The 72089-nt window shown below is 41.1% G+C and overlaps 5 protein-coding genes across 8 annotated transcripts in view; 1 reads left to right on the top strand and 4 right to left on the bottom strand.

Annotated features, from left to right (window-relative positions):
* The window catches only part of pou2f3 (POU class 2 homeobox 3), a gene marked incomplete at both ends in the record, with an annotated part of 8553 nt that extends 6137 nt beyond the window's left edge, over window positions 1–2416 (bottom strand). Inside the window, 2 exons of the mRNA XM_084474226.1 lie at window positions 501–535; window positions 2350–2416. Coding sequence (XP_084330352.1) covers window positions 501–535; window positions 2350–2416 — 102 coding nt within the window. The remainder of the gene's footprint in view (window positions 1–500; window positions 536–2349) is intronic.
* A 4468-nt stretch (window positions 2417–6884) lies between these two features.
* slc37a2 (solute carrier family 37 member 2) lies at window positions 6885–22423 on the bottom strand. Of its 2 annotated transcripts, none has more exons than XM_084474131.1 (18): window positions 22022–22423; window positions 21764–21845; window positions 21258–21348; window positions 21043–21121; window positions 20518–20653; window positions 19877–19953; window positions 19487–19653; window positions 18446–18483; window positions 17512–17649; window positions 15621–15711; window positions 15369–15431; window positions 15131–15216; window positions 14591–14639; window positions 11913–11986; window positions 11684–11762; window positions 10607–10704; window positions 8992–9056; window positions 6885–8254 (listed from the first exon to the last, which is right to left on the bottom strand). In XM_084474131.1, exons 1-17 carry the CDS (start codon window positions 22078–22080, stop codon window positions 9003–9005), a joined length of 1461 nt encoding a protein of 486 aa, XP_084330257.1. In that variant the 5' UTR covers window positions 22081–22423; the 3' UTR covers window positions 6885–8254; window positions 8992–9002. The 2 variants fall into 2 exon arrangements, with proteins under 2 accessions (XP_084330257.1, XP_084330256.1); XM_084474130.1 differs by having other exon boundaries at window positions 17512–17652.
* A 5802-nt stretch (window positions 22424–28225) lies between these two features.
* psmg1 (proteasome (prosome, macropain) assembly chaperone 1) lies at window positions 28226–39581 on the top strand. The gene is made up of 7 exons (XM_084474117.1): window positions 28226–28440; window positions 29210–29295; window positions 29656–29801; window positions 32043–32105; window positions 32196–32388; window positions 38722–38849; window positions 39303–39581. Exons 1-7 carry the CDS (start codon window positions 28331–28333, stop codon window positions 39378–39380), a joined length of 804 nt encoding a protein of 267 aa, XP_084330243.1. The 5' UTR covers window positions 28226–28330; the 3' UTR covers window positions 39381–39581.
* Window positions 39582–49142: 9561 nt separating this feature from the next.
* Window positions 49143–63734, bottom strand: LOC311354416 (cytochrome P450 2K1-like; the record flags this gene model as incomplete). The annotated part of the gene is made up of 9 exons (XM_084474227.1): window positions 49143–49330; window positions 49432–49573; window positions 50223–50407; window positions 53195–53336; window positions 53452–53556; window positions 53827–53987; window positions 54067–54216; window positions 54387–54549; window positions 63528–63734. 9 exons carry the CDS (start codon window positions 63732–63734, stop codon window positions 49143–49145), a joined length of 1443 nt encoding a protein of 480 aa, XP_084330353.1.
* A 5619-nt stretch (window positions 63735–69353) lies between these two features.
* ncf1 (neutrophil cytosolic factor 1) overlaps window positions 69354–72089 on the bottom strand; it is a 6986-nt gene continuing 4250 nt past the window's right edge. For all 3 annotated transcript variants that reach the window (XM_084474091.1, XM_084474092.1, XM_084474093.1), the window contains 4 exons: window positions 71664–71781; window positions 71311–71421; window positions 70724–70881; window positions 69354–69603 (listed from right to left, as the gene is read on the bottom strand). In XM_084474091.1, coding sequence (XP_084330217.1) covers window positions 69449–69603; window positions 70724–70881; window positions 71311–71421; window positions 71664–71781 — 542 coding nt within the window. In that variant the 3' untranslated portion in view covers window positions 69354–69448. The remainder of the gene's footprint in view (window positions 69604–70723; window positions 70882–71310; window positions 71422–71663; window positions 71782–72089) is intronic.

A 72089-nucleotide genomic window follows, 5' to 3' on the forward strand; every position in this document is an offset into this window, starting at 1 on the left:
AAACAACACACATGTAATACAAAGGTTACAGATATATGTTAAAACAGAGTATGTAAGGGCAGTGCCAGAGTTGAGGTTTGATTACTCGTGATTGCAAGTTTGTTTTGCTTTAAACCATCCCTAAAGTATATGTGTAAAGGTTAGGTAATGAGTGCTCTCTATTAATTAAATGGGATGACTATTCCAGTTGGCTCTTACTGAGAGCACTGTGTCCTTAACCTGTATGTACAGTCACCTCTATTCAGTCATCGTTGTTAACCTGTATGTATGTACAGTCACCTCTATTCAGTCATCATTGTTAACCTGTATGTATGTACAGTCACCTCTATTCAGTCATCATTGTTAACCTGTATGTACAGTCACCTCTATTCAGTCATCGTTGTGTACAGTCACCTCTATTCAGTCATCATTGTTAACCTGTATGTACAGTCACCTCTATTCAGTCATCGTTGTGAAACATGTTTGTGTAAAACATATGAACAGTTGATCTTCTTACTCACTTGTCGATTGAAGTCTATTCCGTCCTGCTCTAAATCTTTATCAGAAAGGAAATATACACATTTTTAGATGTCACAGTAAAATATAGTAATTATAATAAATAATCATACATAAATAATCCTCAGTACCAATAACTTGAAATCTGTTTTCTGATTTACAAGTTATTTGTGAAATAAAATTGTGATCAGATATCAATCCATTAATTAGAATTGGCAGAGAGAAAAACAGAGAGAGAGTGAGAGAGAGAGAGGGAGGATGTGAGTTAAGAGGCAGTGTAGGAGTGATGCTCAAATGTGTGCAAAGTAATCTCCCAATATTTGAATGTCAAATGTGGCCTGTGGGAGTGTGCTTTGAAAGGCAGTATGCCTGCAGGAGCCGACACAATGGGGATGGAGCCAACCCCCCTAGCATCCCCACCCCCTACACTGCCAAACTTCCAGTATGAAAATTACATTCATGCAAATGAGCATGGCTCATTTCAACCCTTTTCAAACTTTGCACCACTTTCAGTCTAATGTACTTTCCTAGAATCCAACAGGCTTGTTTGCAATTTTATATATATTTTTTACTAATTTAAACAATATGCTGCTTGTGAGTTAATTTAATTTAGTTAATTTATTTGAGCTAAATATCCAACGTATGTCTTCCTCCAATGTTTTTTCTTTCTTATGGTTATTAGTTATAAAACATTTTATTTATTATATATATATATATATATATATATATATATAAAATTTATCCAAATTTAATTTAAGGGTAATTTGTAGTCGTTCTGTTCAAAAAGACTTTTGCCAAGTCATGAATATAATTCCACATCAAAATGTCTTTAACATTATACTATTTATCAACCATTTATTATACTATTTATCAACCATTTATTACAAAGTGTTTATTATGAAACTCTCATAAAAACTTTTTAAACGTATGGTTCTAAAAGCAAATATAAAATATGCAAATCACATTTTGACAGTGTAGCACAACTTGGACTAGTTAGTTGTTTTCTTCATACAGATAATCATTATTTAGAAGTGAACTAATAAACTCAGAGCCAGTAAGACATAATAAAATAGATAAAGTTAAAGTTGTGTAATTTCTTCCTAGTGTTTTTTTCTTCCTAGTGTTTAAGCTCCACATTTGGTGGTTCCGTGTTAAGTGATTCGTTTTTGTCATCCGGTTACCCAAGGGCAGTGATCGTTTTACTGCAAATAGCCCTGGGTACATCCTGGTGCAGCAACTGACGGAGCAAACATCTCTCTGCGTATTGAATGAGGTAATGCTGTTTAAATTCAGTTGCAATACCTATACTAAACCAGTTTAACTAATATATTAACTTACTGATGCAAACCTTATCAGTCTCCTTATCAGACTTTAATATGTAGAAAAGTCACAAGAACATATAACACCTACATCCAAAAGGATATTGATATAATTATGATATATATTTACATTTACAAAACATAGCTGGGAGGAATGTCTTTTAAGAGCTTTACACACGTAGTTTAACTTTTTCCAAACAGTATTCAACCAATTTGCTTAGAATGTATGAAAAGTTTAAAATATAATAATATAGATAATAATAATAATAATAATAATAATAATGATAATATGAATATTAATTATCATAAAAGTAATAATAATAATATATTTCAAATGTAAAGCAAATCCAGTAAAGAATACATTTTGTACAGATTGCTGTGAGTATTATCACAAACAATGAGACTCATTTGGAATCTGAACAGTTGTTGAAGTTAATTGACAAAAATACATCCCTAAATTCACCTATTTTACTAAATCTGGGGATACATTTTACAGGTCGTAATGTCAACGTTCTTTAGTTAAGTGTGGCCTTACCTGCTTGCTGGTCTGGCGACTCCGAGTTCTCAAGCGTACCTGTGCTCATCTTAATACCTGTAATCATAAATATAGGTGATTTTCCTAACGGATTGTAACTTAACCAGCAGCATGTAGAACTAGACACCTAGTAAAATGATCTTGAGTCATTATAATGTGCTGCCCCCACCCTCCCAAATGCCATCACTAGAAAAGTGCATATGTGAATGCTGGTTATATTTATCACATCTAGTGGATATTCTGAAGATATACACACACACACACACACACATTACATATATATATATATATATATATATATATATATATAATGTGTGTGTATATATATACACACACATATATATGCATGTAAGTATACATACATATAATATATAAATAATGTGTGTGTATGCATGTGTGTGTGTTTGCATGTATGTATGTACATATGTATATATGTATTTATGTTTGTGTGTATGTGTGTGTGTGTGTGTGTGTGTGTGTGTGTGTGTGTGTGTGTGTGTGTGTGTGTGTGTGCGGTGGGGGGGGTAAATTAACTCACCAGGGCTGTCCTTCAGATTCTAGTTTTGACATAGAATACTAATAGAATAATGCTACTCATTGGGGTAAAATCTGCAAGAGCTCATCTACATGTTTCCCAAACTGGGTTAGCAGGAGAACGCTGCCCTCCTAACCTGAAGCCTCCACGGGGGATTTGCATAAGTGTCTCAGTGTCCTATCAAGCTGCGGCCTGTTTGCATAAATCAACAATGGGGTTCCTATGAGTCTAGAGAGAGTAGGCACATGTGTGTATATTTGTATGTATGTGTGCTTTACAAAGGTTGAATAAATACACGCCACATTGTGATGCTGTTTTACTAGAAAATAACACAGTTGTGACTACGTTTCATGTGTCCTTTAAATTAGTTAAGATACAGTAAACAACTTTATAAAGATAAAACATGAGGAATATACATACAATATTATTATTAGAAGTATGTGCTTCCATTGTAGACTCATTTTATTACCAGGTAAAAGTCAAAACACTGTCTTGTGCACGTTGACCAGGTGGCTTTTCACAGACCACACCCTCTGTCTCCGTGCTGAACACTATCGGTACCATGCTGCGCTGCAGAAGGACACGTTGGTCTGGACTGCCGTGCTGAACACTATCTGTACCATGCTGCGCTGCACAAGGACACGTTGGTCTGGACTGCAGCAGTCCTGGTTTGACTCAACAAGGCCTGGGCAATAAATCAATCAATTATTGTATCGTGATTGACTTGACTTTATCAATATAAAACATGTTCAATATATATCGATAAGAGACCGGACCACTGAATCTAGCAGCTGGGTTTGTTACACAAACACGGTTCCATACTTATTTACAATATTTAAGTGTTTTTCATTGTTGTATCGACATTGGAGTATTTATCAATGAAGGACAGTGGAAGGTCATATTAAGTGTTAAACAGAAGTGTTTAAATCCAGCATGGTAATTCCTAGTCTTTTCAGGTCATTAAAATGATCAATAGTTATCGATATCCATTAATATGATCAAGTTACATCGTGATATGTCTTTCAGCCGTATTGCCCAGGCTCAGTACTCAACACTCTTCATTGTTCAGTCTCTGGGTTTCTACCTCTCTCCCTGGATTTGGGGAGTTTTTACGCAGGCCTGTAAAACAGTTTTACACACTGTAATTGTGATGAATGTATGTATGTATGTAATGTAAAATGTCTGCCACTCAGGTAGTTGCAGTGTGACTGAGTGAATCCTATCTGTAATCCAGAGACATTATGGGAGACCCAGTCTAGAAACTTGGAATATCAAACACTGGCACGTGATGACAGAACCAATGTAGTTCTGAGGAATACAACAATTAAAAATATGGATACAAAGCAGAATATGTTATCAGTATCTTGTTACACTTACAAATAAAAAGGTTTACGTTCATTTTAAATACAATCGACCAAACGTCTTTTGTCTCGTCCATAACGTTGCAAGCTAAAACCTGACTCTGTGTGCACCTGCACGCCACAAGGCTCTCCACCATGAACAAGAACACATCTGACTACCAACCTGTCACTCTCCGTGTTCTCTGCTCATCACCAGGAGCCCGGGTTCCAGGCTCTGTCCCCTGGCACCAAACCCACAGCCATCAACCAGCCCCAGAAGCCCGGGTCCACACTTCAGCCCCATCTCCATCTTCCACTTTCTGACAACAATAGCAGCCTTATTGTGCTGAACTGTGGATGTCTGGATTTAGATCACTCCGCTCTTCACCAATGATCCCCTTGTCTCCTCAGATGCTGGCTTCCTCAACATCTTCATCCTGCTTGACCACATATCTCTGGTACGGCCATTTCCTGGTTCAAGTCGTACCTCTCGCACACACACACCCTCATCAACATCATCTTCATCTTCTTGTGATGCGCTTATTTGAGCAGTGCCCTTGCACAGCCAGACTACATTAGCTAGGCACATTAGCTCTGGACATGCTGTCGTATGCAGCGATTGACAAGGGGTGTAGTCTGTCAAGCATAGTTAGCACCTGACTGGATCTACTTTAAGTTAACCATCCACAACACCCATAGCATCCTCTGTCCTTTGAGAAAAACCTTCACTTACTGCTGTGTTCATCTTTAATTTAAGTAATACACAACATTTTACAATAGGGCTACATTAATTACCCATTCATTAACATTAGTTATTACAGTAATAAGCATTAACTAACAGTTAATTAACAGTAAACTAATGCTCTAGTACTCATTTACTAATAATGTTCATGTACTGTGTTCTTGTTATCTAAAGTATATATTTTTTCATAGGGTTAAGGTTAACCCTTAACCCGCTCACCGACAATGGGCACTGGCCATTGTATTCACCATCTGGAGCTTGGGTCAACATCTGGAGCTTGGGTCAACATCTGGAGCTTGTGTCTTCACATGGACCGTGAGGAGCAGTCAGACAGAGGTGTCTTGTGTCTTCAGACCGTGAGGAGCAGTCAGACGGAGGTGTCTTGTGTCTTCAGACCGTGAGGAGCAGTCAGGGGGAGGTGTCTTGTGTCTTCAGACCGTGAGGAGCAGCCAGAGGGAGGTGTCTTGCTCAGGGACACTCAGTTAGGAGCTGAGCTACTGCCGCCCCCAAACCAAGCTGCCCAAACAAAGGAGCTCCAGTCCTTTTGTAAATGGACTGGAGGTCCCTCGATGGGTCACAGCTCGGGCTCTCCATTAGCTTTCCTGTTTGATTTGTCACCTGGACACCCAGGCATTTGTTACAAGGTAGTCTCCCTCTGCTGGCCTTTGATGGTAATGGGGCTGACACCACCTATGTTCCCTCGGAAACTTGTTCTTTAGCCTTACCTTTGTTGGTTGGGGGTTTGATGCTACTTTAAACCGGATTTCATGGTAAATAAATATGCATATATTCAGCAGGGTGTAGGTGTGCTTTCACCTGTGTGTCTATTGGAAGGAGTCCCTAGCAGCGCTACTAGACACGCTGAGAGCTGCTCACATTCTGACAGTGATGGCAGCAATGACTACTGACACCAATGACTACTGACACCAGGCTGATGAACCCCTTCAATATCCATACACAAAGATTTTTTCTTTAGATGACATAAAGCTGAAGCTGCCTGTATACCAATATTTATTATAAGTGGCAACTATTGATTTTAGGGCCATCTATTACATTATTAGGACCCAAAATATACAGCCACATGGCCGTCACAGAACAGGCCTACATCAAACCATCTCCATCTTTATACAGCCACATGGCCGTCACAGAACAGGCCTACGCCAAACCATCTCCATCTTTATACAGCCACATGGCCGTCACAGAACAGGCCTACGTCAAACCATCTCCATGTTCTGCTACTCTTTTGCCACCCCATATAAAGCATTCCTGAAGTGCCACTGACTAAGAGTAGCTTTAGCCTCTTGGAAGGCTATGCTCTTCACCCTAATGTTGTTGCGTCAAAAACATCAAACGCACTCCAGACGAAGCTCCACGTGACGGAGGATACCCTACAGGTGTCCCTTCACGTCAACGCCCTACAACCTCACGGAGAACAGGACTGGAGTTGGGAGTGGACTGTTCACCACATTGGTGGAGACTGGCCTGGAGTTGGAAACCAGCTTTTTGTTTTCTCTGAATGACTTATGTATTATTGATGTATTATTTAAGTAACGTAGTGGATTACTAGGTTCAACATCATAGAAAACATACAAAGATAACTATTATTATACTATGATTATACTATGATTCTGGGCCCAATGGCAGTCTGTGGCCTACTGTTGTTTTGCACGAAAAGCACCTTTGCACAAGGTTTGTTCGACTTTAAAGCACTGTGACCTTTTTGAAGTTCTGCAAAAAACAGCTGCTGATACAAAGACATTTTTGCTCCAAAATAACCATTGAGTAGAGGCCCTATGTATTAGAATATGTAATGATAAGATAGAATTGAGAGGTAGGCCAACTATTGTTTCTAAAATTGTGAAAAGTGCATCACATATATCCATGACCAAACTATCAAACACAATTCAATGCAGTATGCCTCAGTGAAAATAATTATTTTATTAAGGCTGTTATAATATTTTATTGCAGGGGTGTTAGCTGTATCAGAGTACTTGGAATATTATACTAGATTCTAAATATATAAACTGTTCAAGAGATGCTACTCATCTAGAAATAGCTCTGCTTGATTGTACAATCCAACACTGGAACTTTCTAAACAATAATCTACATCTTAACATCTTAAATAAATATGCACTAACAATTTTAAGAGACCTTCCGAAAGGTTTTGATCTTAATTACAATGTTAAGTTACCTGTCGTTATCTATGGTTGATGGTAAATGATCTTCACCGTTTTCTCTTAACATTTTTAAGTGCGTCACATTGGCCCAAAAGTAGACAATGACTTTAAGGTCTTCAAGTAGAATAAGATCATGAGACCAATGTCCTTATTAACTAGATGACAAGTAATCTATTGAAGAAATAAGACAGGCTAAAACACTTTGACATTGTTATAAAACATCTATGTACATTCCAGGGTTTCTTTTGGGGCCAATGGCAGCCTTTGATGCTTTCACAGAGATATAGGCTCAGAGGTTTATGGAGGTTTAAGGTTTATGCTGAGAGAAACAAAGGAATATCCCTTGAATGGCAGCCCGACCGGCCCATGACCACGAAGAGATGAACCAGCGTATCTCCCTCAGACCAGAGCCCCTCGGCCGCCCAGCCTCTTTAAACAAGGCCCTGCGTTGGCAGCTTCACGGGCATCAAGGCCACACCCAAGTGCATAAGAATATTGCAAAAATAGAATATGTTGTCCTTCTGAGACGTCGCCCTGAGTCGTTATATGAAAATTAAACTAATATCTAATGATTATGGTTGTAATAGCATTTACTTAAATCTAGTTAAGGCAAAGTGAAAAAATAGTATGATGGGATCTAGGGCGTATAGTTTTTTACATTTTTTATCTTTAAGGTTTATTAAATCTACAAATATACGTTTTCTGGTTCTACGATCAATGAATTTACACATTTACAATGCATTCTCAAGTATGTACTTTGTCAAATCTGTAATTGGCCAAATTTCCAAAATTGAACTAGCCATTGCGATTGATAAACAAAATGGTAACAATTGCTTCCTTTCTGTTTCATCTCTCTGGTCTCCTGTACTATAATTGAGGATTTACAAACATAATTTTGTGATTAATCAACAGTAGGCAGTGCTTCACGAGTTGATGAAAGTGAATAAAACAATCCTAGAGAGATGTTCTTGCTTTCCATTTCGTTTTTGTGTGATAACATGTTTACCATGTTATGTCAGAATAATCTTGTGATTAATGAATAATTAATTCCCTTTGTTGACTGTCGGCAGTCCTCTGGGATGAGGTGTGGATGAGTCAGATCTCCTGGTACCTGGAACAAAGAGTTCAAACATGAACGATCATCATTCATATCTCCAGGTGGATCCACATGTTTCCCTCATGAACTCACTTTTCCGGACAATTGTGTGGCAACAACAGATTAATGATGATTAAGACTCTCTCCACGACGCGTCATTATACAAATAACAGTTAATGATGATTCGATTCTGAGTCTTGTAATTGCTCTAATTTTGCAATGTTTTTTGCACTCTATTAGTATCCAAAAAATTAGGTGTTTGCCAACTATTGTTTGAAAAAGGGGGTGACTTTTTACACACACACACACACACACACACACACACACACACACACACACACACACACACACACACACACACACACACACACACACACACACACACACACACACACACACACACACACACAGTGCCTGTACTAACCATAGTAACCAACAGTAGGTAGGCTTTAGCCGACTAATAGCCTAACTAACACGCAAAAATCGGTGATTGACGTAAAGGCCATTACTTTAACCAAGGCCATTACTTTGACCAAGGCCATTACTTTGACCAAGGCCATTACTTTGTATTCAGACCAAGCAGACAGACGACTGATCTTACAGCCCTACCGCCCATGTGCGCATCCACATTATTTCTGTTACATCTAACCCAAATAGAAGATGGAATTTAAATAATTATAAAGCAACTTATTTATTAACATTCAATCTATTCACCATTTTTTGCTTCTTTTGTTTTGATAAAAAATACTCACCCTCTTATAAGTTAAGTTGGGCAACACCAACCACGCACCTCCTTGTACATGAGCCTTGACAGGAACTGAATGAAAAACACGTCAAAAGATTACGGTAAAGTCTGTAAACTCCCTCGTTGCAATTGACTCAAATGTATTAAGATGTTTTAGTCTGATGTCTATCCACATGTCTGCCTGCATCTGGTTGTGTCAACTATTGTAGACCAGGGCCATATCTCCTGTACCAAAAGTACATAAGATGTCAAACAAATCATTCATGTCTCATATCTAATATCATTAACTGTTGATAATGTTTATGACTCTTGTTTTAACAAGTACCACAATTGTGTAATTTGAAAACATTTCAAACCAACCATTTTACAAGAAGTTATTACATTTTATGCTTGAAGGCTACCCTGGAAATCCTGAGTTCTCACAAAAGCACAATTAGAATTTGCTCAGCGAGTCACTCGGGGAATGAGCAATATACTCACTCCCCGATTCCCCTGGCCCAGAGCATTAACCAATCACATCGCTGTATCTGATATAGGCGGGCCAAAAGCTTTGCTGTTTCACTGACCAGATACGGAAAGAGTCTAATCTATAGACTGAAGAATAAGTCCCGCCTCCGAGGCTCCGGTTCCCTCGGTCAAATGTCTACGGGGAATAACGTGGGGTTTATGAATGATCGTACATAACAAACTGTGTAGGTGGCGGAGAAGGAAAAGCTGCGTCACGTTTTCAACTACACACTTTTTCCATCTAGTTTCCACTGGGGTTTTGGATTGTCTGTGCCGTTAAAGTAATTAACTATTATTTAACTAACTTAACTATTATGAAGAAGCATTATGCTAACGCGGATCTGCACAGACTTCGTTTGTTATGACTCTCCAAAGTGTGTAGTTCAAAACGTGACGCGGCTTTTACTTCTTCACCACCCACATAGTTTGTTATGTACGATCATTCATAAACCCCATGTTATTCCCCATAGACATTTGACCGAGGGAACCGGAGCCTCGGAGGCGGGACTTATTCATAAGAGGTCTATAGGTTAGCTCCGCTGGTAGCTTAGTGTATGGGGCTCTGGATACATCACCCCTTGTATTCCTCTGATTGGTCGTAGTGTTATCCAATTGCGTGCAGTAATTTTTTCAAATGCATGCTTGGTGCCGCCCCTCGAGTTGGGCCGTTTTCATCACTCGTTGCCAGACCCTACAGCTTTCTAGATGTGGTCTGGATCAGACCCTACAGCTTTCTAGATGTGGTCTGGATCAGACCCTACAGCTCTCTGGATGTGGTCTGGATCAGACCCTACAGTTCTCTGGATGTGGTCTGGATCAGACCCTACAGCTCTCTGGATGTGGTCTGGATCAGACCCTACAGCTCTCTGTTTACATTTCCTGAGGCCACCTCTGTACTGTCACAGCCCTCTGGTTGAGCTCATAGGAGTCTCTTTAAACTGAATCATTTTGAGTAAAGAGACTTGTTTTATCAAGGAGCAAAGGTACGTGGGGACATCTTTATTGTTTCAGCACCCTTACTTTTTATGGCATTAAAATGTAACAATTAAAAGCCTATGCATACTCCCCCTCATATAGGTAGTTGTCTGAATTGCAAACATGTAACCACCACTTACCAAGCAGGCCAGGACATCAGCAGAAATAAGCATGTAGAACACGTTGTTCCACCCCGTGGGAGAGATCAGGCCGGCTAGAAGAGGACCGATCGCTGCTCCTAAAGGATACAAAAAGTGCCATTCATTACAACTCATGTATGACGTATATAACGTCTTTAACAAGGGAGGGCGTTTCATAAACCATCACAGGCTTTTGTTTTCAGTTACACACTTTGCATCTTTCATCAAGGCCTGCCTCTCAGATACAGGACGGGGACTCTACTGATGGAGCCAGATACAGGACGGAGACAACAGGACGGGGACTCTACTGATGGAGCCAGATACAGGACGGGACTCTACTGATGGAGCCAGATACAGGAACCTTTAGATGCTGAGTTTGATTTGTGTTTAAGGTGCCACCTGCCCTAACGGTCTCTGCTCTGTCACATTGACCTTTCCACGCATTCTTCAGTGTATTGGAATAGCAATATTTGCCACATCCCACCTTGTGTGTAACACCTCGGGTTTTGAGTAATAGGCTATTTCATTATTGTATTTTTTCTGTGGCTTTATTGAAACGTTCCAAAACATGTTTGGGCAGGAACCAAATCAATCCAATCAGTAATGTTACTCTGCTGGTTATGGGTGGATGGGTTAGCCATAACCCTAACCCTAACCCTAACCCTATGGGTGGATGGGTTAGCCCTAACCCTAACCCTAACCCTAACCCTAACCCATTATGAGTGGATGGGTTAGCCCTAACCCTAACCCTAACCCTAACCCTAACCCTAACCCGTTATGGGTGGATGGGTTAGCCCTAACCCTAACCCTAACCCTAACCCTAACCCTAACCTCTCCACCGGCTCTCACTCGAGCGCTCCAGCTGCTCAATCATCCTGCACCACATTTCTTCCTCCTTGTTGTAATTTCATATTTTTATCATGTTGTCGCTGACTTTGTTTACGGTTTAATGTATGATTTTGACATCTCAGCAACCAACTAGACTTTGTGATAAGAGGATGATGAGCCATCCTCACTTGTCCTCACATTAACACCTGACATTGTCACGTTTAGGTTGAGCCACACATCCACACGTACCTATAGAGCCCGTTCCATCAATAATGGCAGTGACTGTCGACAACGCCCTGGAGTTCCCTTGAAGGCTTTCATGTGTTCCCTGTGAGAACAGAGACATATGAGATCAGCAGCATGGAAAAGCATTCACACAGCATTCATAGAAGCTTAACGGATCCCTGGAGTCCAGGACAGGAACATGTTAAAGAACAAGATGAAACCTTCATAAGGAGACTGATACTGCACTACATACCAGATCTGCAGACACAGCGGTGGTGATCAGCGCGTATGGTCCGTTGACCAAGCCTCCACAAACCAACAGCATTACTGCAATGGAGAGGATATTTAAACACTGGATACACAAGTATACTTTGTTTGAAGACAGGGTCTTGCTTTTCACCCCAAATGATTCACATTCGTCACGTTGTAGTTTGACTGTTCCTTTTAACTTACAAATACTGCAATCTAGTACTCAATCAATTTCGTCACAATTAGATTACAACTGGCCTAAACACATCCCCTAGCAAAGACTGGGGTTAACCTTTTATAACATGATCACTACATTAATCTACCCCATGCTGCATTGTCTGCTGCTTCCATTTTACTAATACATGATTGTGTGTAAAGTGAGAGACAGATATTGTGAATGTGCCTTTGTTCCAGCCAGCCATATCCCCAGATACTGATCACTCGCACCTTCCCTTAATTAGCTAATTAATCACCATTATCTTTACTGCTTTAGTTCCCCTCAGGCGTAGGAGTAGACATCTCCCATTTCCTCTATAAGAGCAACTCTTTGAGTTTGACTCATGGGTCCAATGAGCTGGCACGCAGAGCTTTGGCGGTGTTACTGAGCACAGTATTGGAAGCATTTGACACCAATTGCTATCAAGGATTCTTCATTCATATTTGTTTTATTAGGGACCGAGCCAAACTTGGCAAGGACCCTATTGAAACCCTCGTGATTATTATTATTATTATTTTCCACGACTTCGACTGCATTTTTCTCCCCCTGCACATATTCTAAAACTCATTTCTATTTGGCACATTTGTGGGGACTGGTGAAAAATTTGATATTCTAGCCCTCAAATTCACATTCGCCCCTAGGTGGCGCTATAGCAACTGTTCAAAAGTGCAAACTTTGCACAGGCAGCACGCATCACCGGTTTGACCTACACTCATGAAATTTTGCACACATATGCATATCCTCATGATGAACAAAAAAGTCTCTTGAACTGGACACTTCCGGTAGCCATATTTTCCTCCATTTTGAATTTAGTTAAAAACAGTAAATTCCCCAAGGATCCCAGGTTTTTCGACTTTGACAAAAATCCTTTGGCACATATCATATATGGCCCATTATCTTCAATCTGACTTAAGGATTAGTCTGTACAATAAAGTTTAGAGCACCAATGAGTTCTAAAAGTGGTGTTGAAACCTCGAAAATAGTTAATTGCTCATATCAACGTCAAGTTGGACGCCTATGATGTTGGCCCCAATACAAAAGTTGTTCAGAATCAAATTCTGAACAAGATAAAGTCAACATATTTTCAAATTGGGCGTGGCATCGAAATGGGCGTGGCCTGACACTAAAATCGCCACAGTTCATAGACTGATTTCAGCAGGACCGACTTAGTGGCCGTTAGGTACCAAAGTTCTAACTGCTCACCAAAAATTTAGTCGATTTAAAAAACAACATGGCCGCCAGAGCCTCAAAATCACTGTGCGGAGACCGTAATAGTTATGAATATGAAATTCACAGCACACGTGTAAACTGGTGCCGATAGCTCACATACCAAAATTCGTGTTTCTATTTTTTGTAGCGCCCCCTACAGGAACTTTAAAAAGCAGCCCCTGCGCCACGTTTCACCAATATGTATGAAACTCAGTATTCACATACAATGTGCCCATACCTACAGAAAAGCCTCTTGGACCCATGCCCCAAACCCCACAGGAAGTCGGCTATTTGCATTTCTAATTTTCACTTTTGGCGGCCATTTTGAATTTTTTTCACTTTTTTGCCTTGTGAACTCCTCCTAGGGAATTTATCGGATCTGCTTCAAAATTGGTCAGTACAGTCATGAAGTGGTGCTGAATAAACGCTGTGCTATTTGTGACTGTACGTTGAAGGGCGTGTCCGTGGCGTGCCGTCAAACTTGGCCATTTTGAATAATTCTGTGGTCTTGAATTTGAACAAACAAACTCCTAGGGAATTAGTATTTGAACTAACTCCTCCTAGGGTATTTATCGGATCTGCTTCACAATTAGTCAGTACAGTCAAAACATGGTGCTCAACCAACGCCGTGTTATTTGTGACTGCACGTTGAAGGGCATGGCCGTGGCGTGCTGTCAAAGTTGGCCATTTTGAATGGAATTCTTTCACTTTTTCGCCTTGTATTTCAACTAACTCCTCCTAGGGAATTTATCGGATCATTGATGTAGGGTTAATGAACATGTAATTCAGTTAAATGTGGTCTTACATGTTAATGTCAAAACAATCAGTAGGACACCACAGGGCACCTCTGCTTCTACAGATTACATAAATTCGCGAATTTTTTTTAAAACTGCGCGCAGTGATGAACGGGACCTCGTGCCGGCTTGCGGCTGCGTCACGTGCGGTCCTAACATGTGCACATCTTGCCAGCACACATGTTACGACGGCACGTGACGCGGCCGCAAGCCGGCGCGATTTTTTTTTTTAACTGCGCGCAGTGATGAACGGGACCTCATACCGGCTTGCGGCTGCGTCACGTGCGGTCCTAACATGTGCACATCTTGCCAGCACACATGTTAGGACGGCACGTGACGCGGCCGCAAGCCGGCGCGAGGTCCCGTTCATCACTGCGTGCAGTTTTAATTTAGTTTAATATTACTACCCAAAAGGGTTCCTTCATATCCTTGTGTGGTGTGTCTGGTGATTATGGTACATACCAACTGTAGTTGCAATGCTGGTCTGTCCAACGTAGTTATACAGGAAGAGCTGTAACATAAAGAAATACAACCTTAGCACTTAAGAACTATTTTTGGTTAGTTTTGAGACATCTTGGTAGAAGGATCGGACAATTCGTTGTGATATCTAAGTCATAGTTAGCGGGGGCTCTATGTGCTAGTGCTTTTTTTTATGAATACCCATAAATGTACTATCTATATGAAGATGAATACAACGTCTAATAAATTTCCTTGCATAATTCTCATCACACACACACACATATATATATATATATATATATATATATGTGTGTATATATATATATAATTCACAGTGCAGTGAGAAAGTCCCAATCCCAATACTTTTTATGATAACATGTCTGGTTGTCTTTTGGTCGTTACAACCAGCCACTATACGTACCATGGGAGCAGCCAGCCACTATACGTACCATGGGAGCAGCCAGCCACTATATGTACCATGGGAGCAGCCAGCCACTATACGTACCATGGGAGCAGCCAGGAGCAGCCAGCCACTATACGTACCATGGGAGCAGCCAGGAGCAGCATGGCACAACAGGTGGTGGCCCGGCCACCAGAGTAGTCGGACACCGCGCCCGCCGTGATACCGCCTGAACACATGACGTTGGTACACAGTTCATCGTTTGTCTTCTACACTGAATTATACTAAGTAATATTACTAAGTAATACTATAGTCAGCAGCTGGTGTTCAATAGTAACCATGACTCTCTTTGGTTAAGTATTCACTGAAAGTGTTTCCTACCGAGTATTCCACCAACGTCAAACAGTGTGGACATATCTCCTGCTGCTTTGGCATCAAAATGAGCTAAAAAGTAAATAAATCAATTTGAATACATTATATAATACAGGCAATCATTGCTATACAGCTTAATCCATTTTTAACCATTTTAACCAGGCATAATATAATAAACATGGACAGATGCAATACAATGTGTTGCATCAGTGTAATCAAGGTTGAATATTCAATTAAAAAAATTAGTTTTTCATTACTCACCTACATTTGAGATGTAGAGTGGAAGCCAGTAAAGGAAAGTGTAGCTCACTAACTTTGCAAACAGCAGACAGAGAGAGAACTCCACTACACCCTATATGGATCACAGTGAAACAAAAGAGAATCCTGGTTTTGGAACAGAGGGATTAGGACAGGTTCTGGATTGAGCTGGTCCTTGACTAAACAAGTGAGCAGGCACTGAACACTACGCACAACACACAACAGGGCCCACCAGCTTGTGTTAACCAAAAGGGATAGAGATATAGACAGAGAGATTTAGACATAGAGATATAGACATAGAGGGATAGAGATATAGACTTCTAGATTTCTAACTGCCTCCATTAATTAGGCTTGTTCAGTGTTTATGACTGATCCAATGAACCTCTCATCAAATTCTCATCACATTCCTACAGCGATCAATAAATGAAATGCTCGGGTAAGAAAAATACCTAATCAATCTGTTGGCTGCAGGCCTGTAATAAGCCTGTTTCATTCGGCTCAGATTCAAATGATTGGATGGCTTCCCTTTGTGGCTCCCCGGGGGCGCTCTGCCCATTGAGCAGGACCGGAGTCATGCGCAATGGCTAGGAAGACCTATTGCTACAGCTAGGAAGACCTATTGCTACAGCTAGGAAGACCTATTGCTAAAGCTAGGAAGCTAGGCAGAGCTATTGCTACAGCTAGGAAGACCTATTGCTACAGCTAGGAGCTAGGGAGACCTATTGCTACAGCTAGGAAGCTAGGCAGACCTATTGCTACAGCTAGGAAGCTAGGAAGCTTGGATGCTAGTCATGTGGTTCGGTTGGCTGTAGAGACCTGAAGCGAGGGGTGTATTTCAGTTGGATACTTTCAAAATCCGGCTTACTCTAGCTAGTTTCTCCAAATGGCTTCCCCTGTCTTTAAGTAAACCATGGACGTAGCTGATGCAGAAGACATCAGCTACTCTTCAACATATAACACAAACATAAACATATAACAACATACAACAAACAAGAAATCAACATACAGGAAAAAGAAAACAGGAAAAGAATGGATAACTAAACCATCAGCACGCAAAAACAACAACAAAAAAAATAATAAAATAAAATGACAAAAAGGAAAAGAATAGATGAGTAAATAAAAGTACAATTTAGTAATACATACTAGGATTCAGTGCAAACAGCCATGAGGTGTCGCTTCACTTGTTTTTTTGAAGCTAGCTTTGCTCTGATTTTTTAAATATGATCTGGAGGGAGTTCCATTCAACCATAGCTCTACATAGTACTGTGTGTTGTTTTGAGTTTGTTTTGATTGTTGGAATTGTGTAGTTACCACTGGTGGCATGTCTGGTGGGGTATGTGTGCACATTAGAGCTGAGTGTTAGCTGCCTAAACAAACAGTCAGGGTTGTTTAATGTATTCATATTTTTTATGAAAGACAGAAGTGATGCTTTCAGCCTCACATCAACTTTCAGCCAGGAGAGTTTGTCATGCATGTTATTTATGTTGGCTCTCAGTGTGCATTTAAGGGCAAGCCTAGCTGCTCTGTTTTGTACCCCTTGAAGCTTCCCTAGATTCATTTTTGTGGTACCTGACCAGACCACCGAGCAGTAATCTAGGTGTGACAGTACCAGGGTCTGCAGGACCTGGTACTGCAGGACCTGTGGTCAGATGAGGTGTTAAAAAAGAAGAGCATCTTTTGACTACAGATATGTTCCTCCCCATCTTTTGTGGCAGTAAATCTATATGTCTTGACCATGATAATTTACAGTCTAAGGTTACCCCCAGAAGCTTTGTTTCCTGTACTTGCTCAACAGCAACATTGGAGCCTTACACAATGACATCAAAGTCATTTTCTGAAGAGACATTTCTTTAGATTCAACATAATTCATATTCCAAGTGTAGATTCCACTCACAGGGATACTGAGGGCTCCACTGAAGCTGATGGCCTGCGTGTGGTCCTCCTCCGTCCGCTCCGTGGTGTGGGAGGAGGTGATGGAGGTCACCTCCGTTATAGTTGTGTTGTGCAGAAGAGGCTCCCGCTCTGTGCCCTCCTGCTGTCACAAAGCAACAAGTTAGGGTACTCTAAGAATAGTGAACACATAGGCTTCAACAAAAACAAACATTGGGAAATGGAGATTAATTAGCAGAACATAGTGTCGGAGAAGCCAATTCATACTGAGCATATTCCCTTAAAGGTCCCATGACGTGCCACCAGGTGTGAGTGTGATTAGCCGTTTTGAAAATCTGGCTCTATGAAATCACAGGTGGGCGTGTCCACCTAGATGTGTGCTGTGATAGATCAGTCTACCAGCCTACCCAGTGGACTGTAGCAAACGTGGCTCATCTATCCGTCAAACATCTAGGTGGACACGCCCACTTGTGATGTCATAAGAGCCAGATTTTTCAAAAAGGCTTATAACGGCTAATCACACCACACCTGGCGGCATGGGACCGTTAATGACTGATAACATGATGGTCACTCTATGATCTAGTGTGAGGCGTCTTGCTCAGGGACACCACGACACTCTACTAGGAGGAGCCGGGGATCAAACCAGCAACTTCCAGTTACCAGCCAGCCCGCTCTACCTCCTGAGCTAATGCCCCCTGAGAGAGGCTAGAAGAGAGGCTAGAAGAGAGGCTAAACACTCTTTGGTGGATCTGAACACACAATTCCCCATTCAGAGTAAAGGTGTTTACAAAATCTCTGTGTACAAACCAGTTGTTAATTGTTATACAAATCTCTGTTAATGATGTTTTTAAATATAATTTCATAATAATTTAGACATTTCTGTAAAAACAGAAAACCAGATGTTGATGGTAAAAAAGAGTGTGTTTCCAAACACTCACGTGGTGCTGAGGAGGTACGCAGTTCACGTCTTCAGGTTCTGTGGACACATTACGGTTCAGCTTAATGGACTTGAACAGCAGTTTGGATTCAGAGGGCCGCTTTTTGTCATCAAAATCAAGTGAATCCATCAACATTCTGAAACGTTTTATAAGGAACACAAATAGTTTGAGTTCTACGGCCATTTTGTTTCATGAGATTAGTTGTAAGTCCACCAAAAGCCTTTTAAAAATCACCTATCTTTTCAAATATGGCACGCAACATGCTTCAACATGCCCCTCTGTTTAAGAATCTTCAGATAATGTCAGTCTACGATATTAATATACTTCAATCATGTGTATTTACTTATAAATATATTCAACTTTCCCACTTGCTGCCCAAATCCTTTCATGAATTCTTTACAGTTAACTCTCAGGTCCATTCTTATAACACCAGACAGACTGATAAACTTCATCCCCCTTTTTGCCGCACTACTCATACTCAGTTTTCTTTTGCTCACAGAGGCTCCATACTTTGGAATTCCCATCTTCATGTTGTTAAATTATCTTCATCCCTCAATACTTTTAAGTTAAGACTGAAAGCTTACCTGTTAAATCAAAGTTCCTAATAGTTTCTTTTCCAGTATATTTGTCATTGGATCATTATCTCTTTACATGCTTATACACTCAGTTAAATACAATCATTTTATATTTATACATACCCATGTTTTTATTTCTGACTTCTTTGAGTGTCTGCTATAAAATGGCACTTGTATTGCTTCCTTTTTTGTTGTTATTTGTTGTTGCTTTCTCCTATTGTTGGTGTTGTTGATTTATCCTTTGAATGTGTATATTTCTTGGGGAGGTGCTTCTTATAAGCCCATGTAGGGTTTTTTAACCTCTCCTGCACTTACTATTCTTCTTTAATTTCTGTTTTTTGTAATTGTCGTTTTTTTTATGGTGCAAATAAATAAATACAAATACAAATACAAAATAATGAGTCTGACTCTTTCTAATGGGTTGTGTTTTTCTGAAAAGTGAAAAAAAAGCTTTGATCAAACTGACTCTCGACCAGAAAGAAGAAGCAGAGAACGCCGGTGGAGGTGATGATGAGGCCGGGCACGATGAAGGAGAGGCCCCAGGCCGTGGATACGAAGGCCCCGGCGATCAGCGACCCCAGGATGTTCCCCACCGACGTGTGTGAGTTCCACACCCCCATGATAAACCCTCGTCTGCTCACAGAACACCAGACAAGAAGAAAACATGTTAAGATCTAGAATGTCAATTCATTCAAATACTTCATTATAACAGTAATATGCCAATCCAGAAACAAATTAAAATGTGTATATAGCAAATGCTTTGTTTGTGACAGTTTGTCTGTCAGCTGCAAAGACTACAGATAATGTTGAGTCAGCAGCAGCGGTCAGCGTTAGACATGTGAAGCGTGTTACTCACTTCCCCTTTCCAAACCAGTTTCCAACACAGGCCACGACTGAAGGCCATCCTGTGGTCTGCACCAGGCCATTCATAGCCTAAAGAAACAAATACATGCTGAAACTAGATTCCTGGAATAACATGTGACACATGTTATTCCAGGAATCTAGTTTCAGCATGTATCACATGTCACATATCACATGACATATTATGTCATGTGCTATGAACCAGTGATGCCGAAAGCTTGAATGCTTTTACTCTATACAACTTGCATAGTTACAACACAATACTTTTATACATTCTTCAAACAATGACAACAATTAGTTACATATTAAATCATTCAATATATGTAAATGACAGCTTTACCCTCATTTGAATCTATTTCTGAATCCGTCTAGCAATTGTTCACAAAGTCATTACTGATGAACTGGTCCAAAACGGTCTGTTAAACATGAACACTAAATGATCTATTGGCTGGTTAGTGTTGCAGCTGGTACCTGGATGAAGGCGTAGTACCATATGACGTGGTTGCTATTGGTTAGTGTTCCTGTTACCTGGATGAAGGCGTAGTACCATATGACGTGGTTGCTATTGGTTAGTGCTGTTACCTGGATGAAGCCGTAGTACCATATGACGTGGTTGCTATTGGTTAGTGCTGTTACCTGGATGAAGGCGTAGTACCATATGGAGTGGATGTTCCAGTAGTAGCCCAGCCCGAACAAGGAGGTGAACAGGCCGCTGAGCAGCATGCCACAGGACAGGTAGTAGCGCAGGGGGAGGCGCTCTCCAAATATCCCACTGAAACACCACAGGGTCCGCTGGTTAACGCTGGTTATAGTTAAACACCACAGGGTCCGCTGGTTAACGCTGGTTATAGATTAACACCACAGGGTCTGCTGGTTAACGCTGGTTATAGGTAAACACCACAGGGTCCGCTGGTTAACACTGGTTATAGTTAAACACCACAGGGTCCGCTGGTTAAGGGTTATAGTTGAACACTACAGGGTCCGCTGGTTAAGGGTTATAGTTGAACACCACAGGGTCCGCTGGTTAAGGGTTATAGTTGAACACCACAGGGTCCGCTGGTTAAGGGTTATAGTTGAACACCACAGGGTCCGCTGGTTAAGGGTTATAGTTAAACACCACAGGGTCCGCTGGTTAAGGGTTATAGTTGAATGTACACGTACCTAAAGAACATGCCAATAGCATACGCCACGAGGAATGAGTTGTCCAACATTCCATACAGTGTCTGGTAGTTGTCCTGATCTACAAAACCACAAAACAACAAAGTTACACACAAACCTTCTACACTGAAAGGTTTTATAGTGTCTAGGGATAACTGATGTTTCATTTAGATATGAATGTCTGAGATTTTAAATTCAAATGTGTTGCGTTATCTTACCAAAGGGTGCCCAGTCACACCACGTGTCATTATCCGTTGTGTTGAGGTCCGCTGGGCGGATGACCATTGAACAGTTTCTGTGCAGCTCATTCTGAACAGAAGATGAAATAACAAAGACCAACGCATGTTGATCACTTGTTTGTCAAACCACCCTCACCCACACTGTGTAGTACACGTCCTAGTCATACTATAGGTTATATAGTATTACTATGTAGTATACTAGTCATACTATAGGCTAAATAGTATTACTATGTAGTATACTAGTCATACTATAGGCTAAATAGTATTACTATGTAGTATACTAGTCATACTATAGGCTATATAGTATTACTATGTAGTTAACTAGTCATACTATAGGCTATATAGTATTACTATGTAGTATACTAGTCATACTATAGGCTATATAGTATTACTATGTAGTATACTAGTCATACTATTGGCTATATAGTATTACTATGTAGTAGTAATCAACGTAAACAACGTTTTACTTCCACATAATAAATCACCTTCACGATGCTGATGGGCTTTCGTGACAGGTGGTATGCTGTGTAGGAGAGGAAGGTGAGGAAGAGGGTGAAGCTCTGATACCTGCAACACACATCATCCTTCAAGAACAATTCCTTCATGCAGTACTGGTGTCAACTACAATTACAACCCATCAGCAAATAGACAAATAATACACACACACACACACACACACACACACACACACACACACACACACACAGTACAAACTACATCAACAATGGATCATGGGATCTTACCAGCTGTCTCGAGAAAAGGACGAACAGAACCGAACTCCAGGAGCTAGAGGCGACCTCATCTTAAAGGTTCACAGAACTCAACTTCAGACACCAGGGTTAGGGTTATAACATGACCATAACATGTTATAACATGCCTGTAACAGAGAACAGGGGCAGCCACTGCGTCTTCTTCTCCTCGCGTTTAACTTGCATGCATCAGTGAGACGTTAGAACAATAAACAGGACCTAAAGCCGGCGCTCCTCCGGTAGTCCTTAAGACTTCCTAGTTTAGGGAGCGGATCCACACTCACTCCACATTCCTCTTTCAGATCACTTCTCATAAATAGTCCCTCGGCTGTTCCATGAATAGGCAATCCGGACGGCTTTTTCGTCACATGAAAATTAGTTGTGTGGCAAATAAGACGCGGCCCCTTGTGTTTTTTCTAATTCGCTTTGCCATGAAAGTCGAGGACACGTGACACTCCATAGTGACGTCACGCCGCGTCGGGATCAGACTGGGAGAGACAAACCAGTCTGGGTGAGGGGTTTGATACGAAACATTGGAACAGTTTTAAATGACTTTATTTGAAGTGTTGATAAATAGATTATTATATAATAATAACAATATTATTATAATATTATAATAATCTATTTTTCAACACTTCAAATAATGTATTGGAATACTGGTCTGCAGAGGAAAACCATGTGCAGCATATATTAATATATCAGGAAAATTATTATCGGACCAAAATATTTTGGATTGCTGATGGCATTGTGCATACATATTTAAGAGTTGGTTATTAGTTAGTTTGAACCATATAGTCTGGGGTACAGACTTTTTTTATTATTCCCCAAAGCATCGAAGGAGGTCCTTTGTGAATAAATTAGAATTTCAACCAAATTCCCTCCAAACGTGTGCAGCACCAGGGAGGACAAGATCTCCTTAACATGAAGAAAGCTCCATTACACCACGAACATTCACCGTCCCCACTTATGTAGTCCCACCCATCTGAAACCCACCTAAGGAAACCCCACCTCCACACACACACACACACACACACACACACACACACACACACACACACACACACACACACACACACACACACACACACACACATTTGATTTCTTTACTTGTTATAAGCGTCCTGCACAGTGGTTGATCTCGCCGGCTATGGTCTTATCAGTGATGAACATGAGTCTCTGGGTCTGTGCTTTGCTTCTCCTTTAGTGACCCTAGGATGGGTTCCAGACCAGTCACAGTCATGCCCAGACGTTTCTTCAATTTGAGCACGGAAAAATGAGTATGAGTAGCAGCAAGATAAGCAGAAGTTTCATTATGACCACAGGACCACACAATCTGTCACAGGGTAATATGGGCACACACACACACACTAGTCTGCTGTCGTTGCATTGATTCATGTACACACTCGTGCACACATATTTACAAATTATAAATTAAAACAAAAAAAAAATCCCCTTGCAGAAATCACAAATGACAAAGATAATTGTTGTTGCCAAAATGACAAAATGATTGTGATCATTTGGGAACAAGACAAAGCGATTCGCTACGTGATAGCCTATTAATAAAATGTAAAAGGTAAAAGTTATTAGAGTTAGATTAGATAGTATTAGAGGTTTATTATATCCTAGTTTTTATTACGCTTCCATGGGACACTTTTCAAAGAATAACTGCCACATTGTGGCCTGTATTTGTCGCTGTTCACAAATGCTCATTCCTCTCATAATAATAACAAATTAAATGATTCCACATTTAGCATATGTACCTGTGAGTGTATTGCTTACTGCTAAGTTTTCAAGTTCATTGTATAAGTTCATAATGAAGTGGTGAGAAACCTAACATTTATAAATGTAGATCTTATGGCAATTTCTGATGAATTTTTGTTAAGTTGGGTTCCGGGGAGACACCAAATTTGTATTTTGTGTCTCGAGGTGAAAAGTTTGGGAACCCCTGATATGATGTAAACTAGATCCTCTTCTACTAACTCTGGTACGTTAGGTGGTGGCATGCTCTGATATAGAATAATGTAAACTAGTTCTTCTTCTACTAACTCTGGTACGTTAGGTGGTGGCGTGCTCTGATATAGAATGATGTAAACTAGATCAGGAGTCTCCAACCTTTTTGAACCCAAGAGCTACTTCAAGGGTACTGAGGCTACTTGACTCACGGGTCTTTCTGCCTGTAGAGCTGCAGGGGGTAGTTAGCCTGAAAGCTCCACATTGTGCCGCTTGGCAGTCGCAACAATCTCCCCGCAAATAAGACATACAAACTTGTCTTTCACAGTAGTAAAAAATAACTCTTCCTACCAATCATTGTGGAAGTTTTCTTTCTCTTTTCCCACATGTTTTTCTTTATTTTGTGGGTAAACCCAGCAGCTTGCTCCAGATTTAATTTGTGCTCGCTAGCTTGTCTCAGTAAAGAGGGCGCACGATAGTGAACTTTCCAGACTAGAGTTCGTAAAACATTTGTTTTTTAAATGTTACATTAAATTCAAATTATTATTTTGTTTGATTTTGGTGATATTTTTAGAACATGCCCTGCGGGCACCTGGTCGCCTGGGCACCTGGTACGTGAAGCACGGGACTTCGGAACTCGGCGCAAGCGCCTCGTTCCTACGGCTGTGCTTCGCGTACCAATAATGACATTCAAGAACGCCATCGAGTGTAAGATTGCTTAAATATACAACCAGGAGTTGGAGAGAGTAAATCAATATACATTTTTAGGTTCATGGTTTGATGAGAGGATTACAAGGGATGTACATATTAAGAAAGTGGTGGACAGGTGTAAAAACACACTTGATCTAATGAGGTGTTGGGTATGAGGGCAGATAGAACAGCGTTAAAGGCTACGCACTGGGTTAGTGAGATCGGTGTTAGACTATGGCTGTGTGGCGTTAAAGGCTACACACTGGGTTAGTGAGATCGGTGTTAGACTATGGCTGTGTGGCGTTAAAGGCTACACACTGGGTTAGTGAGATCGGTGTTAGACTATGGCTGTGTGGCGTTAAAGGCTACACACTGGGTTAGTGAGATCGGTGTTAGACTATGGCTGTGTGGCGTTAAAGGCTACACACTGGGTTAGTGAGATCGGTGTTAGACTATGGCTGTGTGGCGTTAAAGGCTACAAACTGGGTTAGTGAGATCGGTGTTAGACTATGGCTGTGTGGCGTTAAAGGCTACACACTGGGTTAGTGAGATCGGTGTTAGACTATGGCTGTGTGGCGTTAAAGGCTACACACTGGGTTAGTGAGATCGGTGTTAGACTGGCTGTGTGGTGTTTGGGTCAGCAGCTAATACAACTCTTAAAAAAATAGACAACATTCAGTATCAGGCTTTGAAAGTATGTACAGGGGCCACAAAAACAACTCCAACAGCAGCTCTACAGGTAGAAGGAGATGCCTCTAGAGTTGAGAAGAGTACAGCTGTCCTTGAACTACTGGATGAACCTACGGGGCCACAGTCAGGATGATCCAGCACAAAGCACTTTAAAACCTTGTTGGGAAAAGGAGAGAAGGGAAACAAAAAGTTTTGGATGGACAGCGAATCAGAGAGCAGTACAATTCAGTAGCACAATTAAATGTAGTTCACAGTACCGGTAACGATAATTCCACCTTGGATTCTGCCAGAGGCTACAGTTGATTTAACATTATTAGAACACAAAAACAAAAATAAACAATTATTACAGGAGTACATACTGTAGATAAATTCTTCAACTATGTTCAAATTTATATAGACACATCTAAAGACTAAAGTAGGGGTAGCTTTTACTGTACCAGAATGTCAAGTGAAGGTAGGGAAGAGGGTTGATAATGTAACATGAGTATATACAGGTGAAAGGGTTAATAATGAAACATGAGTATATACAGGTGAAAGGGTTAATAATGAAACATGAGTATATACAGGTGAAAGGGTTAATAATGAAACATGAGTATATACAGGTGAAAGGGTTGATAATGAAACATGAGTATATACAGGTGAAAGGGTTAATAATGAAACATGAGTATATACAGGTGAAAGGGTTGATAATGAAACATGAGTATATACAGGTGAAAGGGTTGATAATGAAACATCATACAGGTGAACTGCTGCTAATACTGCTAGCGGTGCAGTGGGTTGATAATGAAACATCATACAGGTGAACTGCTGCTAATACTGCTAGCGGTGCAGTGGGTTGATAATGAAACATGAGTATATACAGGTGAAGTTAATACTGTTAGCGGTGCAGTGGGTTGAGGACCCCAGGGGCCTCATGTACAAAGCTTGCTTACGCACAAAAAAACTGCGTAAGCAACTTCTCACGCAAACGTTCGGATGTACAAAGACTGACTTGACGTGAGAAAGTGCGGTTCTCCACGCAAACTAAATGCCTGGCTTACGCACATTTCTGCTGCATTTTGTCAGTTGGCGGCACATAGAGGCAATGCAGCGCAACAACATTAGGCCTACTCGATCACGAGTCATGAAGTAATATTGCAATATGAGGCTAGTTCAAAGTGGATTTGAACGTCGGGATGTGTGATCTTAAATGCACTTCAATCATACATTATTGTTGTCGAGACGCATAATGTGACACTGTTGTTGATATTAGGCTAAACGTAAACAGACCCATAAAAATATATTGTTGGAGTTAAAAGGAAATTAAAAGGAAGCCCCAGCAATATTATTTTCAGTGATGACTTGTTTATTAAACGTTACATTTCATGACCACGCATGACATCGCTAATGGATTTCTCTTCACGCATATGTCGTCAGATTCTTGACTGCAGTATTATTATTTGATGTTGCGTGGAGTAAGAACAAGCCATTGTTACTTAAATTCAATCTATCAATGAACCAGTCGGTCGAATTATGTACATATTATTGACACATTGGGTGTATGGGAACAACCGTCAGCATGCATCCAAATAAATGAGAATATAAAAGCATGCGCAAAATGTGGCAATAATCGATATGTTGACAATGGCAGTGTTGGCCTTGTTAGAATATGGTCGCATTCGAAATGAAGGGGTGTACCGCGACAATTATGATTTTTGGGGCAAAAGTGAGCCGATCCCAAATCACAGCTGCCACCCTTTGCTCAAATAGGGCGAGCTCCCCGACTCCGGTGGGTCAGAAGTCCGGTCCGACTTCTGACCCACACTTCTCCGGTGGGCAGACACCTTTCTTTTTACGTCCACCTTGATGTCCGACCACCTTTTTTTAATGTCAGCCACAGTTCGGCTTTCGGCCCCAACCTCATTGACCGACTTGGCAACGTTTTCCCACGACAGTTTTTTGCTTTTGGTGCTGATTCCGGAGGAAATAGAGCCGAACAATATCTTATTTCTGGCCTCTACCTCCGAAATCAGCACCTCCACCTCGCATTCACTAAAGTTATTTTTTCTTCCTTCCTCCATTTTCTAATTTCTCCTAACGAACGCACTACTGCAGGTTTATTTATACGAATTAGCATATTAAATGAGGGAGGAGACTGGGTGGAGAGACGGGCTCGTGCACGTGCGCACAATTTCACGTTAATTGGGATGTTCAAAGAGAATCTGCGTGAAATCGTGCTTACGCAAGGATTGATACATCCGGATTTATTTGTGCGCAGCAGCTTTCCAGATTTTGGCGTCCGCAAAGTTTTAGTCAGAAATCCACGCAAGTCTTAGTACATGAGGCCAGGCCAGGTCGGTATTTGTTCGGATTCCAGTTTTCATTAAAAAGTCTACAGTTCAACCATTCAGACAGCAGACCAGATATTGTGATTGAGGTGCAACAAACATTATACTATATTCAAATTATGGGGCTTATAGTGTTTAAATATGGAAAAAAACGTTACAAAAAGAAGTAAAATTGCTTTAAAGTATTAATATAGGTAAAAATGAAATTAAAGGCATTATTAAGCAAGAACTGATTAGGAGATGGCAAAAGCTATGGGAGGAAGAGCGGAAAGGACAATGGTAGCCTACTACAGAGTCCAAAGGAAAGTGGCATCAAATTCTATTTCATTTTCTTAGGGTAACTAATTTGTTTGAACAAATATATGTTATAAATTAGTTTCATTATTATTATTAATATATATATATTATTATTATTTATTTATTTTTCTTATTTTTTAGTAGGGAGGTTGTTATTTATTTCACACTCCATACCAGTAGGTGGCGGTAATGCATCTAAGTTATTTGCCAACCGCCAAAGAACAATACAAAAGAAGAAGAAGAAGCAGGAAGCAGAAGGCAGTATCTGTGCAGCGTATTATATATGATATATGATATATATATTATATATATATAACAGCTGTATCGAACAGAAGTGGTCAAAGTGACGATGGCCACTTTCTTTGGAGAGGTTCTGTCGGTGAGTTCGCGGGCTGTGGATGAAGATGAGGAAGATGAAAACGAAGATGAGGAGATCCTCAAAGAGCTAGACGAAACGAGGTGAGCGTTATTTGACTTGAGTCTTATCTTATGATCTTACTATGATAATGTTCCAAGTAATGGATATGAGGATGGTTTATAAGGTGAGGCTGAAGCTCGGTTCAAAGTAGTTCCCTGTTCACACTGGACACCTTTCTTCCCCCTCGTGGACGCACCAGTCATTTATTGAAGGCTTCTCCTTCTGGAAACAAATGGAAAGTGATTTCTCAAGCCACTTCCAAATCCGCCTCAGTGACATCACAAGTGCGTGTGCCCACCTAGATTTATGATGGATAGAAAGGCAATATTTGCTACAGTCCGGTGGTAAGGTTGGTATACTGATCTATCCAGCATTCATCTATGTGGACACTTCTGTTTTTCATAGGACTCAAGACTAAAACATTGTACTGGTGCCACTTACCTTCTAATCCAGTGGCACCCCTTCTTTTACCACATTGTCGCAGTATTGGCAGTAGCAGTAATACATTCCTTTGTCACGTATCGTCTGTCTAGTCTACATCCATTTGAAAAGATGAGTGAGTGTAAACATCTTTTATTGCATTCACTGGGAACATTCACTTCTCATCTTCTCTCGATTATTTCGATTTGAACTTACAAAGCTAGAGAACTACTAAGCAAACAGCAATGTATAATAGAACAGTGGCAGGTTCTATTTTCCCCACCCTAAATGTAACCTTATTAGTTATTTTCCCAACTGCATGATACATTTATGCTTCATTAACACATTTTCAGCAAAATACTAAGATTTTTACCCCATTTTTTTCAACAGGGAGGTGCATTTGGAGTGGTATCAGTCAAACAGTAATTTGATGACATATACAAACTTAATCATAGCAGTTGGCAGGAATGCAGCAAGTAAGTATTTTTGTATTTTAAGGAAACCCATTATTTATTTTTAATAACTGGTGGTCATTTTGAAATCGTAAAATAATTTCTTTGTGAAACAATGTATCCATTATAGTCATTGGAGTGCTCAATTAGTAATCTTCATTATATAATATGAACATAGGAAATGATGAGAACACAAATCCCAGGTTTCTCTAATCTTCTGCCTACACTGCCCAGAATAACCCATTTTGCTGCTAGTTCATGTACATTTCATTTATTTTTGACTAAAGGTGTATGTGGTTTAGTTTACCGACTGGCTTCTTCATAGCATTCTGTGTACATATACAACACTGTTTTATCACGTTTCTGTTTCATTTCTGCGACTAGGTTTTCTGTCTGTGTATGTACTCACCTCTGCGAGCTGGGAGGCAGTGGGGCATGGTTCACTTTCCAATGCGGGGAATCAAACTATCTGTGGACAAACGAGCACCGAACCAGCATGTGTCTTCTACAGAAACAAGGACAACCCTGCAGTAAGTCCTGTTTCAGTATTTCAGTAATTTTTTGATTGTATTATTACCTTCTTATTTGTGTTCAATTCATCTTGTATGTTACTGCATTGGGTGTTACAAATTCTAAGAATTATTTGACTAAGCCCCAACCAGTATATTGATAGAATATACACTCAGTGGCGGCCTTATTTGGCAGACCTGTGCTTGTAAATACAAATCTCTAAATAAGCCAATCAGGCGCCAGCTACTAATTGCATGCAGACATGGTCGAAAGGTTCTGGTTCAGCCCGAACACCAGTATGGGACAAAGCAGTGTCCCTGAACCTCCTGGGACACATGTACGTCTCCACAGATTACTGAGGATTGAAACTAAACATCCAGCGAGTCTCATGTTGGCTCATAATGCAGTTTGATAATAAGGAAGGGAGTGGCCAGGCGAGACACGCCCCACCTTGAAGTGGGTGGGCTACAGTTGCAAAAGACGACACCGGGTTCAACAGCTGACATCAGAGACGAGACAATTTAGATTCATGAGCTTGTGAGTGTAATTTGGTCAATGCCACAGACATTTGTGTGCTGTGAAAAGCTCTCTGAGTGTATCTGTTCTGGCTGACTGCGGCCTCTGTATGAGATGATTTAGATTGAATACTGCGTCTCATCATTCAGGGCATCTCTACCCTGATTGGTTTCGGAGATCCGTCTTGCCTGTCAATCACAGGTGCGTGAATCGAACACTTCGGAGTGGCAGAGAATGGAGGGAGGGAGGGAGCAGAGAGGATCTTCAAAGACTTTACAACTCTCAAACCGTACCTACATCGCCATTAACTCTATTTAATATAGGATCGCACTGAAGCTCCTGAAATTTGCAGATTTACTTTAACTGCTGGTCGTCTGTCTGAACTATATTTCTGCTGTGAGTGACGAGGTCGGCCAGCATCTTACCTTGTGTTAACAGCACTGGCTGTTGGTGGTGTGAGGAACAATTTCTCTGCACACATTGAGTATCTGCAATCGGTGTTGTGTACATGTCAGACAGTACGGCCTCCATAGTCACCCGATCTCCATCCAAAAGAGGATCTTTGGAATGTAGTGGGTTAGGTGATTCGCAGCATTGTGTGCTTCAGATCATAAATCTGTAGCACTTTGCGTCATGTCGTGTCTACATGGAACAGAATCTCGAAGGACGCTTTGACTTTCAGAATTTGCTTTATTGCAAGGTTAGTGTAACACGTATGGAAGTATTCTCTTGGTATTTGCTGCAAAACAAAGAAACAAACAAATATAAGTAGAAACATTTACAACATGTAAAAAATATACAGCATATATCAAGAATACAATAATATGGATGTTGTTTTTTTTATAAAATGAAGCTGTAAAATGAAAATATGACCATGGAATGTGCAAATTCCGATTGGAATTGGAGAAGGCATATGACCGGGTCCCCCGGGAGGTGCTGCGGGAGTACGGGGTAAGGGGTTCACTCCTCAGGGCCATCCAATCTCTGTACTCCCAAAGCGAGAGCTGTGTCCGCGTTCTCGGCAGCCAGTCAGTTCCGTTCCCGGTGGGTGTTGGCCTCCGCTAGGGCTGCGCCTTGTCACCAATCCTGTTTGTGATATTCATGGACAGGATATCGAGGCGTAGTCGTGGTGGGGAGGGGTTGCAGTTCGCTGCCCTCCACCAGGGTGGGAGCCCACTGTGACCTCCCCCATGTTGTCTCGGACCGCTTGTGGTCGGCACCCGAGTCCAATGTCTGCCTCATCGTTGGCTGAAACGAGTCAGACTTGGAAGCGAAACCCTCCAGGGTCCAGAACAAATGGGTCCAAGTACCCAGGTGTGAAAGTGCCTTAAAGGTCCCATGACATGCCACCAGGTGTGGTGTGATTAGCCGTTACAAGCCGTTTTGAAAATCTTTTCTCTTATGACATTACAGGTGGGCGTGTCCGCCTAGATGTGTGCTGGATAGATCTACCAGCCTACCCAGTGGACTGTAGAAAACGTGGCTCATCTATTCGTCACACATCTAGGTGGACACGCCCACCTGTGATGTCATAACAGACCGATTTTCAAAACGGCCTGGTGGCATGTCATGGGATCTTTTAAGGAATGTTTCCCATGCCTTGTTGAGCTCATACCACAAACTATCCGGCTGTTCTGGGTATATCAGTGGTCACATCAGTCACATCAGTGGAAGAAATTTACATATTTTTTTACTAGATGTAATGATGTAATTACGTTGCATTAAAATGTAATTTTACTTTCAAGGTGATCCTATGTAAGATCAGCGGCTACATAGAAGAAGACCAGCAGTTTCAGTGGACTGAAAAGGTAGAGAAATAATGTATAATAGTGGCCACCCGGCACAAAGTGGTGGAAGTGAACCACCTTCCACCTACTGACCTGACTTCTTCCTCATAGGTGTTGGGTGGTTTCAAGCAGAAGGGACTGAGTGTGACCGTGCTGTCGGACAGCCCTGTGGCTGAGTACAAAAACAGTGACCATGCTAGGAGCAGCCCCTTCCTGCTGTGTCTCCAGACCCAGTCCTCTACAACAAACCCTCCATGCCCTCTTCTTGAGCAACCCAATATATTCACTGGAATCCAAGCGGCAGGTAAGCCACTTAAATTGCATTTATTGCATCATATTATGATATGATATATGATATGAAAACTTTATTTCAGACTCGGGTCCATAAATAGCAAATAGAAAAAAAAGACAAATACAATACAAAAAAATATAAAAAGTCAGTTCATATACAAACATTTCAGCCAGTGCACCCTCAGGCTGGAGGTATAACGAGCACAGCTCAGTGGGATTTACAAGTACCACAATGATACTATTCCGAGATTCCTCCAATCGTTTCGTAAATTTAAACATAAGATTTCTTGCAATGGTGTTTGCCTGGTCGTATAGTTTGCAGCATTGTCTGTACACATCATCGTCATCATTCAACTGATCATTTATAAAATGTCCAAGGTATTTAATCCTTCTACATACATCAAGAATATTGCCAGACAGTTTGAATGCAGGGAAATTGAGCCTTTTATCCTGTTGGTTCTACATATTAAAACAGCACTCTTGCTAGCATTGTATTTAATGTCATGTTTTAATCCATACTCAGTGCAGATATTAAGGAGTTGCTGTAGTCCAGCACTACTTGGGCTAATAATGACCAAATCATCTGCATACATAAGGTGGTTCACCAACATTTCACTAGTCATACACCCTGTGTTACAGGCTCTCAATTGCATGGACAATTCATTGACATACAAGTTGAATAAAATTGACAAGAGACAAGATTCCTCCCTGCCTATCGCCATTGCCAACTCCAAAGGGGGCTGATATACTACCTCCCCATTTAATCTGCATCTTCTGCTGAGCATACCAGTAGATCAGAACCCGTACAATATACCCAGGCACGCCCCTTTGTGTTAGCTTCATGAATAGTTTCCTGTGGTTAACTCTATCAAATGCTTTGGAGGCATCAATAAAGCACATAAGTACAGATGAATTTTTGGCCCTGTACAGGTTCACTATTTCCTTGAGTGCATATATACACATGTCTGTCCCATGCTTTGGTTTAAAACCAAACTGATTGTCACAGGAAGAAAGATACCCAGTTACTCTATCAAGTAGGATTCTTTCCACAACTTTTGATAGTATGCTGGCTAGCGCTATTGGCCTATAATTATCCATGCAACTTACTCTCCCAGCTTTGTCCTTAAGCACTGGAACAAGCAAGATGGATAATATTGAATCCGGTAGTATGCCATGGATCATAAAACCAGTGAGGCTGAGAGCTAGGAGAGGAGCTAGCCTCAAACTGGCATTGTTTAGATGTTCAGCTGAAATAAGGTCCAACCCACATGCTTTATTGTTTGGTAGTGTATGCATGGCATCAAAAACCGCATGAGTACTTATTGTTTCAACACTCCTATCAGAGTCATCCACACATGGATCACTCTTTATGCAGTTCAACAAGGAGCTGTACTGCTGTCTCCATAATACTGCAATGTTCTCTGTACCAGAAATGCCTTCAACATTACATGGCAGGGATGGTTTACATTTGTTAAGATTAAGAGCTCTCACCTCTTTCCAAAAATCAGTGGCATTATTACACATAATTTTGTTAGCCATAGAATCAGCCCGCATAACTTGCTGATTTATGGTTATGAAACGCACAGCATACTTGAATCTGGCATTGGCAAGCTTTTTATGCTCAAGCTCAGGGCCTTGCCTAGGTTTTCCAGCCATATCCCAGAGTTTATAAGCTTCACGAGCCTCAGTATGATACATCGCTACATGCTCATTCCAGCCGGGTCTAATGTTAGATTTCTTGTTCTGTGTCTCATGTTTATAAAAAGGTTTACCACCATCATACAGGGCAGACACCATTGTCATACATGGAACAGAGGTCTCTCTTATGCTCAACCCTCTTACAATTGGCATCTTTACACAAAATAGCTTCTTTAGGCAGATGTATATTACTTAGATGTTTATCTGTGTTATAATAAGCCAACAAGTTATCCTTAGTGAGAGATGACCAGTCCAATTTTGCAGTGAACTCTTTATTCAAAGCACTTTCATTACTGACTGTTGTCGGAATATCACCAACATTTACAGTAAATGCAAGGGGTATATGGTCTGTCACTGCCACCCCATACTTTATGCTCATACTCCCTAAAGCCATATGCCCATCGACTGTACTAATACAATGGTCAAGCCAAGATATAGTGTGCCAGGCCTCACTTATGTGTGTGTAACTGTCAATGGGCAGCAGCAGTTTGCTTGACAAAACAAAATTGTTATTATTGATATTCTTCCTCATTTTCACGAGACTCATATGGTGTCATTTAGAATGACCTTTAGAATAACAAAACTATTATCTTTGTATGTATATTGTAGACCAATACAACAATCAACATCCAGCCTAATTGGCTTCATCACAGCATCAAGTTTTTTGTCCCAAAGCACAGCCACTCCCCCTGGTATCCTGCCTCTAACTACTGCTGTGCTGAGATCAGTCGTTGATTCACCCACACACAATTTTGGGTTAAAAGAGTTCAGTTTTTCCAGTTCTTGGACAGGTAAAAAAGTATCTTGCAGGCATAAGATGTCACATTCCTCTAGCAAACTGTCAATAACAATGTGACAAGCTTCATCCCCTGCACTCATCCCCAAGCGCCACGACAGTTGTAAGAAAGTACCCGAATGGACATACTCATAGTGTTGAATTGACACTGGAGGGCACATTTACCTCTCCTGCGGGAGGCACATTATTTGACCCAACAGCACTGGCCTTGCATGGTTCATAATAACTCTGTACTAGGGCCCCCTCAGGCCACAGCTCCGGAGTGTACATTTCACTGATGTCATTACATTCAGCAGTCACTTTGAAAGATCCAAACCAGCTACGTACATTGTGAATTTTTTGGCAGGTGACCACTTTAAGTTTGCTTTTAAGATATTCAGAAAGCGTCTCCGCCTCTAGATCTGGGGAGAATTTAGTAGCAAACACACTTACTAATTTAGTCTTCACCGTCAGAATAGTACTCACAACACCAGTGCCGACGATAGATACAGGTCCAGTGCTCTTTCTTCCAATGGCAATTCATACTTTGCGGTCACGTGACTACCTTGGATACCTGGAGGGCAACAAACGCTGGCAAAATGGCAACGAACAACGGCCAACCAGGGGAATTGCAGCCTGATTGGCCGATACAGATTTCCGATACTTAAATAAATCAACTATTTAGACCATTTGTCACAAAATGTTAAAATTAGATACGAAGAGAAGATAAACATACTCGGAACTTGTGATCCGTACACAGCACCCGCTGATGTAGGTTATTCATTGCTTTGAAGCTGGCAAAGACGCTACCAGACTTGGAGTTTGGAGATATTTACATTTATCTCATAGAGAATCAGTCACTTTATACCGCACAACAATTGAAAGCCTACGGATGGGTTAACAATGCTGTCGTATGGGAGAAAAAAAATACACATAGAAAGATTAAAGCATCCAGCATATGATTTCAACAATGTGTGAGGGCAGGGATGATCGCACAGTTGCTGTTACAGAATGCTGCGCGATTTAATCTGCACAGTAGAATGAGTGCTGGGCGGAGATGTTCGTGCATTTCAGAAGCAGGGAGATTCCGTACAAAAATATATCTCTAATTTGTCAGTTTGCCATTTGTATGCCTGGCACAAATGCTCCCGTTTAACTAATCTTTCCATCATGGCGGTATTTGGACTGAGAGGAACCTAAGGACCGTTTGTGTGGTAAAAGACGTCCTGATTAGGTTACTAGGTTTCGTTGCTGGAGTTCTTGCCCGCCAGCCAGTGGTTGTGACGTCACGTGCAAAGTATGAATAGCACGAGCCCCCGAGCCTTCTGCGACGTTCCGCCGTAGATTCTGCCGAGGCCGCCCATCTTTGACAACTTTACTCCATCAGCCAGTCGACTGACCCAGTTTTTCCCGTTGCACCACTTCCCATGTTGAGGCCAACGGTTGTCACCACCTTCTCATCGCGACGCACCCCTGTGCTCGGGTCCGGCGTAATCGTAGATGCCAAGCCAGCCGCTCCATGCATGAAGCCAGCCGCTCCATGCATGACCAGAACGCACGGTGCCCGGCCCCGGAGTGCACGAGGAAGCATCCCCTGTCGGCGCATCAGACCAGCACTCAGTACAGTCACTCAGTACAGTCACTCAGTACAGTCACTCGGCGGTTGATTTCCTCAGCTCCGGCCCGAACTTGCATAACCCTAACTCATAACCCTAACCCTAACTCACATACATACATGCTTGTCTGGAGCTTAGTTATGTGTTTCAAAACACCCACCTCAGTGCAGAGCTGCTCCATTCTCTGTAGCAAACAGGAGACATCTAAGCTGGAGAACGTCACTGGTGGCAGTTCATCCAGGTAGTGAGATACAAATCTAGGGATGTTCTCCCCACATTCCCTCGTACACGGTGCTGTCCAAAAAGAAAGTGCAGAGATCGATTTTCCATTAGGGAATTTAGGAATTTATAACGCATGACAGCGTTATAAAGAAATCGTAGTCTTTGCGAATAAAACATTGCTCGAAATCCATCTAGTAGGCCAACATTTATTTAACCATGGGCGAACATAGCATAGCCTACACTATTACACACTACGATTTAAAAAAAAAATATATATATATAGAAACAGCGAGGAGATTGAGGCAATTACATCCTTACATCCCTTGCAGCCGTTCAAATTAGGCTATTGATTTTCTGTTTACAAAGGTGTCTGACTTGTTGATTATTTATGAAAATAGAAATTCGGAAATGAAAGCTACATTTTGAATAGTTAATTTAGCTTATTATATAATACTGTTTATGCTGAGACTGCTTTGCTTATTGCTACCTGTAGGGGTCTGTGTGCAGGCTTTGAGCACCGCCCAGGTATTATAAGGCGGGTGTGTGTTTGTCAGGTGAAAACTAAATGTCAAGGGACAGAGGTGGTGGTTGAAAAAGTATTTCGACCTCTTATTAAGTTCACTCATTGCTTATAATGGTTTATTCATTTCCCAGTATCATTTCCTTAATTTAGAAGACAGTTATGTTCATTTTTGAATTGTAAAATAAATACAATCATTTTTTGAAGTTGCAAGTTTTTAAAATTATTGGAAGTGAGTCGAGCTGACCCACGGCCCAAACAGCCGAGACATCCTTAATTCAAACATGCTGTTTCATTTGGCCTCAATTGGCTACGGATGCAAACTTGGAATGAACAATTAAACAACTTGGCCTATCCTGCTATCCTGCATGTCTATCCTGCTACGCCACCCATCACTTCCTTCCATTAACTGTTAAAACACCTGACTTAAAACCATTGGTGAAACACAACACTGCCATTGTGGCAGTTCCATGCGCAACAGGGATTTCTAAAGGTTACTGTAGTGGCGGAGACTAGCGTCAGGAGCTGAAGCATCACTACGGTAGAGCTAAGAAAGTTCTACGAGCGCTTCAGACCAACCTTACCAACAAAGTTTCCGGAAACATGCACAATGTTAAGGTAGGACTTAGATTAGACGTTACGAATGACTTCGCGTTAAGAAGGCTTTAAGAAAGTTTCGGGAAACCAAGCCCAGATTTTTATCATTATTATACAATCACCTGCTGCAGTGGTATTTTTGCACTGATATATTTTCATGAAAGCGTCTCGTTTATGTTCAAAATACCTTGGATCTCGAAAATTTGAATACCTAAAATGCAGACGTTCAAGCCAATCGTCTGTCTTCAGTGAGTTGGATGGGGAGCGGATCAGTGATGTCTCATCTCTCAACATCTTCAGGTCTCCAGGGGTTAGGTCTGGGCTTTAGCTGGGCCACTCAAGAACTTTCACAAACTTCCCAAAGACACTAAAGCCCCTTTTTGACTTTGTCCTTTTTGGTGTCCCAAAGCATGCAAAATGTGAAGGGTAATTGATGAATTAATGAAATGTTTTATTTGCGTCCGTCATAAAATCACATTATTCAATTATGTAAAATGGCAATACCATCCATCAGTAGTGTTACCTTCCAGCCTCTAAATCCAAACTGTAATCGCAATCTTTAGACTTAGACTCAATATAAAGGAAAAGGATTATAATCTCACTGCGTTCACACGTCGTCTCTTGCACTCCCCTAACGTCTCTTAAAGTGATATTGTACATTTGTAAAACTAGGCTACTGAAACAATTTGACATAAGCTATGGTCCAATATTAATTTTCTGACCATAACGCAAGTTGTAATCACTACAATAAAATATTTTGCTACCAGTTCGGTATAAAACAATTGCATGACATCCTCACAACTGACAAATGTATTGTATTTTACTTCCATGTGAGCATATTTAGGCCTCACAGTGTGTGTTTTTATTCATATAAACGTAATTATTTTGTTATTGACTCATTCCATTCTATGTCCTCAGTGCTCAGCCATTGTCAGGTCAACCAGATACCTGCTGTTGCCTACCAGTGCTACAGCGACGCCCTCAGCCCTGACTCAATCACCATGGATACCTACAAACTTGCCTTCACTAGTGTTGGGGAGATCAAGGTAAGTTTCCCTTTCCATGACCACAGAAAACTTGCAGCATGCATAATGTGCATTCAAACTACTTGTTTGTATATATTTCATTCTTTGCAAGATGTTTGTTTGTGCTGTGCGCAAGTGAAACACCATGTCAAGTAGTTGGCTAGAAGTGAGAGAACACTTCTCTATTATGTAAAGAATCTGAATTGGAAGAACTAGAAGTGATTATCAACTATTGGTAAGATATTTTTATGAAATTATTACAAAAGTCAGTTAACCATACGATAGTTCATATTAGAAGGTGAATAGGGCAGTTTAGCTAAATCTATTTATAAAACGTTGACCAAATATATTTTCTGGTTTTTATTTATTTTCTATGAATGTTTTGACATTTAATGGGCTTACGTTTCCTGGCTAGTCAGATCCTCTTATAAATATGAATTTTAAAAGCATTTTATTCTGTCATTTATTCTCCAGGTTGGCCCGCTGCCGTGTGCTGACATAATCAACAAGTTTATCAAAACAAATCAAATCCAGAGTAATCTCTACATCTGATCTTGTTTTTTGTTTTAATTAAATGGACATGAAAACGAAGCGAAACTAACGAAACTGTTGTAACTGACCAAACACAATTACTTAAACTAAAAACTATTCTTATTATTTTTACTAAGAACAGTTTGCTTTAGTTCCATATTCTTTTTTTTTTATGTCATGGCATCAATTTATAAATAAACCTTATAAATAAACTCCTTTTTCTTCCTTCATTGAAATACTGTTGATGTGTTCTGGCTCATTACGCATGGTTCAGTGGGATGTTTACCTATTTTATGTAATTTAGATAAAATGCACTTTATTAATTCAAGACAGCAAATTGGGAGCCCTCAATTATATATTCTAAAAACAAGTGGGGAAATCCATTAGTACATTCGCCCAAGACCATATAGTGCCCTCGCCTTGGTTTTGGCAGGAGTTTCATCTTCCATGTTTTTTGCTGAGTAGGGGAAACCTAGTATGTGGACACGGGGGGACATTCAGACTACATAGAAAGTCACAAATCACAGTTAGATCTTCCAAAACCCGTCACCCCATTCATAACAATTTGTGAATAACTTTTCATGGTAATTCCATTAAATCAAAAAATACTGATCAATGAATCAATTTTCAATGAACATAAGTTTAAAGCCTCATTATGTAACATTTCAAACAGCTTGTAGCTTGTAATTACCTGGACATATCTGCAAACAATGCTGATAGATGGAGATTTTAATCAATATCACATTCTATGCATTTTACAAATACAAAATGCTTGCAAACCGTACTCTTTGTTTACAAGAGTCTTCCCATCGACACTTCTCTCACTCACGCCCCCCACCCAGGCCAGCGACGCTAGGTTGCTGCACACAGTTATAGTTAGAAAGGACAGAACATGGTTGTTAAACGTATGTAAAGGTATTAAACGTATGTAAAGGTATTAAATGTATGTAAAGGTATATGGATAATGTGAAGAGTGAGCTAGTTTCACGGTTCCGGGAGTATGATCGCTCACTCAGCATTGACTCCTGGAATAATAATATGAAGAAAACTGACAACTATTAGAATACAAAGAAAAAACTTGGCAAGGTTACTACCTTACAACATTTCACTTTTGTTTGTTGTTTTATCAAAGAAGTAATCGATTGTTGATACCCTCATGGCTAAGGCTGCCAAGGAAAAAGATCACAACTTGCGCAGTAACGATATGTTAGGAATGGACCGGTCAGAATTGATGTCAATGATGCGTACAATTATTCTGGAAGAGTTTGATTCAATGATGCAACCCATCGAAAACTCAATAGACTCTCTTACATACATGGAAACAACCTCATTTAAGTTGAAAGACCACAAGCTGTAGCCGTCTGGCTGCAGAAACTGACCACCGACTCACAGAACTGGAGTAAAAGTTTGCAACGGTGCAGTCAGAGAATAAGAGGTTAAAACTCAAGATCAAACAAATCGAGGATCATGGCAGGAGATTTAATATCCGCGTCTTTGGGATTTCATTTATGAGCTCTCTGCCCAGTGAGAGGTTTGGTGCTGGTAAACTGGGGACCACTCGTTAATATGGCGCATCGGGTCGGCCCACGCTCCCCCAACAAACCAAGGTGTATGATTCCACGGCTCTACAGCCTGGAAACAAAGAGAACAATCCTGCGTCTTGCTAGTGAAGTGGCCAACAACCTAAAGTTCAAGGATTAAAGGTATTTACCACAACCTGTCCTGATTTAACCAGGGAGAAATCACATTGAGATAAATAGCTCTTTTACAAGTGAGCCATGGCCAAGAGAAACTAGGAGAAGCGAGCCTCCCTGTAGGCTAATCATTACCTTTCAGGGCTCTACAGTGAGTTTCACCGACCATAAAGATGCTATGGCACACTATCATCAGGTAATCAAGCAAACTTTAAGGCCCACTGGCTAATTGACACAGCATGATCTGAGCCTATTGATTGAAAATGCATTGTTTACCTTGTTTTTCCCCCCTATTTAGATTTATTGATTAAAGTACAATTATATGAAGCTAGATGCATCTATAGCCAGTGCTCTTATCAGTATTATTATTTTTTATTATAATTACTCTCACCAAAAGCGGGGTCCAATATTCTTTTTTCTACTGATTAGGGGGACCATTTGCTTAATCTGTCTTTTCTCATGTGTATGATATGGAGTAGGTCACATGGTGAGTTTCTGTCCATGCTAGACCTCTGTTATATCTCCACTATACAGGGGGGGATGCTTACAGGGGGTGTCTAAAGGGCGGGGGGGGGGGTGGGGTTGAACGTTTCTTGTTTTTTCCCATGTTTTGTTTGTTCTTTGGGTCAGTATACTGTGTTTTATGTATTTCTGTTTGTTCTATCATACATGTATCTTCTAATAATTGTGAATAACGACATATAATGCCTAAATATAATTCCATAAGTTGGAATGTTAATGGTCTGGGTTTGCCTTGCCTTGCCTATATATTTATTTAAATAAAAAGAGAATAGACATAGCATATTTGCAAGGAAGCCATCTTCTCCCACCCACGAGGGTTCAGATTTGGAAGGATAGGGAAGGTATTTTACATCTAACTCAAGATGGGTGGCTATCCTTATTAGAAAGAACATATATTTTTCTCCCGAAGAAATTAAGTGTGACGCTAAAGGTTAATACATCTTTGTTAGAGGGTTTCTAGATCAAGTTGAGGTGGTCTTGCTAAACTGTTAGTGTCCTAACTGTGATGACCCACAATTCATCAATGATCTCATATGTTGCCTGAGTACACAGCTCCAACATAAATCGTACTCAAGGATAGATTTTTTTCTTTGTATCATCCCGTATTATTTCAAAAATCACAAACTGTGCTTACCTTGCAAGAATCTTATGTGACCACTTGGCTTTGCACTTTACTGCATTATATTTATTAATTGGCATTTGGACACTTTTGTTGATACATTTAAATTATTTGGTATGTCCATTAGTAGTATGGGACACCATGAAAGCCTATACCAGAGGATATATAGTAGCATTCTCCTCTCTGAAAAGAAAAACTAACAATGAATTGAAATGTATTGAACATGATATTGTAATACATTTCAGCCGTGATATTCTCACATAGCCACAGGGAGCAGCACTGTGCACATTTAATAGTTAGGAGGTAATATTCTCACATAGCCACAGGGAGCAGCACCGTGCACATTTTAAAAAGCTGCAACATTTGCACATAGGGGGCAACAACGGACACACAGATGAAGTGAGCAAGTTTTTAACGTTGTAGAAGAAGTCTACCTTCACCTGATTATAAAATCAACAGGATTGCTTGGAGAAGACAGAATCTCTTGGGCGGCGTATCGTAGATATAAAGCTTAGAGACGCTCCGCGCGTGTTATATACCATTCCTCTCCTTTTGTTTCATAGACGATAAACAATAGACCAAAACCTTTACCAAATAAAGTGAGTTAAAAGCGATCCTGTCTCGGCGGCCTTTCCTGGATTAAAAACAACATAACAATATCAAGGAGATGGAAACATACATGTAGAACAAGGTGAAATCGTAAATTGTTGGCTTGGCAGATCAAAAAAATAATCTGAGGAAAGAACAATTCTGAAAATTAAAAAAGATGTAATTGTCACAATGGACCCTCTTCTGACCAATGATACGTTTAAATAATAGTATAGCACCCTTAACACAGCCGCTTCCCCGCTTCCCAACACAGCTCAGAAGCACTTGAGATCCTTTTGGGGAATACTGATTTGCCTACACTAACTGAGGAGGAGAAACTAAGCCTAGAACATGACAGGCTCACAGATTCTGAGGGCAATAGGATCTCTCCAAAATGGGAAGGCACCCGCCATGGATGGTTTTCGCAGCTCTATCTCTCCATGATTAATACCAGTCTGGAGAAGAAGCAGTTCCCCCAATCTCTAACTATTGCAACTGTATCCTTATTAAAAAAGAAGATAAAGACCACCTACTGTGTGCCTCCCATAGGCCTCCTCAATGTGGACTATACAATTATTTGTCTGTTTTTTGTCCATGGCCATTTCTCCTCAGATAACCTCCGCAGATACTTTGATATCCTTTCACACACTATTGAACTTGACGCCCCTAATGTAGTGCATGCGTGCTGAAAAGGCATTCAATAGAGTTGAATGGGACTATCTCATGTAAGTGTTATTAAGATAAAACTTTGGCCCGATGTTTATTTCCTGGATTACTGTGCGTTTACACCAAACACAACGGGGCGACACGACTCCATACAAAGTCAACGTACAGATGCAAATCAGGCGACATTTGTCGCTAGAATACCTGCGGAAAGATTTGACTTGTGGCGCGGCATGAACACCCTGTCACGGGCGAGCACGTTCACAAGGATTTGCAGAGCGACACTTTCGCTCGAGTTGAAATATTTGAACTTCACTCCCTGAGTGACATAACGTAACAGCCAATCAGAGTTCAACCGGCCGGGCCAACCGTTCCCTGCACTCCACAGTGAACCACAGCATGGAGGAGAAAGTGATTATTGCCATTTGTGACTCCCGGAGCTCTATATATAATATTATATGGCCAAAAGCTGTGTGCGCCTCCGGATGATATTATGAACCCAGAGCTGCCAACTCTCACGGTTTCACCGTGAGAGTTGGCAGGTGTTCATACATTGAGAAAAACGTTTTGAAAGGGTGAATATTCATTTTGAAAAACATAAGGTGTAAATTTACACCATTAAATTGTATTTATTCAGAACTGACTTTTCAGCACTGACTTTTCAGAGATTTGGCCACAAGGGGGAAAGTTTATGTTCTGGAGCTGATTCGTTTTGAAACTCTGACACTGAAACTCTGACCAAATATCCAAACACCTTGTTCCTGGAGGCGGGACCATTTTTCTCTGAACCTATTAGTTGCTCTCTGCTGATGTACAGTCCAATCACATGTGCTGTTGACCGGGCTGTGCGGGGTTGACGAGTAAAGACCAAAGTATACTACTCCGTATCCGTAATCCGACTCTGTAACTACGGAGACCCCTCGAGCATTTGCAGTTCTCCATCGGGATGTCGGAAACACAATGCAATTCGCCGCCAGATCAATCCTATATGCTGACTACTAACCATGTAAATAGTGTTGAAAATAAACTTCCAAAGCTTTTCAAATCTTATTTGGTGTTTTATTAGTCCTTAATGTGCAAAGTAAACAATGTACAAAGTAAATAAGGTGCAAAGTCAAACCGGGTAAAGTGATTCCGGAAATTATTTTGTTAGAGGACCAATCACAGCCCTTGCTGTGACCAATCACAACCCTTGCTGTGATTGGTCCTCCAACAGTTCGTCAGTCCGTCTCCATTGCCTCGACAGAAACTTAAAATATTGGATGCGCACGTAGAGCTACGGAGAGGGTCTCTGACAGGCTCTCCGTCGACGGAGAGGGCTCTCTGTGTCTACGTACAGCACTTTACGGAGGAGTATAAACCAGCCTTAGAGGGATAGTTCAGGATTTTGGACATCGGGTCTCATTTCCAAGTGAGCCAGTGTGTTATTTATCATTGGAGACCGTTTTCAACACTTCATTCAGTCCTTCTAGTTGCAGAAATAGCTGGTGCTAGGCTAGCGCAAGTCGAGGGGAACTGCTAGCCTGCCAATAAAAACTGTTTTACCCACTCCCGAGGCAAACCAATTATAATGCCAGACTATCGATGTAAATGTCTGTGTTGATAGAATAGTGTTAGAAATAAACTTACCCTTGCATCGCATTGCATTTAGTTTATAATCCCTGTAGTTGGAAGAAAGCTACGGCAGTGGCGGACTGATATTACCTGGAGTGCGCTTCTCTGTTTACCTTCTGCTGTAGTGAATCGGTTGCTACACCGGAGCAAAGTAAAATTCCGCCGCTGCTGAGAAAGTAGTCTCCCAAAATGTAATGTGATCATTGCAATACAAGGATAGTTTTATTTCTAATATTATTCTATCAACAAAGACATTTACATCGATAGTCGGGCATTATAATTGGTTTGCATCAGGTGTACTTTGGAGAAATCCACAGATCCTCCACCACTGTCCCATTGGGTGAATGAAATGAACTCTTACTTACCATTGGATAAAATTCATTACAATATCAAGGTTTTGTGTCTGGTTGTGTGCGGTGGATGTGTGTCTGGTTGTCTGTGGAGTGTTTGTGTGTGTGGGGGATGTGTGTCTGGTTGTGTATCTGGTTGTGTGTGTGGAGTGTGTGTGTTTGTGTGTGTGGTAACTAACGTCCTTGTTCAAACCTCTGTAGTAACACAGAGGTTAATACAGGAGGGACATTCAGGGGTCTCTCATTTACACCGTCTGCCGCCCCTGAGATGAACCATGTTTACTTAGCCGACTCCAAGTTGACCCCTAAAAGCTGTAAAGCCTCTGTACCGGCCCCCCCCATCCAGAGAGGACCAAACCGCGAGGGCTTCATGACGTCCACAAAGGAGAAAGGAGTCCCCTGCATTTTACTTATACTGAGTTACATGTTAACTAGTCAATGCTCCATCCAAGTCAAACACTGCCTGCTTTATGCATGTATTCCACAATCACATACAGTGGTATTGTGGTCAATGGGTTGAAGGTATGCTTTATTGAGTAGAAATGCTCATTAAGCTCATCCATGTCACATTTCTATATGAACTCATATGTGGTAGAGGCATTTGTTTTCTTTCATTAGACTTTGTTAATTTACTCTGATTGTTGTTTTTTACTAATTTTAATTTTTTACTACTCAAGCCAGGGATGGTTGACAGACATATCATCTCATAAGCACATGTGGTTTATTATGTTATTCAACTGATATAAATTAATTATGTTTTATATCAGTTTAATTTATAAGGTGACGGTTGGATTAAAATCAAAGAGTAACTCACTGCTCTACATCGGATATAAATGCAATGTTTAAGATGTCAATTCTTTACAGTTCAACTACTGAGAAGAAGGATGAGTGTATGTTCAGTTAATGGGGGTCCAAGGTGGCTCATTTCTAGGCCTGATGCATAGGGTGTTGTTATTGGCCAGTGCATGTAGGAGGAATCCACACATGTAGTAGAGCTACATTGGTGGACAGCGGAAAACAAAGTAGTTTCACAATAACTGCTCTAAAATTGTGAGAGGCCTCTTCTTTTTTGGCCTATTCTTTTCTATAGGCCTGCATTTTTCAGAACATATAACATGTTCATGTATTAATTACAGGTTGCATGTAGCATGCATGTTACAAAAAATGAAATAATTGCCATAGGTCATAAACAAATTTATAAGGATATATACGATAACTGGAGGACGGGGGGGATTCCAAACATAAATGTAGCTCATTGCTCCACGAAATACATGTTGATTTATAAAGTATGTCATTTGGTTATTTCTTAAACGGAATATAGCCTACCCCGATTATAAAGTTAACTTTTTCTTTGAATACTAACACCGTCCCTAGCGCTAGAACCGAGATGGGTCAAAAGGCCTTCCAGGTTACAACCTGGAAGGCCTTTAATCAAAAACGCTGATAGAGCGTTAATCAAAACGCTGATAGAGAATCTTTAATCTTTAATCAAAACGCTGATAGAGAACAATGCTAGAAAGTGTAGCTGTTTTGCCATGTAGGTCATCTGTTTTGTTGTTTTATAATCTTAATCCTTGTTTATTCCTATATGTGTATGTTTGTCAGGTGTGTTTTGTGATTGTACTTATTATAATTTATATATAAGTACTGTTAATATCATATGCCTTAAAACTAGGCCTCACTTAAAGTATATTACAATGAACAACAAAACACAGATCATGGATAAACCTTACATAGTTAGTTCCCATTCCATGTGTCAGAGTAATTGACGTGATTTGCATGGCTTAGACCATCTTACTTACTCACAAGTCAAATGACTTTGCTGTGATTAATAAAATTTAAACTTCTTGTATCCAAGGGTTATTTAAATCCTTCCCACCTACCTAGTTACCAGTGTGCGACCAACAGAACAATCTACATTAGATTGTACAATTGGAATTCAAACTTTAGTAGTAGTAAGTAGTAAGTACTTCTACCTTAGCTGGGACAATGTTGCTGTGTTTCAGGCACTTATTGTTGTTAATCAATACACAGCACATAGCAGGGACGATGTAAAGTAAGAGGTCTATGGATGACCACCATGTGGACCACCATGACCACCATGTGGACCGCCATGTGGACCACCATGACCACCATGTTGGACCACCATGTGGACCATGTTGGACCACCATGTGGACCGCCATGTGGACCACCATGACCACCATGTGGACCATGTTGGACCACCATGTGGACCGCCATGTGGACCACCATGTGGACCATGTTGGACCACCATGTGGACCACCATGTGGACCGCCATGTGGACTGCCATGTGGGCCATGTTGGACCACCATGTGGACCACCATGTGGACCACCATGACCACCATGTTGGACCACCATGACCACCATGTGGAGCACCATGTGGAGCACCATGTGGAGCACCATGTGGACCACCATGTTGGACCACCATGACCACCATGTGGACCACCATGTTGGACCACCATGACCACCATGTGGACCACCATGACCACCATGTGGACCATGTTGGACCACCATGTGGACCACCATGACCACCATGTGGACCGCCATGTGGACCACCATGTGGACCACCATGACCACCATGTGGACCGCCATGACCACCATGTGGACCACCATGATCACCATGTGGACCACTATGTGGACCACTATGTGGACCACCATGTGGACCACCATGTTGACGGCTACGGCTGAGTGGTTCTGGAGAACAGGAGTTTTCAATCCAATCCAAACAATGCATTTTGCACTATTTTTTTCAGGAGTTAGGGATTAGCCCCTCTCCGTACTTAGGAAGGAGAGGGGCGTGTTATCCCCATGGTAACAAAACATTTGTGATACTTTTACGTGGACATCAAAATCACCCACATTAATCGGCCAACTTACATTCCCTAACGTATATTTCCTTATCTACTTGTGACAGCCCAGATCAATTCCCTGACCTAATCAACCCATACTAACATAATATGTTGTCTTTGGCTCATTCTTTCATATTTCTTAGATGTAACCAAACTGTGACTCCTATGGCCATGGAGCCATTGCATCAAGTTAGGGGTTGAAAGGGATTTTATACTATCTTTGTTTGAAAGGGTTAGATGTAAATATTACAGATTATATATCTAATTGCTTCTGGAGTATGACTTTGAATGAGACAACAGTACTAATACAGTATGTTTGAGCGTTGTTGAGAAATATGCAGGATATGAAGTGTATTCAATAAGCTACTAGTATAATGTATTACCATCCACTGGCTGAAATATCACATTGCATGCGTTCATATTGTAGACATTCATTCTGTAAAAATCTTCTCTACAATATTCACGGCTATTTTTGGTCGTTATTTTCCTACAATGGTCTGAGTAACCATTTTGTTTAAAATATCTTTCTATGTTGAAATTAATTGAAGATATATTTATGCTAAAACACTTTTGGTCTTTGGATAACATAAAGTGGTCATGACTATGGTTTCAAAACAACAAAACCCCAATGTATGTGGGCTGGATGTATGTTTTACGGTCAACTTTTACTGTGTTGGTGGGTTGGATCTTTGGATCTTTTCTTTGTTACCTTAAGATTAATTACTACTTTAATAGCACTATTTTGTAATTACATATCCAGTGAAGGTAAAGTCAAGTTTATTATCAACCTAGTATACATTTCAGCTACCTATGTTTGCTCTATAATTCTTCTCTTAAAATACATGTTTATGTATAGTAGCTGTTCTTCAGACATGACTGACAGCACACAGCTGATGGGGTGAAGGATTGAGGGTGAAGCCCACTGATGGGGTCAGATCCAGCTCCTCCTCCGTCAGCCCGGGTGGGGGAGTGAATCTGAAGCGTTGAAGGAGGGAGGTGAAGAAGAGGAAGAGCTCCATCCTGGCCAGACCCTCACCCAGACACGCCCGGCGACCTTGGAGACAATACAAATGCAACACATTAATTTCTGTATTCATCCAATTCATTTGAAAAGAAGAGTTGTACTTGATGTGAATATAAATGGGTAAATCCTACCAGCAGAAAAAGGCATGAATGCGTCTCTCTTCACAAATCTCCCCTGCTTGTCTAGGAAGTGTGCAGGGTTGAATGTGCTGGGGGTTTCCCATTCACTGTCATCATGAAGGACAGATGTTAGTAGTGGATACACAGTGGTCCCCTGGCAACACACAGAAAACACAAGTCATGAGTCAGCGCTGGACATCAGCTTCAAGTCTGCGTCCAGTTAGTCCAGACTAGCTTCAAATATAAATTAAATTATAACGTTTTAAATTGATAAATACCTATTCATTCAATTTAAGTTGAGTCTACAGGATTTATTCTCAGGTTACAATAACAAGTCTGTATTTGTTATTGATGACAACCTCCATCATTTCTTTTTTTGGGCTACATTTTCAACCTGGAGCCGAGGAGAAACTGAAAGGGACTTTCTTTACCTTTCACTTGATCACGGTCTGTTTGTTATTGTGTCCAACCAAGTCACGCTCAAGGAGTAATCTCTCGTTTTCAGGATGTTTCCCTGTTTACATAGCAATATCAACTATCCTTTCCCGAATTTTAGATAATACTTAACGGGGATTCCCGTAACCCAACACAACAAACTAATCTCTCTCCAGCTACCACTCATCAGGCATTGGCTACAGACTTGAATATACTTTATACAAAATTTTGAAGAAGCCACATATTTCTAATAGGGCCAAAGTCACTCAAGTAAAATAAGATGCATCTTGTGTTAAGATTAAGATTCATGTCCACCTTTTTTCTGTAAAAAAGAATGGTCAAGCCACATTTATTGAGTTTAGTCTGACCTTTCTGATGAAGAATCCCTGCAAGGTGACATCTTGAGTTGTGACATGAGGAAGGGCCACAGGGAGAATGCTAGCCAGTCTCTGGATCTCATGGATGACGGCATCGGTGTAGGGCAGCTTCTTCCTGTCCTCTACCCTGACCTGACGACTCCCTGTCTCCCTTCTCAGCTCCTCCTGGACCTGAGCTAGGGGATGTGCACAAAGGAAACCACAGACATCATTTTGGTGCTCAGTCTTCAAAACCTATTAGTTATGACTAATATTAGTATATAGCAGTGGAGGCTTCTCCAGTGAGGAGAGGGAGGAAGATCCTCCTAAACATTGTTGAGAATAAAAAGTGTAGATTGCCCAGACTACTGTAATGAATTAATGCCCTTAAATATGACTACTTTAATGCCTTTGTATATATAATGTTCGTTTCCCTGGGAAAGGGATATTAGCACCCCCTATCACCTATTGGATATTACTGCCGGAGGATGTTCCTCCCTCAGCCTCCATTGACACCCATTCATTTCTCGGGCACTACTGGTGGCCGGTTAATATCATGGGGTTCAATGGGAGAGAGGAGGAAAGTCCTCCTCTGAGTGGGTGGGACTAGCTGAATCGCGTCAATGTTTATTCACGAATAGGCTGGTGCCCTGGCTGCACTATGAACCAATACGAAGAAGTCCTGGCTGCGCTATGAACCAATAAGCAGGAGCCCTGGCTGCGCTATGAACCAATAAGCAGGAGCCCTGGCTGTGGAGCAGCCCGGAGGGAGGGTTTATCCCCTCAAGGCTACGAGAACCAACAAACCCGCTCGTATGCCTCGTTTCCACCGAGCGGTGCGCTACTGTTCGTTGTGGTACAGTGCGGCTCTGTTTGCTAATATTGGCGTTTCCACCGCCAAAAGTCCACCGAAATAAACACGCTGAGCCTACCTATCTTTCGGTACTCCACCGTTGAGTTACCAAGCCGTCTGAAAGGGTGGCGAAAACGTGGGGCTACACACGCCGTTCTGAATCACTTAAAAAATATCCCGTTTGGTATGCCCAGGTCACTGATATCTTTGCAACACAAACAGCGAGGAGGGTTGACTTGATCTATAAATGAAGTCCCTCAATCTTAATTGGCTTAACACCATGACCAACATTCTGAAACATCCATTAATATCCACATTTGCCTCAATCAATGTTAGGCTTACAGCCCATGTCAATAGTTGTGAAATTATGTTCTTGTTGTTCTTTTAATTGTTTGTTACTCTGACCGTTCTGTTTGATATTGTGGAAAGGATGTTGGTGAATGATTCAGAGCATGATGCATTTTAAATGGCATCACTTTTGGTCTTGTGTCTTCATTTTTCTTAAAACAATTGTAGCTGAAAATAAACATAGCCAAATTACTACCAATAGCTTCAGTCATTGAGGGCAATAATAGGCCCAGATTTTTTTATTTAGTTTTAGAGTAGAGAAGAGTAGGCCTGATTTGACTAATTGGCTTTGCATCCTTTCCTTCTGCCCTTGTAGTCCAAGACATGCTGCCCACCAGCTTTCAAAGTACAATGCTGCCACTGGTGGATTTGTATCAATTTTATTCACATAATTATCCCTCCCTGGTATTTCTTAGTTCACCAAAACACCCTGAAACAACTTGAGTCTCACATACTTATGCCACCATACGCCACTAACAGTGCAAGCAGGCCAATGGCAACCAAGCGCGCAGTCCTTCCTCCCTCACTTTAAAAACCACCAGCCGCCACTGGTATATAGTATATAACTATTATAGTTTAAAAATAATTGAAAATAAAATCTGATTCTGGAAAGAGTTGAACTTTTCAACTAATGACTTTTAAACTGAATTCACAAGTCTGTTCCAGCACATGCACGACCTCCGCAGCAGAGCCGTACCTGCTGCACATTGACCTTTAGGGTGCTCCACACCTGAGCTGTTTGGTTCAATCTAACCCTGGAGCTTGCCCCCTGATATTATGGTTTGTTTGCGGTGGATGTGAAGGCTCGAACAAATGCTGTTGTGGACCAAACAAACAAACTCTTCTTAGCTTCAATTGTGACAATAATAAGTTAACCTTAACATATATTTGACCTGAGAAATAGAATGATGTCATTGAATATAGAGAGATAACTGCTTCACCGGTCACCCTAGGACCAGCTCTGATCTAGACATGAATATAGAGAGATAACTGCTTCACCGGTCACCCTAGGACCAGCTCTGATCTAGACATGAATATAGAGAGATAACTGCTTCACCGGTCACCCTAGGACCAGCTCTGATCTAGACATGAATATAGAGAGATAACTGCTTCACCGGTCACCCTAGGACCAGCTCTGATCTAGACATGAATATAGAGAGATAACTGCTTCACCGGTCACCCTAGGACCAGCTCTGATCTGGACATGAGGGGCTCCTGTCAGGAGGCTATGAGGAGGTGTTAGCTACTTTGCTTGTGGGAAACTAATCACATTTACATGAAAATGAAACCCCCGATATGTGTAGGGCTCGAGAGGGTAAATTGGGGTGCGAAATCAAGCCGGTATATTACCTCGGTCAGTGTAAACGCGCGGACCATGCCGGAAAAAAGGCGGGAATAAGACGGGCATATTTGGCAGTCTAAAAACGTTTAATGTTCCTTTAAACCTCAGTCATTTTCTCCAAGACAGCGTGACATGTGTTTACAATGTTTGATTGAGTGTGAGCGCTAACCGAACCAAATTAAACCACAACAAAGTATCAACTGCACTGTGAGAGCGCCCTGAGTTAGCCTCACTCCAATGACCCAAACACACCATGTGGTTGGACCACAAACTGATTTAAAGACAGAGGAATCAATACGTTTAATTGTAGCCTTGGATAGACCTACAACCTATCAGAGTAACGCAACATGACACATTAGTGCCAACCATATTGGTTGTTCATGGAAATGCCCCAGCGGCGCTCCCATAGGGCACTCCTCTGTACAGGGATGAATGTCTTACATTGAATTTGTGGATACTTGGCCATGAGAAGCAGAGCCCATCTCAGGGTGGTGCCTGTGGTATCCGTTCCAGCAGCAAAAAGGTTGCTCACTACGTTTATCAGATTCTTCTCATGGTAGAGAGAGTCTGTTACACAGGAGTCCTGTGTAGAAACCATACACACAATGAAACTCTCATGTGTCACATTGTGGCTCGAAATAACATAGGATTGCTTTATTTTTTACATGAGCAAGACTTGTATACAAAACTTGTTTTACCTCATCCTTCTGTTTACGGATCAGAAATGAGTCGATGAGACATCTGCACATCTCTGGGTTCAGGGAGGTTTTCAGTTGATGGATTAAGTCCCTGAAATTATCTACCTGAACTTCAACATTGTTCTTCAGGAGTTTAAGAGTCTTGATCCATTTTCCCATCCAGGGAAAAATGTTGTACAACTTTCACCAGTAGAAAAATAGAAAAATAACAAAAATAAAATGTTTCACTCACAAAGTGAACAACAAACACATTTAACACATGAACGACATACATCAATATTAAACATCACGATCCAAATGGCCAATGACTTTAAAGTTTTTGTCAGTGAAGTCTTCACTGAATTAATTTTTGTTTGTTCATTCTACAATGCTTACCTGTATTGGTGCAGTTCCAGTAATGCGTATATTCTGATTTGTTCTATTCACCATTCCTTTAAACTGTGGGTCACTGTATTCAAATCGGCTGCCATACACAATATATGAGATTATATTGGAAGCAGCGTGGTTCATCGGTTGTGATGTGTCAAATGGCTGACCTGTAAAGTACGATTATGAAAATTGAAAGGGACATTGTGAGGTAAAAAGGGCATGATACATTTAGTTAATAATGCCTACCTTTGTGCTTCTCAAAGACCTCTATCAAATAGTGGCATTCTTCTAGGATTTTCTCCTCTGCTGTTTTCTTGCCCATCCCATAATCTCTGAGGTTAGACAGGGCAAAGCGCCGCATCTCTTTCCAATTATCTCCATTTGAAAACAAAATACCTGTGAAACACATTGAACATCCAACTAACCTTTGCATTCAATATTAAAGTTAACTGCATTTGCTGTTTGTGTAAAATAATCATCTCATAATAAGCCTTTTAAGAAGTAGGGGCTTTTTAAAATTAAGTTTTAAGGTTACGGTATATTGACATTACAGTGTTGTGTGTTACCATGTTGTTGGTTTATGTCATCAGCAACACGGGAAACATATCTGCCTCCAAATTCATCAGCATGGTCCACCAGAGCCCGTTTGACTGTTTTGTACCCGGCCAGGACAACCACTTTCTCGGGTCCAAAATAAACTGTGAACACCGATCCATATTTCTTGGAGAACTGTAGTAAATAGAAAGTAAAGAACATTTAATAAACAACCCATAAACACACCAATATAAAGGAACCTGAACCAAAAGCTCCATGAAAATGTCAGAACTAAAAGATTAAAATCATTCCATCATTCCCTATCTTTTAAACAGAGTGACATTGAAGCATCCAGAAAATATTAGTAAAATATTGATTTCACAACATTGACAACATTAGGCATTTTCAGACATGTCCTCTGCATTTTTTCTGCATTTTCACATTAGAAGATTCGACCCTGAGGGTGATTCAGATGCATACATCTTATGTTGTTCAGACATCAGTAGAAACAACGGGGGGTTTAGGGGAGTGGGTTGCAATGGACAGGATATGACGTAGGGCAGGCCTATTCAACTAGCGGCCCGTGGGCTGAATATGGCCCTTCTTATTTTTTTTCTGGCCCGCAAGAGGTTGCCTGCAAACCCAAAAATAAAAAATTATATATATATATATATATATATATATATAATTTTTTTGGGGGGGGTGCATTCGTTTTATTTATCATATTACAGTGCAATATGCTAAATAAAACAAATGCATTAAATCTGTCATACACATGCCTATAAGGCTCTGTCTGCACCTGCAATTGACCTGTCGCTAAGCTCCGCCCTTAGAATGCAGATGAGCCAATGACATTCCAGCCTCAACTATACTCGGATAACGGCTCGGACAACTCCATTGAAACCAACAGGGAGGAGGCATAATATAACAATTTAATGGTGGATTTATGTTGTTTGTGTAAAAAATAAATAAACATGGTCAAACGATGTGCTTGGGGTACATGTAACACAGACAGTCGGTATCCCGAGATACTGCAGAATGTATATTTCATCCCTTTTCCCAAGTCACAACGGGACAAGAAAAAGTGTGTAATGTGGATCAGACTGTGGCAGGTCAGAATACCAACTGAATTTAAGCTTGTTACCTTCTGTATGTGTAATGTACTCCCTTTTGCTCCTGGAAGAAATTAAATAATTTTTCGCCCAAAATTCTCCAAAACCTGCTTTGATATAGTGTCAGCTGACATTTGTCCACATGTTTTTGTTATGGAGTCTGGTTTGTTTGTCCGAGTTCATCATGGTAATAGTGGGGGGCGTGACTTAGAGACAGGTCAATTGTCTCAGTCAAGCTCACGTTGCATTTTATGCTGGCGGGCCACGGAGAAACTCACTTCAGCTAGGCTAACAACACGCAAGATGTCTCTCTCCAAGCAAGATTAAAAGTGAAGAAGAAAGGAATGCGTCTGACAAGTTTATTCCATGTAGTAGTACTATATCTATTAAGTTAACACTACTTTAGGTATGATTTATTTGTAGCGATTCATTGACATAATTTGACTCTATGTGTGGCCCATGAACCCCAGTGGTTTTCCTTTTTGGCCCACTTGTTAAGGAGGTTGAATAGCCCTGAGATAGGGTCTAGTGGTGTGTTCAAGATCGTACACCACCCGCGTGAGTTGCTCGTGACATAATTTCCTGGCTCGTAGCACTTTCCTGGCTTGTTATTGTTATCTACATTAGCCTCTTTAGCAAACCAGCTTGAAAACCAACAAAAAACTTTACATTATATTGCACAAGCAAGACCGTGCAATGCACCAATTGGTGACCGGATATAAGATAAGATAAAGATAAGATAAGATAAAGCAGGAATGTAATCAAGCGTGTAACAGCATTTGAAATCGACATTAAAATTACTTGTAATTTTGTATTAATTGTATTTGTGGTACAAATACAAAGATAATGCATCTCATTATGGGCGCAGCCATCTTTGTTTGTCACGTCATATGGTCAACCTCACTGAACTTGGTGGATTCTCAGAATCCCGAGATATTCCGACCAAAAGGGGACGTGCCTCTGTGAAATGCCGCAAGAAAACTGGGAGATTTCCCACTTTCCAACTCGTACGGGTGGTGTACAAGGCATCTGGAACACACCATGACTCCAACTCGTACGGGTGGTGTACAAGGCATCTGGAACACACCATGAGTTCGCAAGAGGTGGGAAAGTGCGGCCGCTGTCACTGTAGTTTGTTTTGGTTTGACCACAGACAGTATGGAGGCAGAACGGGCAGAACTTATCGCGATCATCTTACATGTTGCTGCAACGATGCATCATATATTCCGTTGCATCCACAACATCTGAAGCATCAATGAAAGATTGGAGCACGAGTTAGAGACAAATAGAAGAAAAGACGAAGAAGAAAGGCGTCGCAAACGACTGTGTTACCGGAGAAATAGAGCGTTTTCGCTGTTTAACCTGCATCGACGGCAGGGAAGGATCTCGGAGGCTGTTGTAAATAAGTCTGACATGGTTGTAAGTAATAATCATAAACAAAACATTTTCTATATACACGTGCAGCTGTGGTATATATTTTTTAACCATTCAGCAAACAAAAGGCAACAGGCTGATTATCATTTAGGGTGCCACTCAATGACATGCATCAATGACACCGAAGCGTCTGCGTTTGCAAAAATTATATATACAGTATATATATTGGGGTGACCAGAGAAGTAGAGACATCAATAGCGTTGGTCACTTTATTGCTCTAAGCACAATCAGAGACACAATAATTAATCCACACGGGAAATAAAATGTATTAAATTAATTCAAACTAATTCTGTGTTGATATGCAATGAACCAATGAAGCAATGAACTGTTATACCTAAGGTGACCAGCAGAGAGAACTAGCTAACGATATGACCATGGTGTATTGCATTAAAGTTTGAGCACAAGCTCATTGTGGATTAAAACCAAGTCTCATCTTTAAGACTCGAACAACACATGCTACCAGGAGTAAACCGTTTTTATCAAGCTTAAGTTTAACTCAGAAAAAAATTTATGTTTTGAGGCCATCAGAGGGACTTAAACTGGTGGGTAATGTGTACAGCAATTGGCAGACTTTTAAGCAACAGTTCGAATTGCATATGGCTGCCATAGGACTGGACGATAAACCTGACGCCAGGAAGATTGCGTTGCTACTTACTTGGGTCCCCAAGCCATTGAAGTTTTCAACACGTTCGAGTTTGACGAAGATGAAGACAAAAATAAGTACAACATCATACTGGGAAAATTCAGTGCACATTGCTCCCCACAGAAGAATGTTGTGTATGAAAGGTATGTGTTCCGGTCACGGAACAGCCAGACGAAACTTTTGATTGCTTTGTGACTGATTTGAAGCTCAAAGCACAGTCATGTGATCTGGGAGATTTTAAAGATTCTATGATCCGCGATCAAATTGTCTATGGAATCCAAGATAAGAGGATGAGGGAGAGGCTTTTAAGAGATGCTAAACTGACTGAGAGAAGTGGAGAGACTGTGTCAGTCAAGTGAATTAGCCCAACAGCACGCAAAGACGTTTAATGAAGCAAATGCCACGGCAGTACATGACAGTGCCACTGCCACGGTAGCTGTAGTCAAAAATAAGATCACAAAGTATACTCCACAAATGAAAAAAAAAGATGATGCAGCAGCATACTCCTGCAAATGTTGTGGTAGCAGACATGAGCCCCAGCAATACCCTGCCTATGGCAAAAGAATTGCAATGAAAAAAAAACATTTAGCAAGACAGTGTTTATCAAAGGACAAGCCCAAGTCAGCAAGGCTAGTTGAAGATACTGACCTAAGTGAGACTTTCTTTGTCGGCATGGTGTCATGTAATAATGTAAAAAATGATACCATAGAGGAAAATGATAGGCAATTAGATAATGAAGACACATGGACTGTCATTGCCAATTAATGGAGCCTTAGTAGCGCTAAGGATTGACACAGGCGCACAAGCAAACTTGATCAGCATGACAGAAATCGAGGCCATGAAAGAAAAGCCTAAAATGATCAAGAAAACAGTGCAACTGAAAGACTACAACGGAAAAGACATAAGCTGCTTTCACATGGACATGCATCCGTCTAATCTACAGACGTGCCATATATGTGAATGACATACCCTGACGTTGGACCTCCTGAAAAAATACTACCCCCAAGGTAGTATTTTCTCTAGAGGAAATGCTAATTACCTTATATGTGAATGAGCAGTAGAATGTCGGCATTTCTCACTTCACATTAGTGGGCGTGTTGATGACGCTTTCAAGCGTCACTACGGCGGGAACAAAAAACACGCCAGGACTCAGGACTTACTTTGAGGGCCGACAGTGCGGTGATCACACACATGAAGGGCACTGCGAAAGACGCAGTAATGTACGACTGTATGGTGAAGAAGCTTCCTGTGTTCGAATTACGCGGGAGCCAGAGGGAGCCGAACTCCCATAAAGTGAAGACTGGCTCCCATAAAGGCAACAAAGTCAAAAATCTGAGGGGGTCTCTCATATCTGAAGGTGTCTGCCATATGTGGCATTTTAATTTAATAAAACAACGCTCATTATCCATTGTCCATCCCCGTGCGGTCTCTTACCATTAAAGACGTTAAATTAAAATATAGGCTACTATACGGGAAGTAGACCGACTCATTTCACGGATTCCTGTACGACCAGCTTGCCTTAAACATCTGTCGCATATGTCAGGTGAAAACTAAATGTCAAGGGAAAGAGGTGGTGGTTGAAAAAAGTAGATTGCTTATTAAGTTCACTCGTTGCTTATAATGGTTTATTCGTTTCCCAGTATCATTTCCTTAATTTATATAATTTTTGTTCATTTTTGAATTGTAAAATAAATAAAATAATTGTTTGAAGCTGTAAGTTTTTGAAATTATTGGAAGCGAGTCGAGGTGACCTTGCCTGCTGTACCCACGGCCCAAAATAAAGAACAGCCGAGACAATATCCCTAAATCAAACATGCTGTTTCATTTGGCCTCAATTGGCTTCGGACGCGAACTTGGAATGAACATGCGCAACAGGGATTTCTAAAGGTTACTGTACAGTGGCGGAGACTGCAGGAGCTAAATCATCACTATGGTAGAGCTAAGAAGGTTCTACGAGAGCTTCAGACCAACCTTACCAACGAACGACTACGAAAGAGATGTTAAGGTATAACTTGAGGTTATTCAAGAGGTTATGAATACCGGCGCTTTTGCCCATGGTAAGGCTTATTAATTATAATAAGGCATAATAATCCGGTAACGCAGTCGTTCGCAACGCCTTTCTTCTTCAGCGTTCCTTCTATTGGTTTCTAACTCAAGCACCAATCTTTCATCGATGCCTCAGATGTTGTGGATGCAACGAAATATCTGATGTATCGCTGCAACAACAGTTAAGAAGATCGCAGTGAGTTCTGCCCGTTCTGCTTCCATGCTGTCTGCGGTCAAACAACAACAAACCAACGTGACAGTGGCCGCAATTATACTACGTCATGTCCCGCCTCTTGGGAATTTAGAGCAAGCCCGCCCCCCTAAACCATCCGGAGATTCTACTGATGTCTGAGCGACACCGATGTCCGCATTTCGGGCGTTAAGTGTGAATGACCCTCACAGTCGAACCTCCTGCTCCAGAAATGCGGAGAAAAGACGGAGGTCATATGTGAAAGCAGCTATAGAAAGCAAAGTTCAGTGCAGACTGAAAGTGACTGTAAAGGACAAAAGATACAATGTACTGTTCTCTGTTGTACCTGAGGGCAGGGAGTCACTGCTCGGTGGTGTCTCCTCAAATAAATTGAACCTGGGGAAGAGAGTCTACCACATCAACTGCTCAGAAGCAGTAAGTGTACACACAGGCACAGTTGAGTCCGTTGTGCATCATTACAATGTTGTTTTTGAAGGACTAGGATGCCTTCTGTGCGCATACCAAATCAAACTCAAAGAGGATGCAACTCCAGTAATCCATGCACCAAGGAGAGTTCCAGCTCCACTTCGGGAGTGCCTTAAAAAGGAACTGGAAAGGATGTGTCAGTTAAAGGTCCTCACAAAAGTGGAAGAACTGACAGAGTGAGTAAACTCGATGGTGTGCGTCGACAAAAAGAATGCAAGCAAAGAACTGAACTTGAAGAACTTAAATCAAAACATAAAACGTGAGCACTACCAGATACCAAAACGGGAGGAAATTGCAAGTACTTCTCAAAGCTAGATGTGGCTCAGGGATTCTGGAAAATCAAGTTGGATGATGAGAGCTCAAGATACTGCACATTCAATACGCCTTTTGGGAGGTATAGATTCCTGAGAATGCCGTTTGGCATAATCTCAGCATCTGAAATATATCATCGAGCAATGGACAATATGCTAGAGGGCCTAGAAGGGGTCCGTTGCTATATAGATGATGTAGTGATCTGGGGCTCCACTCTACTCGAGCACAATGAAAGACTGCCAAAAGTGCTCCAAAGGGTGAGTGAAAATGGACTAGTTAAACTGCGCCAAATGCCAATTCGGTGTGCAAGAAATAACATTCCTTGGAGACAAGCTTTCTTCTCAAGGGATAGAGCCAGATGAAAGGAAAATAAAAGCCATTTTAGGCATGCCACACCCCATAGATAAGAAAGGTGTGCTCAGAATAATGGGAATGATCAATCTTATTGGAAAGTTCATACCCAACCTATCAGTGAAAACATCAGCACTGAGAGAACTTCTCCATGACTCCAATGAGTTCAAGTGGACATCAAGAAATGAGCAAGAATGGAATGCTCTATATCTAGATCTAGATCACACTGACGAATGCACCCGTGCTTTCATATTATGATCCCACCAAGAGACTGAAGATTTCAACAGGTGCGTCAAAGGACGGAATTGGAGCTGTCTTGTTACAGGCAGAAGGAGATAGCTGGAAGCCAGTTGCTTACGCTTCTAGGTCCATGACTAAGACGGAAACAAGATACGCTCAAATTGAGAAGGAATGTCTTGGATTAGCCTATGGACTAGATATCTTTCATTGCTATGTCTATGGGCTTCCTACATTCACAGTTGAGACAAATCATCGTCCTCCCGTGTCAATTATCAAGAAAAGTCCAATGATATGTTACCGAGGATTCAGCGGCTCACGTCGGATTTCCCGAGTCCAGACTGAGATCCTGGGTCACGTCTATACTTAAAAAAAAATACACAACGCAGATTCAGCCGGTCACACAAGCACTGGGGGTATTGAGTGTTGGATTGCGGGCGGACCGGATTGTTGACGGGGGGGGGAAGCAATTTAGCGCTCGTCAGAAGCAACAAGAGATGGGAGGGGGGGCGTGACATTTGTTGAGTGTGCGTGAGAACGTGACATTGATGCTGAAAGTGTGAATGTCAGGTCAGATGCGTGAGAGTTGGCAACCCTGTACATATGTTAAGCCATGTTTTGTTCACAGCTTCAAAGGAAGGAGGATGTGTTGACATGCAATGAACCAACTGTTATACCTAAGGCGACCAGCAGAGAGAACTAGCTAACGATATGACCATGGTGTATGTTGGTGGGGACAGGGATGAACAGGAGGAGCCACAAGCTAGATAGGTGTGATGATGTTCGTTGGTACATTAAAATTTGAGCACAAGCTCATTGTGTCTCATCTTTTAGTCTCATCTTTAAGACTCGAACAACACAAGCAACTAACTAAACTAAGCATTTCCTCCTAGTCCAGCCCCCTCCCTTGTGTGCCAAATAATATCAGCAACACTATTGAACTGAACAATTTTTTGTAATGTTTGATTTTTGTAATGTTTGATTTCGGGCAATAACAAGTTCCCTTATGTTCAAAATAAAATGATTATATTCAACTATCTGGAACTCTGGTTAGGTTTACTTATTTGTTGCATTTTTTTGTATACTAATCTTAATAGTTATTTTTCTGTTTGATTGTCCTGCTAAGAAAGACAAACTGATATCAATTTGGGCCACATATGATTTTTTTGTGTTCTTAGTTTAAAGTGAGAATTCTGACTTTCATCACAAAACTCTTAACTTTAAAGTCAGAACTCAAAAAAAAAATAATCACTTGTATTTTTTTTTATAGTTCTGAGTTTAAAGTCAGAATTTGGAGATTAAAGTCAGAATTCTGACTTTAAACTCAAAAATCTTGCTTTAAAGTAGGGATGTCACGATACCAGAAATTTAGTAGTCGATACCAATACCAGTGAAATTCCACGATTCTCGATACCCAATTCGATACAACGGTCAAAAACAAAACAATAAATCCCATGTTCTTCAACATACACTAATTTATTAAAAACATTTAAACATTACAAAAAACAGTGGCACTGGCATGTAGCCTTCAAGTAATCAATAAAAATAAACCACTATTAACATTACAAAAAAAGAACAGTGGCATGTAGCGTTCAAGTAATAAAAAAATATTTAAAAATTGCGCTGAAAGCAGGCAGACATGCAGCTATGCGGCTCGCGTTTACACTTGCGTGCATGGCGGGGTTCAAAACATAACTTCCAACCTAATATTAAGTGATATAACGCAGGTGCGCAAGGCAGCCACAGGAGACGCCAACATTGTTTTCAACCGCTCTGTACTGCGCCGTATTAATTACAAGGTTATGAAAATATAATAATAAAGTATTTGAAGCGAATAAGCAATGCTGTTTTTGATTTGTTTATTTGGTTTTGAACGAATAGTTTTGGATGTATGCATCGGCTTTGAGTTGGTTTGTTACTTTGAAATTGCATACGCTCGCAACACACACACACGCACACGCGCACGCACGCACACATTCACCGCCGCACCCACTACAACCTGCCGATCTTCAATCAAAACAACATCAAGTAAGTGATGCCGAACGCAGTCGTACCATGCGTTTTTAGAAGCGCAACATTGAAACGGGTCCCGTCTGAAACAGTCGTGCGGCGCAGCGTTCCACGCAAAGTACGCAAAGTACGCAAAGTACTTCCAGACACGACTCTTGCTATTCTTTTTATCGACGAGTCGAGGCGGAGCCGTCGCACTCGCTGCAGTTGCAGTTGCCGTCTTTCATGTTCCCGTGTAGGTGCTCACCTGTGTTATATAACATGCTATAACACACCTGTATAGATGTTAATCTGCCCAGAAAGCCAGTCTGTGTATTCAGAAAGCGTTTTGTTTAACACCAACAGTACAAACCTCTCTCAGGGTGTTGTGTGGCCTGTTCAGATCCAACTGCAGCAGGTTTCCAAGAAGAGGCAGTCCTCTGGGGCCTGGAGGCTCCTTGTGGTGGTCATGGAAACGCTGCCTGGAGGAGAGGAAATAGAGGAGCAGCAGCAGTAGAACCGTCCATATGAGGACACAACCAGGAGTCTGGACAAAGACCAGGCCTTCTAAAACAGACATACTGCGTCCAAGCTTGACTGACTGGTTTGAGACAATGGTTCCTGCTTGTGCTCACATGTCAACAGTAGTACAAAGTGGGCCGTCACCTCCATCACCTGACATCCGCCCCTTAGGGCTTAAGATGGTTCGGCTCTGGTTACCACTGAGAGGAGTGGGAACAGGGAAGTGCAACAAAGAGCAGGTTGTTAGGGTTAGGGTTAGTAAGGGTTCGGGTTAGGGTAACTAACGGTTAGGGTTAGGTGAGGGTTGGTTTGTAATAAAATGCTCTACTGACATTGTTTGTTTTACGGCTCCATTTGTCCTTTAAAATATATTTGAACGCTCAGTTACTTGATGTGTTTTTCATTTAATTAAATTGTTTACTGATTTGGGGTGTTAAAAGTGCTTTATGTTGATTACACAAATATATGTACATGAGTGCCGAGTTTGCAGCCTTTACCAATTCCGGAACCAAATCTTTTGAAGTGTGGGTGTTTGGTCAAGTTGTAGCCATTGCATTAAGTCCAAATGGTCTGACCTATGGGTTGCGATGTGAAAGTTGTTCATCATGACGAATGGTGCATGTATAACAAGTTTCATGCATATTTCACCTTCCTAGTGGTAATGGCAGCCTGTTGAAATGCTGAACTTCCAGACCTTGTTATAGCACCACCTATGTGTTATTCTGGCTCATCTTTTGAAAAAAAAAAACATTAGGGTTCCTAAGGATTTCGTCTGACCCCTAATTATTAAGCTAAAGGTTTTTTAGTCAGTTAGTAAAAAGTATGTGGTCAGCTAATTATGAATGCACGATTTTGATTGATTGGATAAACAAGTTGTTGATTTCGGTCGTCAGTGTAGCAGGGTAGTCCCTTATATTTCTGATGAACTTTACTCCACAACACATGCAAAGGCTGAGACTTTTGGTTTCGGCAGAAACTGAGTTAGAACAGCAGTTCTCCCATGTAATCGACAACAAAGAAATGACAAAGGGATCAGGCGAACAGGAACACACAGCACACAATAAACACAAGAAGGGGGAGAGGAAAGTGATGCTCTATCATATATTTATATATATATATATATCATAGAGCATTTTTTCGCCTAGAGCAGCAAAAGTTCCTGTGCCCTTCCTGACCGCCTGTACAGTATGATGATTATAGTAGTATGTATGTTGTTATTATTATTATTATAGTAGTATGTATGATGTTATTATGATTATATTAGTATGTATGATGTTATTATGATTATAGTAGTATGTATGATGTTATTATGATTATAGTAGTATGTATGATGAATGATGTTGTTTTCAAAGAGTCCGCATGAGGGTGCCGTGTGTCCTGGGTCAAAAGGTCAACTGGGGTCACATGTCAATGTTAGCTTGAAGTTGTAGATTTGTTTTTGTTTCTGAACAGCGCTACAATTGCTCTTTTTGTTTATGAAAATAAAATGCTGATTTGATTTGGACATTCATATTGTGACGGTCAAGGGCCTCTGACAGAGTGTAGATGTAGATGTGTAGATGTGTGTGCGTGTGTGGATATGTGTGTGTGTGTGTGTGGATATGTGTGTGTGTGTGTGTGTGGATATGTGTGTGTGGATATGTGTGTGTGTGTGTGTGTGTGGATATGTGTGTGTGTGTGTGGATATGTGTGTGTGTGTGTGGATATGTGTGGATATGTGTGTGTGTGTGTGTGGATATGTGTGTGTGTGTGTGTGTGTATATGTGTGTGTGTGTGGATGTGTGTGTGGATATGTGTGTGTGTGTGTGTGTGTGTGGATGTGTGTATACAGTATGTGTGTGTGTGTGTGTGTGTGTTGTCTCTCAGTGTGCTGGGTCCTCCAGGACTGCATAAGGCCCATCGTGGCCGTCCCTCCGCTCCATCCGGTCCTGGCCCGTGTTGTCTTGGGAGTCAACTGGCCGTTTTGTCTACATTGTATTATGAACTGGTTGTTCCGTTATTGAGTTATGTTTGTTAAGTGAAGTCTGTCTCTTTTGTTGAATCCCTCACATGCTTCCTTTACTTGCTATGGACTCCAAAATATTCACAAAATATTGTGATCGTAGTGAATATTTAAGGGGTTTATTAATAAATATACAAATATAGTTTTGTGCTGGTGTTAATGAGTGAGCAGTGTTGTAAACTTGACTCATCTTATGTTTATACAGAGAATAATATTAATTAGAATAATATTCACTAGAGAAGGGACCGAACGTGATGAAAACATCTCCAACAGTAAATGTCTGCATATTAAATATCCAAAATCTTATTTTGGAATATTGAATAACTGGACTGACAAACTATGAATTTACTTTTTTTCATTTGAGATATCCAGTCTCCTGAGACTATTGACGATCATCTAAGACCTTTGAAAATTGTTAAAACAAAGCAAACCGATATTAGGTCAGCTATTATTGAGTTTTCATTGGTCGTAACCATGGCAATAAGACTTGACTAGTTCTTAGCTCCTAGAAAAGACCTTGTGGCGCAACAGTAGTGCATCTGACTCGAGATCAGAAGGTTGCGTGTTGAAATCACGTCTGGTTCAGTTTTCTATAAAGCGAGACAATGCCGTCTCTATCTGTATCAACTGACCTGTCCTGGTTTTACTGTTCATCTCATCAAAATTCACTTCAAGCACCTATCATCATTATTATCATCAATGTTATAACCCTTACGTCCAAGAATGGAAAAAGCTAAACAATTAAAATGTTGAAAAAATAACAATTCTTGACATCAGAAAAAAACGTTATTCTGCAAGTTACTCTTTAAAAAAAGTATGTGAATTTATACTCACTTATATTTATACTTGCGACAGCACAATATAGCAAAAACCTACCCTGGAAAAAAAGAGTTCTCAAGAGAGCACAATTTGAATTTGCTGAGCGAGTCACTCTGGGAACGAGCAATATACTCACTCCCCGATTCCCCTGGCCCAGAACATTAACCAATCACATCGGCGTATCTGATATAGGCGGGCCGGGGCGGGCTGAGAAGGAAATAAAGGTTTAAAGGTCCCATGGCATGAAAATTTCACTTTATGAGGTTTTCTAACATTATTATGAGTTCCCCTAGCCTGCCTATGGTCCCCCAGTAGCTAAAAATGGCGTTAGGTGTAAAACAAGCACTAGGTATCCTGCTCTGCCTTTGAAAAAACAAATCTCAGACACGCCGATTTGGAGTTTGGCCCCATATGTCGTCATAAGGGGCCATGTTACCTCCCCTTTCTCTTCTTTGCCCGCCCAGAGAATTTGGCCCGCCAATGAGACAATGAGCTAGGACCGTGCGAGCACCACGTGTCTGTGTGAATACACACACTGTAACGCAAGTGTTGTACACTTCTTTGTTATTTGGATAACCGTTCTGCTGTTGGTGTTATGGCGCATAACATGCAACACATAGGCAAGCTTGCATTTGGTGAAAAGACTAGACTGCGTCAGGTTGTCTGACGTCTCTGGTATTTTCACAATAAGACTCGTAGTGGGGGTTATCTCAGCCATGGTTGAGAAGGAATTGGGGGAAAGGAACTTTGGCTTTGACTCCCTGAAGTACATGAACCACTGCCAGCTGCCAGCTGCGCACTACAGAGGCACCACACACCAAGGCGTGTGGAAATGTATCATATCAAAATAGGAAGTCAAAACATGGCTTTTAATAGTATATCTGTTACAAGAATAGGTAGTATCTTCTTCAAGTCATATATGCTGTCCGGACATGGACCTACATAATACACAAAAATACTGAGTCTGAGACAAATCAGTTTTATTGTTTACTGTTTTATTTCAACTGGCATATGCTTCAGGTCCCAAACAGAACTGTCATTGTAACATGGGGTGGGTGTAATACCAGGATTGAACAGAGGATAAACAACCAAGATGGCTGCCGCTGATGTGTCACATGTTTCGTTACTGTGATTGGTTGTCTGTTTATCCAAAATCCAATTCAGATCCAGACTAATGTGCCATTCATGTGTCCTGGTAATAACGAGATGCCTCGTCAGTGATTACGCTCATGCTTTCGTGTGTTCCCGACAGCGACCATTCATGTGCACTGTGTTCGGAATCTAAAAGTTCTTCTTTGTCAGTGGTATATATCACACCAACAGGATTACTGCCACCATCTGTTGGGCGTGGAACATAGGTTTTGTGTTTGTTGCTGATCATGGAGGCCGCAAAATATATATTTATTGTCATTCGTGCATACAAGCAACACCTTGACAGATGATGGTTGATTAGTTTATATTGAGTAAAACTTTCTCACCAGTCAAAATCTTTGCCTTGTGGTCCGCCATGTTCATGCGTGTCACCAGTAAACAATACATCACCAACTGGGCAACTCTGTTAGCAAAATCTGGCCCCAGTTGCTGAAAGTAGAATCATCAGAGCGTCATGAGGTGTTGTTCACGAGAACTTTCCAACGTCGAGAAAATGTTTTCTCCATAATTCCCAGCAATCTGAACGGGCCATAAAACGCATTGCAAATTAATCCACTCAATAAGCAAAACACTTAATAAGCAAAAACTAGACCAAGTGATCTTGAGGGAGTTTCATTGACTCACTCAGTGTGGGTTGAATATGAAACTTACGGAATACCACAGATTTGGGAATTGTAAAGAGGCTGTCACTTATTGCAATTGTAATCAGGCAGTCGCTTACTGCAAGTGTAATTGAATGTGAAGTAAGTGGAACTAAAAACTAAAATTCTGTGGGCAAAACCTTTCAAAATCAAAGTGAAAAAAAAGAGAATGTGCGTTAATGCGTCAATTTGTATTAATCGCGTTCAAATAAGATTTCTTTAATGCGTAATTAACGCGTTGCCCAATTAACTTGCCCAGCCCTAGTTTTTTTGTATTGGCCTAATTATTGGAAGCATAATGATTTAGAATTGGTAATGACTTAATTTCATGTTATGAACAGTTATCTTTGGTGTTGTCTGGCCTAGGAATATATGTTCATTCATACATATATATATGTTCAGTTAATTTGTTAAAGTAGTTACTGTTTGGGCCCATTTATTAGTTTTATTTCCAGGCGTTTATTAACTGTGGACTTCCTGGTGTCTCCTGGTGTCTCTCCCTCACTTCACCACACTTCACTAACCCTAACCCTTCACCACACTTCACTAACCCTAACCCTTCACCACACTTCACTAACCCTAACCCTTCACCACACTTCACTAATCCTAACCCTCACCCTAACACTAACCCCTAACCAAACTTCACTAACCCTAACACTAACCCCTAACCACACTTCACTAACCCTAACCACACTTCACTAACCTCTAACCACACTTCACTAACCCTAACCACACTTCACTAACCCTAACCCCTTGAAGGAATGTAAGTTCATCACTTCACCTTAAGTTCATCACTAAGTTCATCACTTCACCACACTTCACTAACCCTAACCCTCACTTCACCACACTTCACTAACCCTAACCCTATTGAAGGAATATAAGTTCATCACTTAACCTTAAGTTCATCACTAAGTTCATCACTTCATCCTATTGAAGGAATGTAAGTTCATCACTTGTGTCATGCATGCATTTGTATCTCGCTTTTTAAATTATTTGTTAAAATATGCTGTTTTTATGGGGTCCGAGATAGGAACACAATATAAATACTGCTTTGTCTTCACTCCAACTTTATAATTATGTCATACTTGGTTTATTATATGTATATTTGTAATATTATTTTATTCTATATTTGACATGACAACCCTAAACAAAGCGACGCTAGTGGTTTGCTGCGGACTCGTTGGATTTCCGGACGCTGACTTTCTTGCGGGTGTGTTCGGTGCAGCGCTGCATGATGAGGTCCGCAGTGGGCCGTGTGGGGACGGCCGGCAGGCGGCTCTTTGGACCGGACTCCAGCTTCTCAGGGAGGTTGGCTGTTGCCGGGTACAGAATGAATGGCAACAAGGGAACGGGTTAGGACACAACCCCTGGCGCTTTTGGTTTGAAATCAATATAGTATACGTAATATATATACACGTAAATAAACACATTGTTCTGATGATTCTTAACAATGTCTATGTTTAAATCAATATAGTTATATACACGTAAATAAACGGAATACATTGTTCTGATGATTCTTAACAATGTCTATGTTTAAATCTTGATAGAAAATTGTCTTGACTGTTTTATGCCAATGGTAATAGATTTATTACATTTATATATCATGAATGAAGACGGTCTAGACATCTGCTGTCCGGTTAACTATTTGGCAGGTGTGATAGAGGCATGGTTCCGTTTCACCTTTCCTGATGTGAGCAGTTATGGTGTGTTCCAGATGCCTCATACATCGACCGCACCGGTTGCTCTTGTGACATAATTTCCTGGCTTGTAGCACGCGTTCCCGTTCGTCTTTGTGATGGTGTCATGTTATTGGCTAGTCATTGTTATTGCTACATTAGCCTCTTTAGCAAACCAGCTCGAAAACAAACAACACAACTTTACATTGTTTTACACGCACAGCAAGGCCGTGCAATGCATCAATTGGTGACCGGAATAAAGTAGCAATGTAATCAAGTGTGTAAGAGCATTTAAAATCAACATTAAAATGACCAACGTTCCTCCTTGAAATGCCGCAAGAAAGTCTGGGAGATTTCCCCACTAGCAACTTGTGCGGGTGGTGTACGAGGCGTCTGGAGCACACCGTTAGACGTCAAGCCCGGATGTGGAACATGTCAATATCAGTGTTTTGAAATGACTTCCTGTTAAGATACACCGTTTTATCCTCGGCCCCAAGACGACTCGATGGCCGATTGAGCCTCTTCTCTAGCCAACGACAACTGTAACAGCGGCTACCATGGCGGTTATGGATCGCAATAAACAAGACTATTGGTATTAGACTTAGAGAGGCTATTTCAACAAGATTTCTGTTCTTAAAAACAAAGAAAAGGAGGATAAACACAGTCTTTGAATGTGACAAAGCAATACGGGAGACTTCTAACGGAATGTGTCAGAAGGATCATAAAGGATGTATCAGAGAGGAGAGAGAGTTCAGACCTTGGTTCATCCTCTCCCTGAGCGGGGACTTCCTCCCCCCCTCGGTCAGGCCGCCCCTGGTGGTCTGCAGAAAGTGCCGGCTGTTCCTGCGGTACGCATCCTGGCTGAGCCTCTGCCGCCCCTTGGTGTGGATGCTTTTTGGATTACGTATGGTTGACCTGCAACCAGGGAACACTGGGATTGAACTCTGGTGTGTGTGTGTGTGTGTGTGTGTGTGTGTGTGTGTGTGTGTGTGTGTGTGTGTGAGAGTGTGAGTGTATGTGTGTGTGTGTGTGTGTGTGTGTGTGTGTAATAGAGGTATGAAAACTTTGCATGAACGGTTTATGAGAGGAAAGGAGAGCTCATGAAAGGGGAACAGTTTTGCGGTATTTCTCCTTTTTCATGAAGTGAAACTTCAAGCAATAGGAGGTTTCACAAGTTCTACCAAGCATACCTACGCGAAACTCTCTTTGAAATAAATGTTTATGATTGTTAAGTACAATTGTGTCCTTCCTATCACATGTCAGCTACTATTAGTACAGGTGGGGTGTCCTTCCTATCACATGTCAGCTACTATTAGTACAGGTGGGGTGAGGAAGGACCCTGACCGGCGCGGCGGTGGCCGTCTCTGGAAGCTGTTCTTCTCGGGTTCGGCCTGCTCCTTCCTTCCGGCACTCTGGAGAAACATGGAGGGAAAATGTCCTGTCTCATCTCCTTTCCTGTGGGGCACAGCAAACACACACACACACACACACACACACACACACACATACACACACACACACGCACACGCACACACAAAATACCTTAACTTACTTAATGTGTGTGAATGTATTATATAGATCATATAAGATATTTTACAGTTGAGGGCAAATTCATTATAAAATATGTGATTATAGGAATAAACAAAGTCATAGCTGAAACCATGGCATTTGTTGGTTTGCTGGGAGTTTGTCCTTACCGCACTTCCCACCAGCCATCTAGCAGCTTATGAATGACCTCCACCTCCTCACCGACCTCCAGGGAGAACTCATCCTCCTGCTCAGCCTTGTAGGCCATGGTGGTGATGTACAGCTCCCCTGGACAGACGGACAGGCCCAACACAACATGCACACTCAGGGTTTCAATGGAGCACCAAACCCTCTGATCCCTGCCTTAAAAAACACTTTTTCCTATTTCATCGTGCACATCATGGCTTAATCAGGAGGTGACCTGGTAAACATATCAGCCAATAAGTCGTATGCATGCAATATCGTGTGTTTAAACTTTAGAGGGAGTTGCCTAATTCACAAGTAATGTTGACGTTTGGCGTTTGATTTCCATGTGGCAGGAGCATTGACATCATTAACATCATTAAGATCTATTTACTGCACGTCTAGCACCTTTA

Source organism: Micromesistius poutassou, assembly GCF_964030765.1.
Source record: "Micromesistius poutassou genome assembly, chromosome: 10".
NCBI classification, from domain to species: Eukaryota; Metazoa; Chordata; class Actinopteri; order Gadiformes; family Gadidae; genus Micromesistius; species Micromesistius poutassou.

Excerpts from the sequence above, each read along its gene's own strand:
- slc37a2 (XM_084474130.1), bottom strand. The coding sequence starts at position 22,080 with ATGAGGTCGCCTCTAGCTCCTGGAGTTCGGTTCTGTTCGTCCTTTTCT. Across the intron at positions 21,349-21,763 it reads AGCCCATCAGCATCGTGAAG|AATGAGCTGCACAGAAACTG; the intron begins GTGATTTATTAT and ends TCTTCTGTTCAG. Across the intron at positions 11,987-14,590 it reads CAGCATTGCAACTACAGTTG|TAATGCTGTTGGTTTGTGGA; the intron begins GTATGTACCATA and ends TCTCCATTGCAG.
- psmg1 (XM_084474117.1), top strand. The coding sequence starts at position 28,331 with ATGGCCACTTTCTTTGGAGAGGTTCTGTCGGTGAGTTCGCGGGCTGTG. Across the intron at positions 28,441-29,209 it reads AAAGAGCTAGACGAAACGAG|GGAGGTGCATTTGGAGTGGT; the intron begins GTGAGCGTTATT and ends TTTTTTCAACAG. Across the intron at positions 32,389-38,721 it reads CACTGGAATCCAAGCGGCAG|TGCTCAGCCATTGTCAGGTC; the intron begins GTAAGCCACTTA and ends CTATGTCCTCAG.